Source organism: Schistosoma haematobium, chromosome 1, assembly GCF_000699445.3.
Source record: "Schistosoma haematobium chromosome 1, whole genome shotgun sequence".
NCBI lineage: Eukaryota > Metazoa > Platyhelminthes > Trematoda > Strigeidida > Schistosomatidae > Schistosoma > Schistosoma haematobium.
The window spans coordinates 61,189,252-61,257,207 of NC_067196.1; the positions used below are offsets into that span (position 1 = coordinate 61,189,252).

General features: G+C 35.9%; 3 protein-coding genes across 5 annotated transcripts; 1 reads left to right on the forward strand and 2 right to left on the reverse strand.

The window, feature by feature from the left end:
- Nucleotides 1–11,720: 11,720 nt before the first annotated feature.
- Nucleotides 11,721–31,744, forward strand: IFT46_1 (Intraflagellar transport protein 46). Of its 2 annotated transcripts, XM_051209262.1 has the most exons (13): nucleotides 11,721–12,008; nucleotides 12,049–12,603; nucleotides 13,228–13,334; nucleotides 16,156–16,235; nucleotides 16,982–17,039; nucleotides 18,866–20,119; nucleotides 20,736–20,810; nucleotides 21,936–22,029; nucleotides 22,879–23,013; nucleotides 25,768–25,880; nucleotides 27,257–27,384; nucleotides 30,900–30,985; nucleotides 31,634–31,744. In XM_051209262.1, the coding sequence occupies exons 6-13, from the start codon at nucleotides 20,109–20,111 to the stop codon at nucleotides 31,664–31,666; spliced, it is 675 nt and encodes a 224-aa protein (XP_051074705.1). In that variant the 5' UTR covers nucleotides 11,721–12,008; nucleotides 12,049–12,603; nucleotides 13,228–13,334; nucleotides 16,156–16,235; nucleotides 16,982–17,039; nucleotides 18,866–20,108; the 3' UTR covers nucleotides 31,667–31,744. The 2 variants fall into 2 exon arrangements, with proteins under 2 accessions (XP_051074705.1, XP_051074706.1); XM_051209263.1 differs by lacking the exon at nucleotides 12,049–12,603 and having other exon boundaries at nucleotides 18,866–18,974.
- Nucleotides 31,745–32,437: 693 nt separating this feature from the next.
- Nucleotides 32,438–48,892, reverse strand: MS3_00001776 (uncharacterized protein). The gene is made up of 7 exons (XM_051209266.1): nucleotides 45,150–48,892; nucleotides 45,041–45,107; nucleotides 44,737–44,927; nucleotides 38,986–39,069; nucleotides 37,479–37,837; nucleotides 35,920–36,177; nucleotides 32,438–34,355 (listed from the first exon to the last, which is right to left on the reverse strand). The coding sequence occupies exons 1-7, from the start codon at nucleotides 45,318–45,320 to the stop codon at nucleotides 33,935–33,937; spliced, it is 1,551 nt and encodes a 516-aa protein (XP_051074707.1). The 5' UTR covers nucleotides 45,321–48,892; the 3' UTR covers nucleotides 32,438–33,934.
- A 5,361-nt stretch (nucleotides 48,893–54,253) lies between these two features.
- MS3_00001777 (uncharacterized protein) lies at nucleotides 54,254–59,965 on the reverse strand. 2 transcript variants are annotated; one of them, XM_051209267.1, is made up of 3 exons: nucleotides 59,727–59,965; nucleotides 58,074–58,233; nucleotides 54,254–55,411 (listed from the first exon to the last, which is right to left on the reverse strand). In XM_051209267.1, the coding sequence occupies exons 1-3, from the start codon at nucleotides 59,845–59,847 to the stop codon at nucleotides 55,234–55,236; spliced, it is 459 nt and encodes a 152-aa protein (XP_051074708.1). In that variant the 5' UTR covers nucleotides 59,848–59,965; the 3' UTR covers nucleotides 54,254–55,233. The 2 variants fall into 2 exon arrangements, with proteins under 2 accessions (XP_051074708.1, XP_051074709.1); XM_051209268.1 differs by lacking the exon at nucleotides 59,727–59,965 and adding an exon at nucleotides 59,495–59,726 and having other exon boundaries at nucleotides 55,060–55,411.
- Nucleotides 59,966–67,956: the final 7,991 nt, after the last annotated feature.

Here is a 67,956-nt window from a genome sequence, read left to right on the forward strand (position 1 = left end):
CCCATTAGCATCGCAGTAGACGCATCCGACTCGGCAATCGGAGGAGTCTTACAACAATGGGTTAACAACTCCTGACAACCCTTGGCATTTTTCTCTAGAAGGTTGCTAGACACCGAATCGAGGTACAGCACATTCGGTAGGGAACTCCTAGCTATGTATTGTGCTGTACGGCATTTCCAACACTATATCGAAGGCAGTGAATTTGTAACAGCTTAGGTTGGTTGGTTAAGAGTTGACCCCAAACAACCAAGCATATGCCAAAACAGTATTGTTCAAGTATTCATTCACTTCCTTGTTTTGTATAAGCGTTATATTCCCTATTATCTTATATTGAATGTTGAGAGCCTTTGTTTGTCTGAACAGATAATCCCACGCTCCACTGTGACCGCGCTAAGATCGAAATAAAGACCTATTCACTACTTGTCTGGTTTCTTCTATCAATAGCACGAGGGTTACTTTAAGGCACGAAATTGGTGAGCCCTTTTTGAACACAAATTTAACCTCATTTCTGTTATTAACATTTTTTTTACTTAATCGTAAAAGTAGACCTGATTATCCGTAAACTAATTTGAGTATATAACTAGTTTATTCCGTATTATCTTAAGTTATTCGTGTTATAGTAACCACTTTTTGTGCTAACTTTATTGCTATATTTGTCACATACCTCATGTCAGACTCAATAGAAACCCATAATCTGGAGGATTTGTCACCAATGGAGATAGACACTGTTATGACTACGAAATCCCGACTTCCAGAATTTGATCGTAGTGATCCTGAGTTGTGGTTTGCTCAACTAGAGCATTATTTCACGAGACACAATATCAAATCTGAAGGGATTCGCTATAGAGATTTGTGTTCTATCCTTCCTCCTTCAGTCGCCAAAGAAGTCCGTGACTTGATTTTAGATCCACCATCACCACAACCATACACCATCTTAAGACGAGAGATAATGAACCGTTTATCATTATCAGACAGTAAAAGAATCCAAAGACTTTTTCAAGGTGAAACACCAGGTGATCGGTCGCCGTCACAGTTTTTACACCACCTCCAAGTCTTAGTGGGTGATAACACAGTGGGTGAAGCAGTCCTAAAACAAGGATGGATACGAGCTCTCCCATGCTACGTCCAACACTGTTTGGATGCACAAGATCCTGAAACCTCATTATCTCATTTAGCGCGTATAGCCGATAGAATAATGGAAAGAGGACCTCCAACTGGATCAGGCACAATAAATCACACACAAAAAGTAGAATCAGCAAAAGACCCCGTAATAGAAGGACTCATTGCGAGTGTTAAGAGTCTCACTGAGGCTGTCGCAAGAATGCAAATGGGTCATAGAAACAGGAGCAGGTCACCACAACGACCACGATCCAAGTCACAAAACAGGTCACAAATGTCCAGACAATCTGGGCAGTTTTGTTGGTACCACTGGAAGTTTGGTGTCAACTCAACCAAGTACATGCAACCATGCGCCTGGCCTAAGCATAATCCTAAGGCAGCGGGAAACGAGTAACCCCTCCCCAGGTCGCGACGACTGAGGAGGGGCGCCTAAACAGTCGCTTGTTTTATGTTAGAGACAGAAACTCTGGCTTGAATTTCTTGGTGGATACTGGCGCTGCTCTTAGCATCATCCCTCAAAATAAAACTGAGATTAGTCGAGAAACATCATCAATTACACTTCAAGCTGCAAATAAAACTAAAATCGCGACATTTGGGCAGAAAACTTTAACCCTAGATTTGGGGTTCAGGAGGGAATTCCCTTGGGTTTTCACGGTAGCCGACTTAGATCTGGCAATACTGGGGATGGACTTTCTAGAGAGATACGAATTTCTAGTTGACACCAAAAAACGGCGATTAACACTAAAAGAAACTTCGTATTACACAAAAGGCAAAGAAAGTCACATCAGCTCTCTTAACTTGATTCAAACTCCCCCAGTAACAACAGCGAAATTCCAAGATATACTCGCGGAATTTCCAAACTTAACTAAACCAAACCCACAGCCTTCTAAAGACAAACTAAAAGTGAGTCACACTATCAAAACCGAAGGTGCACCGGTTTTTGCAAAACCCAGGAGACTAGCACCAGATAAGCTCAAAATCGCTAGGGCCGAGTTTGATTATATGCTACAATTGGGTATTATCCGTCCCTCTGATAGTCAATGGGCATCCCCTTTGCATATGGTCCCAAAGAAGAATGAAGGTGACTGGCGACTGTGCGGAGATTACAGAGCCCTAAACCGTCAAACCGTACCAGATAGGTACCCAATACCTTATATCCAAGATTTCACCAACGGTTTACAGGGTATGAACATATTCACTAAAATTGATTTAGTCAGGGCATATCACAATATCCCGGTGGCTGATGAAGATATTCCCAAGACAGCTATTACTACACCCTTTGGCTTATTCGAGTTTGTACACATGCCATTCGGCCTGAGAAATGCGGCACAGACATTTCAAAGATTCATAGATAACCTACTTCGAGATATGCCATTTGCGCAGGGGTATATAGACGACTTGTTAATTGCCAGCCCCGATTTGCAATCACACGAACAGCATGTACAAGCAGTGTTGAAAAGACTGGATGAACATGGAATAAACATACATCAAAGTAAGTGTGTTTTCGGTGTTCAAACTTTAGAATTTCTCGGTCACACAATAAGCCCAGAAGGGATTAAACCTATAAAAAAAGAAGTAGATACCATCAAACAATACCCCGTACCTAGTTCTCTAACACAACTGAGAAGTTTTCTAGGCCTAATTAACTTTTATCGCAGATTCATACCAGGTTGTGCACAATTAATGCAACCTTTGACAGATTCACTTAAAGGAAAACCAAAAGAATTCAAACTGTCTTCTGACGCCATCGAAGCTATTAAACAGCTTAAAGATAAACTGGCTCAAGCAACTACGTTGATATATCCGAATTCTCTTTTCACACTTGCTTTGATAGTGGATGCTTCAGATAAAGCAGTAGGCGGTACCCTTAACCAACTGGTTAAAAACGCCTGGAAACCAATTGGTTTCTTCTCGAAAAGACTCGCTCCAGCCGAAACAAGGTATTCTACCTTCGGGCGAGAACTTCTTGCAATCTACCTGACCATTAAACACTTCCGACACATGTTAGAAGGTAGGGAATTTATAGTCTTTACGGATCACAAACCACTGACGAATGCATTAAAAGCGAGAGCCGATAAATACTCACCTCGAGAAGTCCGACACCTTGATTATATATCACAATTCACAAGCGATATCCGACATGTCAAAGGTCAGGACAATCAGACGGCAGATGCTTTATCCAGACTAGAAATGAACGTGCTACAGCAGTCTACAGTAAACTTCGAGACGTTAAGACACGAACAAGAGCAGGACCTAGAATTACAAAACCTACTTAAAACAAACAATTCAAGTCTTAATTTAAAACAATTCCCATCACCTATCGATGGTATTCTAATTTATTGTGACACGACCAAGGCAATGCCGCGACCTTTCGTTCCCAAAAATATGCGAAAGTTGATATATAATAACTTTCATTCTTTGTCTCATCCTGGCGCGAAAGCTTCAACAAAACTAATCAATGCCAGATATATATGGCCGAATTTACAGAAGGATGTACACAAATGGGTTAGAGAGTGTTCAGCATGTCAACAATCAAAGATTAATCGTCACACAAATTCACCCATAGGTGTTTTCTCGCAACCAGATGCACGTTTTGCCCATGTGCATATCGACTTGGTAGGTCCTTTACCACGTTCAAACGGTTTTAATTATCTTTTTACATGCATAGATCGATTTACCAGATTCCCTATAGCCATCCCGATAGCGGACATCACAGCGGAAACAGTAGCCAAAGTCTTCATGCAGAACTGGGTAACCATTTTTGGTACACCCATAACAATAACGACGGATAGAGGAGCGCAATTCGAATCCGAACTATTTAATAACTTGGCTAAACTTCTAGGCTCCAATAGGATACGCTGCACTGCATATCATCCTCAGGCTAATGGGATGGTAGAACGTTTTCACCGTCAGCTAAAAACCGCCCTTATATCTCACTCAAACCCCAATCAGTGGACAGAATTCCTACCGTTAGTTATGTTGGGAATACGAACATCTGTCAAAACTGACGCACAGTGTTCAGCTGCGGAACTGGTTTTCGGAACAACTCTGAGACTACCAGGTGAATTTATTAACCCTAATACTAACAGTCAAAAACTTAATTTAGAAAATTATGTAGGTCAACTACGGGACCACATGTCTAAAATTAAGCCGATTAATACTCGTGAACAGTCGCGCGCCGTATATATACCTAAAGACCTAAGCAATTGCACGCACGTCTGGATAAGATGTGACAAAATAAAAGCACCACTCAGTCCTCCATTTGAAGGTCCTTTCAAAGTCGTCTCAAGAAAATCTAAATATTTCGTGATAGAAAAACATGGAAACATCGACACAGTAAGTATTGATAGGCTAAAGCCGGCTTATCTAGATCATGAACCACCATACGTGTTGTTAGATCGTTTAACTGACAAATCCATTACGGAATCGAAATGTAAAGATAATAAATCTTTACAAATGACTAAAACGGTTCGCTGGGCACATCCAATTAGTCAGTCAAGGATGTTGACAGTTTCGGCTGCAGGATTAAATCTAACCACGCAGCTAATCACACCCTGCATCTACTTAAAAATATTTTTTTTTCCTCATTCCGCCTCACCGACAACTCCCCAGACCTTTTACCTCTGATATATACGTGTTATGTTAAATATTTTTTTTAAATACTGGACACATAAGCTAGGTATTCCGAAACGATGGCTGAGGATTTTAATCAAACTCATACAACTAACACTGGCAAATACAACGAATTCAAAAAGCAACCCAGGCGAGTTTTATAATTTCTTTTTCTGGTTAATTAACTATGTTGGCTGTACTTCTTATATATTTATATACATTTTTCACGTAGACTGGCTATACAATATATACCATATGAACTACTTCTAAAAGTTTTCGGTTGAGGATATGTTTAGTAGCTTGATACGATTAGTACTACTATTAATAAGTAGTTTTCTAGACAAAACATTTTGGATTAAACCATGGTCAAGTACTTATTAAAGTTCTCATCATTTTTTTTTCATGTTTAGGAAACTTACGTAATGACTTAACCAGTTTCCCTGCAGCATGCTTTTTAGTGTGATCATATAACCCATCTTTATTGGCAATATTCAGATTTTTTTAAAATTTCTGACATTTAAGAATCAATAACCGTGAAGATATAGTACAGTGCGTTACTGTAAGGTTACTATGTCAGCCGCATTGATTCCACATACCTAATTTTAAACAACTTATAAGGGAACTTTTTAGTAATCATAACATTGAACTGACAATATGAATATCACGACTATGCTAACGTTAAACCAATTATTATTAGTGGCCCATACAAAGTCCTGGAACTTAATATTAGCGTTATAAAAAAGACATTTTATGTCAATAACTGATATATATATATATTCGTTGGTTTAAATATAACGTAAAATGGAAATTTACTAAACTTGTAGTTTTTTTTCTATAGTAATAATATTAATGTAAACAAAGAACCTATACTTTTCCAATATGGCACTTTGATATATCAATCTGTCCTCTTGTCATTTTTTCTCTCATATGTGAGCGACTTACGGGCAACAAACATCGTATTGAAGGTGGGTCTGGTGAACAAAAACGCAGGCCCCACACGCACTCGAACCTCTGCCCTCCTGAATGCTAGACCGCGTGCTCAGCCGTTCAACCACATCAGACCACGGAGGAAGTGACTTCAATATTTCCTTACACCAACTAATCACTCATAATACTAATGAGTAATAGGACTTACACACTTCTGAGGTGCAAACCAATTCGTTACTTGGATGAATTGACGAAATATTGCTTTAGTATATCATGCATACCTAAATCAAACCAGAAAAGGGTATTTGACACAACTGTACTTGATCCGCATACTCTAGCCAGTTTTTTTTGCTTCTTAACCGTATATTCTTATCCGTTTTGTGGAGTATTCTGATGCACCCTTGGTTACGCGCCTAGTTGTAAAAGGCGGCCATCACAGGCTCAAGGTCACGCGTTTGATCGATTTTGTTAAAGGGTCCAACTTCTAGCAAGTTCACCCTTTTACATATATGCATTACAAAAGAGTATTTTTTTTGTTTTCATGGTTTTTCGTGCACAAGATATCTACACTATGTCTATTCTCTTCCGGAATACCAATCCGTTCTGGAGACCAAGTACTTACATGGAACCGAACAATTATCAATTACATTTATGTATTTCCATTTTGTATCTTATTATTTTATGCAGGCAGTGGAGCAGTTCTTCAGGTTTGCTTGATTTTCACCATTACCTTTGAAGTAGATTCTTCTTTACTTTTTACTTGAGGGCGACTCAAGAGGCAGGTGAGTAAACACCTGATAGCCGGTCTGAGCACGGAAAAATCGTACCTCACCAACATGGTGTTGGGTAGCCCGCTCGCGGAACTTCCTCAGATATTCTTATTCCACATTCCCACACTTTCTCTTGAAAGCACGCAGCAAACCGTCGGCGATAGTTGTAGAAGAAATCACATGCTACAAAATAAGATGACAAGCTCGTAAAGAAGAGACATCCATGGACTATTGTTGACAGCGTCAGTCGTCACTGATTGTAAGTCAAACAGTGAGCGAGTTGATAATTTTTCCTTGGGATGAGAAATAGAACTAAGGTGTTTTCGATAGTTAGGTTAATCGAACCGACGTTCTTACGGAAGTCGATTCTAGGGGGAAGCTAATGTAACAGCTTAGGTTGGTTGGTTAAGAGTTGACCCCAAACAACCAAGCATATGCCAAAACAGTATTGTTCAAGTATTCATTCACTTCCTTGTTTTGTATAAGCGTTATATTCCCTATTATCTTATATTGAATGTTGAGAGCCTTTGTTTGTCTGAACAGATAATCCCACGCTCCACTGTGACCGCGCTAAGATCGAAATAAAGACCTATTCACTACTTGTCTGGTTTCTTCTATCAATAGCACGAGGGTTACTTTAAGGCACGAAAAATTCACTCTTTTCACGGACCATAAACCGTTCACTTTCTCGTTAAGCTCTCCTTCTGGCAAGTACTCTCCCCGTGAGTCTCGACAACTGGACTACATTTCGCAGTTTACTTCAGATATTCAACACATCTCTGGAGCAAACAATGTAGTTGCAGACGCCTTATCTCGCATAACTTCCTTGAACAGTTTCCAAGGAATCGACCTTCTTAAACTCGCACAGCTTCAAAAAGAAGACAGTGATCTTCAGCACGAGTTATCGTCCACAACACTTAAACTACGCATCAAACAGATGGGAACAGGTAAGGAAACCTTACTTTGTGACACATCTACAGGTAGGGATCGCTCAATCGTGCCGAAACATTATCGACGCATTGTCGTCAACACATAGCACAAACTTTCTCATCCAGGCGTTCGTGCAACCATCAAGCTTATAGCAGAACGTTTCGCTGGCCTGGCATGAATAAAGACGTGAGGGAGTGGGCACGCTCCTGTGTAAGCTGCCAAAAATCTAAGGTTATCAGACACAATAAATGTCCCTTAGGTTCATTTAAACTCCCGGTGCTCGTTTCGACCATGTTCATCTGGATTTGGTAGGACCTTTACCAGATTCAAATGGATACTCTTACCTCTTAACCTGCGTAGACCGTTTCACTCGATGGCCAGAAGCAGTACCTATCAATGACATTGCTGCTGGAACAGTGGCCCGTGACTTCGTCGAACGATGGGTAGCAAACTTCGGCTGCCCTTCAACCATCACTACAGACCGCGGACGCCAGTTTGAATCTGAACTTTTCCGTCGTCTGACCACACTTTTAGGAATCACTCGATTCCGAACGACCGCCTACCATCCACAAGCAAACGGGTTGGTAGAACGTTTTCACCGACAACTGAAAGCTTCACTATCAGCTGCAAACGTCTCACAGTGGACAGACGCTCTTCCACTCGTCTTACTAGGTATCTGCAATGCAGTGACAGCTGACATTGGATACACTGCGGCTCAACTCGTTTATGGAACGACACTTCGACTTCCAGGATAATTCGTGGATCCTTCATCCTCTTCAATGAACATGGATCTAACCTCGTACATGAACAGGCTTACAAACGCAATGCGTTCAGTTGAACCTGCTTCCACTCGACCTCAATCAACTGATGTTTTCGTTCAACCTGACTTACGATATAGTACAAACGTTTTCGTTCGTCGAGACTCGCATCGACGACCATTCGAATCAGCATACGAAGGACCCTTCAAAGTTCTTCAACGTGAATCTAAGTACTATATAGTCGATAAGAACGGAACAAACGATAGCGTCATCATCGATCGCTTAAAGGCAGCGTATTTAGAAGGAAATCCTATCTACGTGGATTTTCCTTCGGTACAATCGAACGACACGACTCCGACACTTATAATACCTCATCCGACAACCAACACACACGATGATACTTCGACAGTATCCGAAAATAAACGTAAAACGACGCATTCTGGAAGAAGGGTGAGATTTCCAGAACATTTAAACGACTATTGCACGTAAGGCACTTCTCGACATTTTATATTATTTTTTTTTAAAAAAACAATTTTAATATGCTTATATATTTTTATTTCTATTTAAAAAAAAACAAAACAAAAAAACAATTTTTTAGACGCTATTACGTGTTCATGAGTTTATTTTCCATTTTTTCCGCCGACATTGTGTTTTTACGCACATACCAGTGTATTTCGACATGCACTTACATTTTCTTTTTTCTTTTCCAGGACGGCTGGAAAAGAACGATGACGTTTATGAGGATCCGAAATTTTCATTGTACTTTTTCTTTTTTTACTATGTTGTACCTCCGTCCCATATAGTAAGGAAAGACGACCAGACGCTGCTAAATTTAGTAAGCTATCAGAAGAGTGTTTACCAACGACAAACTCGTTGGGTTTAAACTTCTGGCTGGGCACGTCTTAGGGTCGTCACTGCCCCACTAGAGGGGGAGTGATCTGTAGCGGTAAATAAATCCCCAAAATAAATAGGTCTGTAAGTTTTCGACATTGGATGCTGACCATATGTTTTAGTTGACTCATCTAGCTGAAGGCGCTCGGTCAGGCATCCGCACCAGATCACGTGTGGTAACGCCGTGCTCAACATCAACCGCAATCGCTAGCCAGATTAGATCAGAGAATTCCGATATATTGGTCATCGCCAAATATACTCTTCCGATCTCCTCGACTCTGTCTTTTGATTTCTCTTGGTGGGAACGAAATACATTAGAAGGTGTTACTGGTAGAAGCGTTGTCAAACACTGAATACCTGTGACATCATCAAGCTCAAACTTCCCTAAATAGAGCCTTTGACGGTCACACGGCTGGCTCAGGGAAAGGACTCTAAGCATCAAAATCACCCTAGACTATTTCGTGTAGGACATACTAACGCTACCGACGTAGAGAATATCCAACTGGCTGGCCACTTACTGAAATCAGATGAGAACGTAAGAATACTGCCTGGTAAACCGTATTCTGAGCGCAATCTCATCCGGAACATCTCTCAGGAATCTGACGAGGAATTTTACCGCGTAAGGTGTACCGGAAAACACAGACCCTGGACAAACACACTCTGATGTTAGCAAATGGAAATTCATCAAGCAATCCTCAAGGCTCGAAAACATACTGACTTAACATGTGACGAGACTAGCCAAGAAGGACGGAGATTCTAGACCACGGCTAATGAAGACAATCTCCCCATCCTCCCATACGGCAACTGCAACACTGAAAGCATTTCGTACATACAGACGCCGGTTGCCAGCTGGAATCCATATAAATCCGGATAGTCAACATGGCGCCATGATCAGGTACAAGGGCAGTTGGGGCTGGTCATTCCACTTGTGGACTGTCTAGATAATAAAAAATGGGAAGGACAGGGACTGTCAGCTAGCCAAACCTTGTATGGACAGGCTACCTATTCATTCACATAAGGCTCATACAAACAAACAGGACGAGGAAGCTCACGCATTTCAAAATAAAACCATAAAATACTTATGCATGAACGCCGCGAGTTTACTTAATAAAATGGATTACCTACGTGAACTCAGCAGTGCTGATAATGCTCATCTGACAGGAACGTCTGAAATTTAGATATCTTCTCAGTTTACCTACCAGCGGCTAGCAATACCCGGGATGTCTTTGTTTCACAATGATAGATAAACAGGAACTGGTAGTGTAGTAGCCTTATACTTACGATATTGCCCGGAGGTACATCAAGTGCACAACCAAGAGATTATCAATCTTGATGAATCCGTGAAGTGCCACTTAGAGGTGTCTTGTTGTCATCTACAGGACGACCACTGTTGATAACGAGTACAACAATTGTATACTGGAAGGATTGTCCTGCTCTGCTCGTCTTGGATTCACTCCAATCCTGATTCCCGAGGACTTCGATCTTCCATAAGTCAATCTCGCGAAACATACGTATATTGATGATGATAACGCTACTGAAGCTCGATTCTTCAACCTCGTTGAAAATCTGTAATTATTCGAAAATATGAAGTGGACAATTCGTTAAAGAAACAGTCAGATGCCGTTGCGCTTTGACTGCGTATTTACAAACGAAGAATTCCTAACTGACATCTCTCAACGCTCGCTCCCATGGAGGGAAGTGATCACGCCATCATAGCTTTCAGATTTATCAGAAAAACTAAGCTAATACATCCCCTTAACAACAGGCACCGGGATTTCAAACGGTTGGATGTATCAGTTCCACAGGACAATTTACAGCAGGTGAACTGGGAAGTTCCCTCTCATTTTGATGTGGATGCTCATTATAATTTCTTACCACACACGATTTTATGTGCTACAAAGCATTCTGTTCAGCGAACAGTCCTTAAAATCTACAAGCAACATGCAGTCATCCCGAATCGCACTCTTGGATTGCTAAGCCGCAAAAGTTACTGTTGGGCAGAATACAAACGATTTAACAACGGCTCATGCAGGCAATACAAAGAAATAATGAACATATGTACGAAGGCAACAAGAGTAGTTAGGCCTCAGTACCAGATAATGCTTATCGATGAATTTGTTCCCAATCCAAGAAGCTTATTCTGTTATGCAGTCTCTCTTCGATTAGCCAAAACTTCAGTTTCCCAACTGTGAGATCCTAATCGCCCGAACGACATCGACGGTAACGCCGCTAATATTCTAGATGAACAGTACTCTCGGACATTTCGACCGTTCCAAGCTAACTATATTGATGAAAGCTTCATCTGCAACTGCACTGGACTTTCCGAAGTGAAACTGCAGCACTTAAAAAAGACAATTCATGTCCGGAAATGGTTCATTCTGATATACTGAGGGAAGCAACTTCAATCCTGGCAACGCTGTTTGGTGTAATGTTCTCCTCCTCAACTTTAAGAGTTGTCAAATGCTGGAATTCGCTGCCGGCGAAGCTAGTCCAAGCGATTTCCCAGGAGTCCTTTAAGAGGAACCTTGACCTATTCTTAAGGACCAAGGATAATATCTTACTATGATTTACCTAAATCTTTTTTCCTCTACTACCGTTAATATACCTAGGTTCTTGCCTGGAGGCATTATTGATCCACTGCAATTAGACACGGAAGCCCGTTAAGCGAAAGATTCTTCTATTCCGTCCACAACCATATAAACAATTTGAACCATTTCATAATTACCACTCAACCCATTGTTACGTAATTTATCGTCTCCTCAGTTTTCGTTAGAATAAAACCTGGATTATACAACCTTGCGCCCTTAAGCTCCTTTATACTACAAAGAGGCAGACTACAAGAAATAAAGTGGTTGTATAGCCTGCCTAAAAATGTTTGAAGTTTGAATACTGAAGTCATAACTACGCTGTCGTGGGCGTGTTCAAATACCTCCCAACAAATACCATATGGCGACCTACTAATCGATTTTACTCACTAAAAGTGGAAATAACTCATAAGAATGTATTTGTCCGGTTTTTTATTGTAACGTGGCTTTACGTAGATTTATATGAGATAATTGACTTACAATTGTCAAAATCTTAATTCAAATATTTATACATCTGTTTGACCAAGTTATTCAAAATCTCTCACACAATATACTACTATTTCTAACAGTTAAGCAGATTTCGAGAATGAAAGGCTGAAAAGAGCTTATCTAACATATCCGGAATAGATTTCAAGAATCTCAATATCCTTGTTTTGGCGGATACTTTGTCTGTTTCATGGTAATGGAAAAATAGCCCTGAAACTTCCTTAGGTCGATGAAAATTTCCAAAACTGCCAACTGTCGTTGGGATCTGGGTAAAATCCCAAAATTCTACCAAAATCGGGAGATTGGGATACTGATGTCTTTGTGACAAGCTTGTATATACTACTTGTTTTCCTTGTTCTCTCATCTTGATGTTAGGTAGCTCTTTTTCGAAAAATGATTTTTCGTTGTTAACTTGTCAGCAAGTGAATTTCGCTAGAACTCTTTTTTGTAATATCAAGTCCTAGGACTTGGTTACCTGTCTTCAGTCTAGTGACAAGGCTAGACATTTTGATTTTAAAGTAAAAGGTACATTTTTCACACTCTATCTTTCAGTCATAATTCGCTTAAATCTGTAAAGTTCTGAAGTCATCTTCTGTATCTTGCTCTTTAAAATAGATTCTTCTAACCAGCAATCTACTGACCTAGATTAATTTTTGAGATCAACCTTCACGATCTATTTAATAAAACAAGGGATACATCTAGTTGTGCTTATTGGAAGTGAAAGAATAAGATAAGGTGAAAAATTTGCCTGGACCAAGTCTCCCGAAAATCAAAGTGTGCTAAAATTACTACATTTTTGACACCTGTTATAGAATATAATAACTTATTGATACTGAAGAATATAATCTATGTTATTTGAAACTCAGTGGTTGATATTACTAACAATGTGTGTAGTACATAACATTTTTTTGATTTAAAAATCAATGGAATTGCATGCTACGTGGAGTGAAATCTGTTGTCGGTACACCTGGTAAACACCTATGGGAAATATAATTATATACAAAACTGTGCCTTGGAACGTTTTTTTTTGATGTTTTTAAACCGCGATCATTATATATATATATATATATATATATATATATATATATATATATATATATGCATTAAAACTGTACCGCTTAGATTTATCCCACGTTTTTAAATGCCCAGATATATGGATAAACCATATGACGAAACAGTTGATGTGCCAGATTCAGAAGATATAGCAACACCACGACTGCAACAGTCTCTTGCTGAAAATTTTGATAGGTTTCGAGGTAATTTTTGACTTTTTATGGACGTATTTTGTTTTGAGATAAATTACCTGTTGTTACTTGGCTTGTCCAGTAAATACGTGAACTGGGTTGGTAAGATTTTGGCAGAACATAAAACAACTTGAAGGAAAACGATGAAAAGTTGAGTAATGTCGAGAGATATATCTAGCTAAAAAATAACTCTTTGCGAGTTAATAAGGGGCCTAATTGAAGACTGTGCAGGCTTCTTGAATAATGCGACCATAGAACAACCGTTACGCCAACGTTTTGATGGGAGTATTAAGAACATTAGACCATTTTTGCTTATCGACTACCAGTTAACTGTCAATATGATTAGTGATGAAACGAATTTAGGGAAAGGATTTGAAGGAACAAGACAGCTAGAACCCCTAACTTCTTGCTGCTCTCGAGGGTGTTTTAAAAAATGAAACTGGAGATAAGGCAGGCGTGATAACACGAATCGGCATTATTTTGATAAAGATAAAACCTGTCCATTTTCGCCTTTATAAAATATATTTTCTGTGGTCATATCTTGTTTGCTAACCAAATACAGTCTTAAATGCACTCAGTTTAATCCCAGGAAAGTTCCAATATATAGAAAGTAGGGTGAAATAATCATCAGTCAATTCTTAGGTTCTGTTTTATTGTTTGCTGATTCAGGACCAGGAAGAATTTTTTTAATCTTTTTATATGAAAATATACTTACAGTATGTTTTGATTATAAAATAATATATCTATAGAACCATAGACTTTAAACGATAAATACTGAGAACATCTTGTTTTCGTCCTTAGACGAGGCTATTTCAGAGTTAAAAATTATTCCTTGTCTAAAAAAATTATATTGGACTTACCATGAAAGGTTTATGAGGTAAATAATTAGGATGATCTCAGAAATATAAAACGTCTTAGGATTTCAAAGCCTAAGAAACTTGTTAAAGGAAGTATGCCTCAGCAGTAGTAAAAGTAAGGGATCATAGTTTGAATATTGAAAAAATAATTTCAGTTCAAAACTGCCAAAAACCAATAGCAGTGTGGTAAGTTTCGCATGTGGACTTTAAGAAATACCACCATTTTCAAGAGGTACTTTGACGAACATAGAGAATGAAAGATAACGTCTTATCTAACGACTTTCAATCAAGTGAAACAATATCGTGTTATATGTTCAAGCGAAAATCGATTGTTAGTTAAAATCATATATATGAAAAACAGTATATCCACTCTTTTGCTTCCTGTTTGCTTAGTATTGATATTTGTAAGAATATTTATGATGAATAATGAGTTTGATAAATTGGATTTCGACTCAATGCCTAAATGAGAATATATAAGCCATGCATTCCAGAAGCTTCGTAAGGGTTTCTTTACATAGATTATTGTTATTATTACATACTAGGAGAGAACATCTCTGAAGAATTCAGTCTCACAATATTTGATTTTTATGATACGTTTTGACAAAACCTATTTTCTGGTGAACTCAATTGTGATATTTTAGCCTTTATGAAGTAAACGATCATATTTGTTATATAACGAGAATGCTAGAAGACCGTTAAAAACTGAGGTAGACTTAATGACCATTTCGTTCTTGCGTGAAATTCTTGAGAAACGGACACCTACAACGTGGGTCCTGGATTCAACCTCATATGGAATCAGTTTATCAAGTCACTGACTATTGAAGTAAGCCATGTTGGTAGACCCAGACCATCGTAACTAGGGGTCGGGGATAACAATTGACATGATTTAAAACTGGTGACAGTGGTACAAATGAATAATGTTTTTGTCTTTCTCTAGGTCATGAGTTCTAAAAATATTTTGTCCGTTATATTCTGGAGTTTCCTTAAATATATCTTCCACGCCTAATATCGTTTTTAGTATCACGCTAACGCTACTGCTATTTATACTACTTTGGCATTCATTTTGATGATTTCGACTCGTGGTGATACAGTGTAGCGGCGTGAATTGATGGACGTTTGTGCTAGGTCCCAATTTGCTTGTGATTGACTGACTGATATTTTGGACATATATTCTTGGGATGTTTAAATTTAGGATGAGCCTGACGTCCAACTCCCTATAGTCGCCATCTGTTCTTGAACAACGGTTTTATGTGAAAATCATCTTCCTGTTATGATGAATTCTCACAAATTCTCCTAAATAAAAATGTTGATATTATTTACCTTATGAAATGAAATACTGAAACTATACCATGCTAACAACCATGGGAGACGTTGAAAGTGACCTAGGGAACTTTATGCTCCGTTATTGCCGTAAAAATAAAAAGAATCCGTAGCTAAAATATGATAGAATCTGGATATATATTGTAGCTTACAATCGTTTTCCTGTATCTTCAAGATCAGTTTTGCTGAGACATTCAAGCGTTCAAGAAATTAATATATCTTTAAATACTTCTTCAGATCATAAGCAGTCTCTTATATGTTTTCTCACATTTTCCTGAGTAATTGTGGATGGAATTCCGGAAAAGTTAACGAAATGACTCCATGAAACAAAATCACACAGTGACTTTGTAAAATATGAAAATCATGAATTAAATACATCATTCACATATCTTCCTTCAGTTGTCCTTCATACACTTCGTCATTCTCCCTATCCTGTTGTTATTTTGATTGCTTTTCGTTTTCCTTCCTATTGTCTTATTTTCCATATATTCATCATATGGAGTATAAGATAAACATAATTTTCATTTTACACTATATCGTAGTATAATAAACTCTCCTCAGTTCTAAACATTCTAATCACTTCATAATTGACACCTTTAATCACTACAATCTATTCGTTTAATTTGTTTTTTGTTTTTGTTGCTCTTTTTATCTAGTCGATCATTTAGATTCTCATAGAGATAACAGTAAATCAGTAAGAAAAATAAAGAATGAATTACTAAATAAATCAATTAAAGTAAGCCATGCCACTTTCCTTTTTTATCTATTCTTTCACTTTAATTTGATGAAAAGATGTATTTTTTAAGTAGACATTAATTGCTTTACATTATTATTCTACGAGTAAAAACATGTTTAACATTGTTTAATCATATTTGTTTATAGACTATAATTGTTCTGTAGAGATTTCTTGTAGTCTATAGTCAATTTTCACCTACTCAGCCGAAAAATTGGTAAAAAAGCGGAATATCGTACAGTCGTTTCATGGATTGAGTAGTAATTAGCCTAGAGATAAACTTTCATCAAGATCTAATAATAAAATATGACCTGTCGTAAGGAATTAAATCAGGAATAAAATAATATTCCATAAATGTCTTTAGGTGAGAGTTACTTCTTGTTACAAAATTATAGGATACCGAAAAGGTCAGTAACTCAAGTGTATGATACCAGTTGCGTTTATTTCTCTAGGCTGAATAGTTTAACCATTTTTGCTCTGTATAGCACCATTAGAGCCTAATTCCAACTCAACTGTCTATTGGCGTAACGTGTACAACGACACTTAGTGGCTCATAGTTCTACCTTGTAGAGGATCATGAGCACATAATGCCTAAAAGTTCAGAACTAGAACAAAACACCTACTAATTACTACTACATTTTTGAAGGTTCTACGTCTGATATTATTCTGTGATCTGAACTAATTTCAAATCATTCTTGTTAGTACTAAAGTCTAACATTTTATCTCGCTTTTTTTTCTAACCTTATTAGACTGCACCAAAATCAATCATTGAAAAGAAGTCAAACAATGAAAAATCAAGTAGTCAAGGTTGGTTTATTTTTCATGTATCATTGATTTTTTTTATTAATTGAAATAATGAATAAAGATGGAGCAAATGTAATGTTAACTAACGAATAATGAACTAATAATAATTAAAATATAACATTGTTATTTTGACAATTCAACCAAGGGATTTAAGAATCTTATTTGATTCACTAAGTTTTATTACTGTTTTATCATCATAAAGGAATGAAAGTATAAAATCTGTGTCATTATTTTCACATATTAAGTACTCTGATTGTTCATATGACAGATATATAAATAAAATACATTTAGATATGAATATTAATTGGTTGAGGATTCCTTAAGGGTCGATCGAGTACAGACCGAATCGCAACACTACGAATTATTATGGAACAATCAATTGAACGGAATTCATCACTCTATATCAACTTCATTGACTATGAGAAAGCATTTTACAGCGTGAACAGGACTGCACTATGGGAGCTTCTTCGACACTACGGCGTGCCTCAGAAGATAGTCAATATCATACAGAACACATATGATGGATTACACTGCAAAATCGTGCATGGAGGACAGTTGACAAAGTCGTTCGAAGTGAAGACCGGTGTTAGGCAAGGTTGCTTACTCTCACCCTTTCTCTTCCTCCTGGTGATCGACTGGATCATGAAGACGTCAACATCTGAAGGGAAGCACGGGATACAATGGACATCTAGGATGCAGTTGGACGATCTAGACTTCGCAGATGATCTGGTTCTTCTATCGCACACGTAACAAAAAATGCAGGAGAAGACGACCAGCGTAGCAGCAGCCTCAGCAGCAGTAGTAGGTCTCAATATACACAAAGGGAAAAGCAAGGTTCTCCGATACAACACAGAATGCACCAATCCAATCACAATTAACGGAGAAGATTTGGAAGATGTAAAAACATTCACATATCCGGGCAGCATCATTGATGAACAGGGTGGATCTGATACAGATGTGAAGGCGCGGATCGGTAAACCAAGAGCAGTATATTTACAACTGAAGAGCATCTGAAACTCAAAACAACTGCCAACCAACACAAAAGTCGGAATTTTCAATACGAATGTCAAGACAGTTCTACTGTATGGGGCAAAAACTTGGAGAACCACTAAAGCCATCATCCAGAAGATTCAAGTGTTTATTGACAGTTGTCTACGCAAAATACTTCGGATGCGTTGGCTAGACACTACCAGCAACAGCATACTATGGGAGAGAACAAATCAGATCCCAGCGGAGGAAGAAATCAGGAGGAAACCCTGGAAATGAATAGGACACACATGGAACCCTCAAGGCCAAAAGAAAAGAGGAAGATCAAAGAACACATTACGCTGGGAAATGGAGATAGACACGAGAAAAATGAACAAGAATTGGATAGAACCGGGAAGGAAGACCCATGACAGAGTGGGTTGGAGAATGCTGGTCGGCGGCCTATGCTCTATTGGGAGTAACATGCGTAAGTAAGTAAGTGATTGGTTAAATAATCATTAGATTATTTATATTTTCCAGTTTTGTTGATAATAAATTGCTTGTAGAACATACAAAGATGATAGCTAGTTAGTTAAATGCTCAATTTTTCATAGTTTGGTTTTCATTTGAATTAAGTCATTTGTGTAGGTAACATGTAAAATAAAATATGCATTTTTAATCTTTACAACAACTTCATATTATTCTTAGTAAAGTTAATACAAGATGAACAGCTAAGTCATTCATTGATTAACAAGTATGGGTAAATTTTTGTGGTAAACTTAAATTTATAAAATAAATTGTAATCCAATTACTAAAATAAACACTTTTCATCGTAGTTTTAATTTTATTTTTATTGTTTTTAGATAGTTCCGGCGATGACGATGATGAGGATGAGGATGATGATGATGATGAAGATGAAGATGATGAAGATGACGATGATGAAAATTCTAATATCCCTGATGTCATTGAAGGGTATGTCAAATTTACAAAACAGAGAACATTCTATATAGGGATTTATTTATTCTATGTAAGTATCGATAGTCTGCAGGTTTCCTTTGTTTACTGAAATATTAATAAACTTTTGAAAAGCAACAAAGAAATTAAATCAAAGCGCAATATTATACTATAAAAACAACTGATTATTAGTTTCCCTTCGCTAAATATCACTTTAAATAGGAAACAAAGTAGATGGTTGAAGATTTAAATTTGAATAACTGAAAACTGATTATAACTGATAGATGACTTAGTGGTTAAGGCCTTCGGTTTAAAACCATTAAGTTGATAGTTTAAATCATACTCCACCTACTTCGGTTTAAACACCTAGGTAGTATCACTAACCTTCACACGACGAGTGATTCAAAGCCAAGTGCACGAATCTATATTTGGTAAGTTGCATTGTCATCAACCTCATTGAATGTGACACTTGTTTATTAGTACTCATATATTTTACTGTTATTTTCTGTTTTTATAAAACGTCGGGAACGTTGGATCCATACAATATCACACAAAGTTCTATGTACTTACACTCGTCTACTCATTCGCTAACTGAATATGTCAACCAATCAGTCAGTTTATTAGTCAACCGTCCAACCTGTGCCGGATGAAATATGACAACCGAAAAAATCTTCTTTGTTTTAAAAACAAACTGAGATTATCATCCTTTATTAGAATGAAATGCTAACGAACACTTGGCAAATTTCAATGGTAAAACTATGCCAAAAACTTTTTATAGACGAAATCTGTAGTGAACGAGAACACAAGTGGGGACAATCGAATGTATTTGAAGTCACAATTACAGAATATCTTAGTAAAATATGAGAACCACACAGCAAATTTTGCATTTGCAAAATGTCAATCAATCGTCTCGGACTTTATTGTTCTTTCGTTTCCACACCAATCACTCTCTGTTGTTGTTCTCTTTCCTTCGATCGTCTTAGCCTTCTGCCTCCAGGCATTCCACTTTCGATTGCTGATACATACTACTTATATCTGTCGACATCAGTAGCCCACACCACATGATTACTCACTGGACGCTAATTTTCTGTTACATAATGATAATAACTAAATTGGAAATGTCAAGAACTAAAAGAATTTTGTGTTTTCGTCATGAAAACGAGGTAATGGTTGTACGAAGAAATATCTTCTGAGCGATTTCGTATTTTCATATGTAAAATAAAATTTCCAAAATATTTAGAAAATAAGTAATATTTATTTGTATGAATTTGTATCTTCACGTTGTTAATATTACGGACCACAGCTGATCAGTCTCCATTGTCATGTATTCATTCTGAGCGTATTTCCTAGATAATGTTATTTAATCACATGTTCAATAACAGTGTACAATGGGATCCAGGGTGTCCGTTTCGTCTTACGTGGGACTTGTCGGCTGGTGCATATGGATCCTGATGTTAATGTTCTCATTGGGACTTGATACTAGTACCTTTATTTTTCAACTCCAACATCTCATCAACTGAGCTACTGAGTTCAAATAATAAAATTTGTTTCATTCTTTTAAACATGATATTTAACCAAAATGTGACTTCATAATATTGGGCAATATCAAAATTTCAAACGACAAATTCAACTTCATTCTAGAACTTTTGTAGTTATTTGCATAAAAGAGCGAAAAAACCCATATATTACTACTTACTAAACAGTTATGAGTATATGGTAGTAATAACTGAAGTTGACAAGAATTTTCTCCAGGCCAAATATTTTCATCGTTCTTTTTAGTGTCTACAATCCGGCCGATTATGAACATTTGACTGTATCGTCTGAAATTAAGGAAATTTTTGAATATATTCAAAGGTAACTTCGTACACATAGATTTATAAATAAATATTCGGCGAGACTATAATTTATGGACGAACCAATCACGCATAAGATATAAGGTCTCCGATTTTGGCGCGAAATTCACTCATCATTTTGGATAAATAGAGTTTTGGTATTATAGCTGATGTCAGTTCGTGATAAAAACGCTAAATCTAATTCCTAAGTTTAATCATCAACTGTAAATTGTAATTCTAATTCCTCACACAGGTTCATAACCCTCATTTCGTCCTGGTTAATAAGTGGACACTCTCAAGTTCAGTCTAGCGTCGCTCAAAGGTCGTCCATAAATTATAGTCTCAGCAAATATTCCTTTATAAAATAATTATATTAATCTAAATATATATTTTATTTTTTTTCAATCTTCTTAATAATGAAATTTTTTCGTTATATCTCAATGAGGAGAAAAATTGTATGTACTCTGAAGAATTGACTTATATTAAGTCACGAAACGTCAGAAATAAAATTTTTCTACTCAATGGGATAAAACAAAACAATTTAAATCATCTGAAATTATCAAGTTCAACCTTAGCATTACGGACTACAGCTGATCAGTCTCCATTGACATGTAATCATTCTGAGCTGATTCCCTAGATAATGTTATTTAGTCACATGCTCAGTGACGGTATACAGTGGAATCTACGGTGTGCCGGGGGTGTTGTTTACGAAATTGAAAGTTAGAAAAGCGAATATCCTGCGCTTTAACCGGGTTGGTGGACACGGAGAATCCACCTAGGGGAGTTGGAAAACCCTGATTCCAAACCAATGGTGCGCGTGGGCTCCAGGATCCTGAAAGAAACAAATGGCGTATGAACCTGTTGTTGGTGACCGGCTACGATGGGACTGCATCTCCTGACGTTGCTCCTTTGCCTTGTGGACCAGACCTTTAGGTCAAAGGCTTTGGGTGTAGCCTCCTAAGAACACCACATGCTTCGGTTTGGCACTCGGGCAGTATCACAGCCATCACACAAATCAAATGATTTATGTGGTGCATGTATATTTGGTGCCTCCTTGTACCAATATTTGTGTTTAAATAAATAAAATAAATAAATCTTTAACACTGATACCTGTAAGCTTCTATTTTTTGTTTTTTCTTAAACTTAGATATACACCTCAAACAATCGAATTAGAAACAAAGTTGAAACCATTCATTCCTGATTATATACCAGCTGTTGGAGATATTGATGCATTTTTAAAAGTTAGTTGTTGTTCTCAAACAATATTTCAGATAAATCTTGTTACTAAAATAATTTATAATTCTCATAGCAGATAAGTGGATAGTTTAAACTAATTGTATAATTCTAACTGAAATATCTTTCATTCAGATTACTTATGTTATAATAATGCGTAAGGAGATTGTGTGTGAAAATACAGCAAGAGTTGGTTATTTTCATCAATATGTACCCTAGTGAATACAATGACCAAATGATGATTACTGCCAAATGTCGAATTGATGACATAAGATTACCGAATGAGTAAATATCTGAAGAAAATAATTGTTAAACAAATTATTGCTTTATATTTATTTTACTTTTATAGAGTAGATTCAAGCAGTTACTGTTGAACGATCAAATTCTTACATAATACAGAAGTGACTTGATAATGAATATCAACCAGAATAAAATTTTGTTCTCCCTACCGATTAATTTTTAGCCATCTAAAGTATTAAACTTCTTTATTGGTTTTTACGATATGGACTACCATTAAGCGTATAAATGTGACATTGTGTTATTGTACAATGTTCATAATATCTTTGAAGCTCTATTTATGCAATGAAAAGTAAACTCCATATGGCAAATATTTCAGCTTCATTTGTTTTTATTGCATGCATAATCAGATTCATAATTCTATGTTTTTAAATAGTTTGTTTAAAAATGTATGAATACATTGCAGAAACAGCGTACATTTTGACTTCGTCTATTTAGATCATTTAAAAATATATTAGCGGATAATTCAAATGGTTTTGATAAATTTCTATCAACTGTAAATTATTTTTTAATATCTTAACTGATGTTTTCAAATATACATTTTAATTCTACCGAAATAGGTGCCCAGACCAGATGGTAAACCAGATTATTTAGGTTTATTGGTCTTGGATGAACCATGTGCTAATCAGTCAGATCCAACAGTACTTAATTTACAATTGAGAGCTTTGTCAAAGCAAACTGCAACAAAACAAGTAGTAAGTTCTGTGTGTATTTTTTTAGTCAAATAATTTCATTGAATTATGATATATCCCAACGAGAATAATAAATGGTAACTGTTGTGATCTATTTATGGACTAATACAAAACATATATTTTTGTTGTATAATTGTTAAGCAGCTAACCTATGCGTATTAATGTTCCTCTTATTATGAGCTTTATTTTGACCCATAGACTATTATTATACGATTCATTATTCTCAAGTTATCCCCAGTTTATTAATTACAGTCTCCCACAATCACAGCCACTTTTGGCTAGATCTTGCACAAATGTTGGTTTCTATTTTATGATGCGATGTATTCTGTTTGGTTTGTATATAAACCCAATATATTTGAAATAAATAATTCATATCACGGAGACTGAGATTGGTGTTCTGAACTCAACAAGCAGGGTTAGGTGAAAAGTACCGATTAGGACTCTAGATTGCTCGTACGGGTTTATACGACATTGGTCCGGTAGATAAGTCACTGTTCTCTAATCGGTGGTATCATTACGTCATATATTAATAGGGAACAAGGTCATTAGGTATAACAAATTATTTTCTTGATATTCGGATTTTAAACCAATTACCCATAGAGCTATTGTTTAATATTTAATTTATCATTTACTTATGGGCTTTTTGGAGGTTGCAATGGTTTGAAAATAGTTTTTAAAATAAATTAGAATATCAATACGGGGGTAGTGGGAATTTTTGAGTTGTACTAAGATCATAGATTGATTTAAGTTAGACAACTATTGAAAATCTGAAAAAATCGGACGGCTGTCTCATCCTAGTATAATATTATATTGGTTCGAACCCAATACCTTTGAAGCTCCAGAGAACATGAGGTCTTCGGCTAAGAATTGAGAACTTTATAACTTATGTTTTTCCAACTTCTAATAATTCATTTCACATTATCGGTAATGAAGTTTATGGTTGTCATCATGAATAAATATGTCGGTTTTCAAGACTAATTCACTGAAATTACTAAGATGTTTTATGACCATGAATCTAACATCATTGTTCGCCGATACTCCACTCAGATAGAATTTTGAATCTATCTGTGAACAACTTACAGAAGAGGGAATAGAGACTACAATCCATATGGATATCGTCGAGAAATTATTATTAAAATGTTTCTGGTGGAGTTTTGTTCTCTGAGCTGGATGGTTTGGTCGTGGAGCTTTCATCGCTCTTCTGAACGACATCATCAGCACAAACAAACCTGAGCTACAAATCTTCTCCACCATCTCAAAATTATTAAAATGTACTACGAACATTAACTTCATATTCGATGGCGAAATATTTAGACTAATAGATGGTGTTACGATAGGCTCACCACTAAGTCTCATGTTAGCTGACATTTTTATCACCAAACTAGAAAACGGTCCATTAACACAGGATACTGACAAGTTTTCTTTTAACTGTTGATATATAGACGATAATTTCATCCTTTTTAACCAGCATACTAACCGGATGAAGATACTCCAAAGATTTGATGAAATTCATCCGTCTATTAAATTCACATGTGAGGAAGAAAACAGAGGTAGAATAACTTTTCTAAATGTATTACTTACGAAAAGAATAGATTGGTCACTAAGACGGAACTTAAACGAGAAAACCACTTGGGTTGGCCAATATCAGTCAGTCAGTCAGCTACAACGTAGGACCAGGCACATATATGCATCGGTCCAAGTTGCCATACCTTATTAACACAACAAGATGGACACCGGATTCATAAAAGTAATTAATTCAGAGGTGGAATATAAATAAGAAAGATTGCAATAAGGATATAGCACAGGAAGAAATAATTAGTTCGTAGAAAGAAAGATATGAAGCGATTTTAATCTCTTAGTTTAAGGGAAGACAGGGAGTGTATACACCGACGCCATTGTGATCGATTCTGAGCCATGTCACCAAGAGTCTCCAACCATTGGTTACGATAGTCACGCGGACCCCAACCAAGTAGTCTGCATCTACCAACATGGCTCAGACTAGAAGTTAGTGACTTCAAGCACTGATGCCACGTTTTGGTTTGATCGCCCCTAACTTTCTTCCAACCATTTCCAACACCAGTTAGCATTACACGTTGTGGTAATCGGTGTTCGGGCATACGTAACACGTGGCCCAACCATCTCAGTCGATGAAGATTCATAACCTCATCGACTGATTTACCATCATTCCCTAATACCCTGCGTCTAACCTCCCTATTACTTACCCGGTGATCCTTAGTTGTATTCCACTACAATATAAAAGGAACCTGGTTAAAACACTTTATTATAGAATCAAGACTATATACTCCCTAGATGTGGCCGAGGAAGAATCAAATGCATTGTATACTAAGAAATATTATTATATTATGGTATTACTAAATATGAATATATTCATAACATCCATAAAAACACAGAGCAGTAAATCAGCTTAGTGAAATATTAAGAAAAAGCAATAAGACAATTGCATTTTTAATGACTATAGAAACAAAGAATATGCAGTATGAAAAGAGCAAACAATTGTGGATTGGTAGATATCCTTATCCTTTTTCTGAGTCTTCAGTTATCTTATAAGGTTAATGAATGTTTTTGTGGGGGTAGTGCTTAAATCAACGTTTTAATTTATAACGAAATCTCAGTAACATTTAAAATTGGTAGAGTAATAAGCAATTTTTTTCAGTTTACTTTTAGAAAACAAGAAACCATGAGTTGTAGTTTTAGTTGATTGTTATTTTTTTTTTCAAAAAAAAATACAAATTTTAGATAGTTAAAAGTATTGAAAACGCTGAGCAACAAACAAAAGTCATAGAAAATTGGATTAAAAGTATAACAGATTTGTATAGAGCCAAACCTGCACCAACTGTACACTATACAAGGTGAGTAGATTACATATACATAATAGTTCACTTACAGCAAAATAATGTAAAACTTTAAGCCAGTAACTTGCTGACTAGTGTAAATGTGCACTGCTGAGGAGTCCCATATTAGGAAGAATAGGCTATCCATTGCTTACGAATTTCCAATGATGGTATAATATTGATTGGTTCATGATCTCAATTTAAACTGAACAATCTCCAATAAATAGTTACTACACTGTAGCTTTGTCGATAGAGTACACTTAGAGTGATATCGTAGAGCACAAAACACGGGTGGGAACAACCCAATGTATTTAACACAAAATTACTGAACATGTTAATAAAATCTAACAATCATATGGTAAATGCTCAATTTGCAAAATGTTCACCAATCGTCTCAAAATGACTCAGACCTCATTGTTCTTGCATTTTCATACAAATTGCATTCTGTTTCCATTCATTACTGTTCGATCCTCTTGTCTCTCTGCTGCCAGACCTTCTGTTCACGACTAACATCATATGCTACTTATGTCAATATAAGTACCACACACCACAATATGGACTAAACCAACATGAGATTGATTACTACTTGAAGAAAAACCAATGAAGACCTGGAACGGTATATAGGTAGCTATCTGATTATTTAATGAATCAGTGTTGCCATATTTTAGTTGGTAGATAGAAAAGTATATCAAATTCAATTTCCCGTTTTATGTTAATGAAATTTATACATAGTTCACATCACTGAGTGAATAGAAGTAGGTAACCATTGAAAATCAGGAAATATTGGACAGATGTTTCTTTCTTGTCTGGGAATCTTCAGCGGTGCATATCCACAACCCTATCAAGAGTTGACGCTAGGAACTGCCAGTCTTGTGAGTTAGCATTCAGTGATTTGTATTTAAAATAAGTTGATTCATTGTATTACGCAACTATCACTCAATCCCATTGTCGGGTAACTGAATAATATCTAACGTAGTTTAACTCTAGTGATTGCGACTTATCAGTAGGTTTCCTGAAATTACCTTCCGAAATCAATCACTAGTGAGCACAAGATTACTGTTGGTAATATGTCGCATTTATTAATTAATTCCAGTCGACAAGAGGTAAACTAGTAATAGGTTTAATTAAGATCCCGTTGAATAATCGACTCTTTACCTTTCCACAGTTATGTTAAGTTTCAGCAATAAGTTCTTACGATAATGAGATAACATTGAAATCATATTATTTTTAGGTCTGTCAGAAGCTAATCTCTCATTAACTGATTGGCAAATGTTATATTGATATTATTCTTAGATATATATAATGGATGTGCTCACAACATAATATTCATTGGTTTGTTTAAATCAAATCCAACATTGATTTTAAAAGAAATTGATTTATTCCCAATTTTACAGAAACATGCCAGAAATATCTGAACTTATGGCTGTATGGCCAACATCTTTTGAAGAAACCATAAATAATATGCAATTATCACTATCTCAGTTGGATTGTAGTTTAAAAGATTATGTAGATATAATCTGTGGTATGTGTAACAAAATTATGAATCATGATCTTATTTTATACATTTCATGTGAAATTTCTCTAATCTGTTGTTAATTAACGATTTCCATACAACCATAATACTACATCTAAAATTCATTGTCACATAAATAAACGAACAGAATATTGTAGAATGTATAATATAATTGTATCGGTTGAAATTATGCAATTATGAGTGAATTGAAGCTAGACCACCATGAAAATACCTGGTCTAGCTTTGATTCACTAATGATCTTGTAGCGTGGAGTCGAGTTGTGATTAACTATGAACACCGCTACCAATAAACACGTGCCAAATAAATCAGAAGGCGAAGGTTGAACGTAACCAAATAAATCCATAAAATCCCCGAGAAGCCAAATATCAGAAGGCAGTTAATGGACCAAGTCGAGATATATTTGCTGGCGATCTAGTGGTATCGAAAGGATGCCGAGATCGTGCCAGGATACAAGCTTGGTTACAGAACGTAACCGAATTCGCGCGAAGTTACAATCAAAGTGTAAGAATAAGAATGGAAGCACAATATAGCTGTCATTAGCACAGTCAAACAAAAGCACATTAAAACAAGCACTGGTACAGTTGGTTATAATAATGATTGTTTTTATTAAACCAGTCGTGTTCTCGTGATAAATGTGAGTCACTACAATCTCAACCATTGAAATTACTATAATATCCACAAAAACCATTCTCTAAATATATAAAGATTCTAAGTATTAGACAAAGGAATATGTATAGAGAAACAATATGTTGAAGAGTTTAAGGAAAGATTTATTTCATTTGAGCTGTTCAGTCTTTAATAGATTAAGAGTTACAGTTAAGTTGAACACATTATCTTACAAAGCTTATAAAAAGATTTCATGATTTCAGAAATGAGTACTATATTTAGCTCTGATCCTTCTGAAATTTATTCTTTTCTTCACTTAATGCGGATAGTGTTACATATCAAGATAGGGGCTACCAAGGTATGCGTAAAATAGGTACAACACACTGTTGTCACTGTAAGTTCACACACACAGAGATTATAAGATGTCAATCCGAACTAGTTAACTTATCAATACCACTAACAAGTACACTTCGATAGTAGCTGCGTTCCAATCTCAACTAATCAAACGCGATACAGTCATAATGTCCCCATCTGCACAACTTACACAGCTTTGCAGTCTTTCCTAGGTTTCTACTGAATCCATTCCATGATGTAAACTAAAATTCAATTCAGTTATGAACATGATCTCTTGAAAGATTATAAAAAAACCTAATTTTTTCAGGAAAACATCTTAAGAAATAATTCCAATAAAAATATGCATATTGCGCTTATTACTGGACATAACAGACGTTTTCTTCTGAAGATTCGGAAAACTTCACTAGATAATGTGAAAAAAAATACTTGCGATAATTACAGGCACAAGAATCAATATTCATTACCCATTATGGAAAGATTCTCGGGAAGAGATCGTAAAGTGTTGTAGACTAATAAAGATTTATGTGTTCTACTTTCTCTTAAACTCCCTATTTGCACATAGATTGTATAAATATTAAAATGAACGAATTAATTATCAAACAAAGTTACAAGTTTAGTTAATAACCGTAAAGTTGCATGATCTTTGTAAGTTTATTTTTACCTGTATAATTTTTCACAGCTTTTATCCATAAAATTTTAGCTATCTGAATCAACTAGCAACTTCTACAGTTTATATTCGTAGAGGTTTGATTGGGACAGATATTAAAAAGTCTATTCCAACTGGACTCATTAACAAATTTAGATAACATCAAAACTGTAGGTATCATTACCAAGGTTTGACTTGATAATTGCGAATAATTTGAGGATTGGGTAGATTGTTATAAACAAATTAATATATTTGTAAGATCCCAATGAATAGAAAAATTAGGTTTTCTGATGTTTCGTAATTTAGTGTAAGCCAATTCTTCAGAGAATAAATAACAAAATTAAAAGTAATCCAAGTTTAAATCGTACAACAAAACAATAAGAATATGTGATCAAAAGACAGGTCTGAACAAGTTAATGTCATGTCATTTCCGTCAAAGTGGTTCATAAGTGACATGTATGTAAATTTGTGTGTATGTATGTGTGTACTGTTTAAGGATGAAAAATTGTGTTACCTTTATGGTGAAAAAGGATAGAGTTTAATTTGTAAGATGATAGTGTGGATTGTAAATAAAATCAGACTGTGGCTAGGATAGATTGTCCAAGTAGGATGTATGTTAAGGCCTTCTTTTCTATTGAGAGATGTAGGATTAAGCATTATATGGAACGCTTCAGCTACTCTCCTTTCTTTGTAATTGGAAAAACCTTTTTGTAATATTTTGATATTTTTAAAATCGATTCGGTGGTCGTTGAAAATGGCGTGAACTGCTATTGCTGATTTAATTTGAAGTCTATCCAGTTCTACGGGATTACTAGGAGGTTTCTTTGTATACCTAATATGTTCTTTGGCACGAGTCAAGGTTTCGCGAGGTGACTCTCCAATGTAGAAGGCATCACAATCGATGCAACCTAATTTGTAGACGCAGTTCTGTGTAGACAAGAAAGGGTTTCTTTTCTTTTAAGCGAACTAAAGTATTTCGAAGTGTGTTCGTTGTTTTGTAATATACTTTAATTCTGTGGTTTTAAAATACTTTAGAGTTATGTTGTGCCATGACGGTATGGTAAAACTGCAGTACCAATTCATGGCATTTCATTCGAATTATTATTATCGTTACGTACTGAACTGTCTTGTTTTAATATACTTCTGATAATCTTCATAGGAAAATTATTAAATTGTAAGATACTAATTACATTCTCTTGTTCTTTGTTTTTATCCTCTTCTGATGTGATGATCTTGTTAGCTTTTCTAACAAGATTTAAGGCTAGTGAGATCTTAGCACTGAAAGGATGTGCAGAATGGAAGTCAATATAGCGATTAGAGTGTGTAGGCTTTCGGTAGATGGATAGATTCAGAATTCCATTTAGATTTCTTTTCACTAAGTAATCTAAAAATTGTAGCTCACCATGTTCATTTCCATTCTCATTCGTGAATTTGATGTGAGATGAAAGAGTATTTATCCCTTTTGAAAAAGATCTTAGATGAGTCTTTTTTATCACAGCAAATGTATCGTCTACATATCCAAGCCAAATTCGTGGTTTAATGTCGTGGGTGAAAATATTTTGATTCTATGTGTGCCATTAAAAGGTTGGCTACAATCGAGGACACAGGGGAACCCATTGCTACACCGTTAGTTTGTTTGTATAACACCCCGTTAAAAGTGAATAGAGTCGAATTTAAGCACTATGTCACGAAACGTCAGAAAATCTCATTTTTCTACTCATTGGGATATTACAAATCTATTATATTTATTCATAACATCAAAACTATTTACAGAATGCACAAATAATTGATAGTGTTTCTTTACTGTCTCATTTGATGATCTAATAGTTGAATTATATTCATTTATTTCTTAACGATGATCTCTTTCTTTACCTACGAATCTTCCATCTTTTTAAAGCACTTCTAGACATTCCAGTTTACAACAATCGAATACATTCATTACACTTATTATTTTCCTTATATTTGGAATTTAAAAATTCTCAAGTAAGTTAAAAGATTTTTAGAATTTTATTTGGTATTCAAAAATTTTCTGGTTATATCCTTCAATGGAGGAAATAATCTTAGGTAAAGAATCTAATGTAGATAAAAAAAGACCTTGGATTTGTACTGCTTTTTTATAGCACTATAATCCCTAGTGTTATTATGCAACTACCTGAATTATAGTAAATGGAGTTTATAATCAACCTGCTAATGCTATTGAACCACTGCTCCAAATGATCAATTCTCTTGAATTCCCATTGGACTTGCAGCGGAAAGTGATATCAATGTTAGTCAATAAAATTAAGTATTTAGCTATATATATATATATATATATGCATTCAAACAGAGAACTTGATTGGTAGATTTCAGTAAATACATAATGTAACAATGACTGTCGCTTAGTGATGTTCATTTTTGTTTCGTAACATACATTGCGCAATCACCATTTCTAATGAAATGCAACTACTGTACATAAAATACCCAAAATATTTGGTTTAAGGTGTACACCATATGTTACATAAGATAAAATTGTAATCAATTCGAAATGTTACTAATTAAGAAAGTTATACTTGGAGTTTCTTTCATTTAACATGATCATTTCATTAACTAAAACTATTTTCATTCACTGTTGTTTCTTGTTGTTGTTGACAGCATTTCCGTCAAAATGAATCCGTTATTACTTGATGTAATTACGAAATAGCAATGGTTATTACAGTTAAATATCTTTGTACCTGTGAATATATGAATATAATTTTTACGAATTGTTTTGCAATTTACTTTGGATAATTTCCTCTAAATTAGCACATAGTTTTAATTTAGTATCGGATATAACTGCATGATGTTTTATTCAACTACAGAGAAGTACATAAATATATATTCTAATTCAGTTTACTGGAACGATTGCAGTAGGTAAAATAAATTGTATATGTTGAACGCCAATTATAAGAAGTCATTATTTTAGTACGAGATAAACAATCAAATTAACTGTTTGAGGCAAGAATTTAAGTAAATTGACGCCATGCCAAATATCTTACGATCGACTACTGAATTGGAAAAGTGGAGATGGGCAATAACTACAATATCCAATATTTCTTAAAATAATTTTCCGTAACCATGAAAAACTATTTAGAAAACGCTTGTCACTAATCTATATAAGCATTCAGAGATAATATCCGGAGCGTCAATTATTCCAAATTGATAACTTTGTTTTTCTCCAATAAATTCAAGTATCTTGGAAACGCAGTAGAATGGATCACTGATAGATTGTTTCAAATGATTTCAAAACACTTGAAAATTTAGGCGTAGATTTAGTTAAAATGTAAACATAATAACTGAACGGTATAACAAAATATGAATGGACATATTAATTGGAGAGTAATTTGAGTTCAAAAATGAAACTATAACATAATGTTATCAATGACACTTTAAAAAAGCAACCACATGTAAAATTCTACTCGAACAAATTTTTATGTGACACTATAGAGAAATTATCAGAATAAAAATAAAGCTGCCCAATTACTACTACTTGACAGCAATTTATTTATGTATCATTTTTGAGATGGTAACCATTATGAAGATGAGATCTGAAAGAGCTCACTGCAGATTGTCAAACGTTGGAATCTTGTTAACAAGAAAGTAGTTCTTATGTAAATTGTGAACAATAATTCACTGCACTCTGTTTGGCTTAAAATGCATTAATTTAATCAAGAGATCTGTGACAAATTAATCTTAAAGGTTGTTACTACTTTAAATTGACATAAACCAAGAAGTATTAGACTAGATCTTTAAAATATGTACGTAAGTATTTATCATCTTCATAGTTTGTATATCTGCTAAACGTTTTATGAGTAACATTGTTGATACAGTTAGTACATTTAAACATGTTATTTAGATATTATTTCAGTCACTCAGACATCTACAACGTAGGACCAGGCACGCATATGCATCGGTCCAAGTTGCCATACCTCATCAGCACAGCAAGATGAACACCGAATTCATAGAAGTAGTTAATTCAATGGTGGTAATATATAATAGAAAGATTGTATATAAGGATAAGATACCCAGAGAAACAATCAGTTCTTAAAAAGGTATAAAGTAATTTTAATTTCACAGTTTAAATGAAGACAAAAAGTGTATACACATGTTCCATTGCGATCGATTCTGAGCCTTATCACCCAGTCTCCAACAACTAGTTACGATAGTTATGCGGCCCCCAACCAAGTAGTCTGCATCTACCAACATGGCTCAGACCAGAAGTTAGTGACTTTATGAACTGATGCCACATTTTGGTTTGGCCCCCATAACTTTCTCCCATCCATCTACAACACTAATCAGCATTGCGCAGTACGGCAGTCGGCGGTTGAAGATGTGTAATACATGACTCAACCATCTCAGTCGATGAAGATTTACATCATCAACTGATTTACCATCATTCTCTAATACCCTGCGTCTAACCTCACAATTACGTACCCGGTGATCCCAGCAGATGCGAGCAATATCTCTAAAACATCTGTGATCAACTACTTGTATTTTACGAGTATCCTTTTATTATACAGAAACGATTGTTTTCAAAATATTTGCAATTATTTTAAAAAATGAAGAAAAATCTATGAATTAAATGGAATTTCGAATGTTAATATGACAATAAACATTCACTATTACAAAAAAGAATTCCCGAAGACCAAACAAAATTCGGATATTGACATCAAGTGAACTGTCTTATTCATTCTTTGTACAGAAATAAATAGTTTAGTCAGATATTGATAAATGTCTTTTCTTTCAATTTATCGAATTGCATAAGAAAATGTTACTTATTATCAAATCACGCATAGATATTGTTATTATGATCCAGTAAACCTTTCAATAGGAAAGATAATATAATCAAAACTACAAGGTAACAAACAAAAAGAGAGCAAAAAAAAATAATATTCAAATTGATCAATACTCCTTGAATCAACATTTCTCTATTTCTTCATCATCTTCATATTCTTTTAATTTTATAGCATAATCCAAAAATAATTCCGATAAATGTATAGCTAGTTCTGATATACCAGAAACATTTTCTAAATTAGTTAAAATAGCCACATTAATTGGCGGAATATTGGCTGCTTTTATTCGAACATCTACTGGATATATTTTATTCACTGGAGATATTATCACAGTGTTATTTTGTACAGATGAAATGAAATTATGATTATTATCCGTAGTAGAAAAAGTGTTTCCTTCATTTGTCTTATTAGAAATATTATCATTATTACATAACAAAGGGAGACTAAGAAGAAGAACAGTTGTACCACCCACTGCACCACCTGTATGCAAAGCATATAATCGGTCCGGGTATCCATTTTCTTTAGTTGCTGGATCACCTGAACGTCTGGAAGAAGAAAAAAAGTCCACACATATAAAACGTATTAATAACAAGGCATAAAACATTTATAAGTCTTAGCCGTGTGTAGTGCTTTGAATGAGTGAATAAATATTTATCCATTAGATCATTTGTTTGAACTCTGACACAACCTTTCAAAATTTAAGTAGTCAATTAATTCTATTACCTAGTGCACATAGTAAATACAAACTTATCGCAAAATATATTATGTTGAATGTATTTTTCTAATGGTGTTTTCACTTTATGTTGGATAGAATAGTGTTTAGACATGTTTATAGTTGGAATCTACACATACTACCGGTTTCGACGACTCCAATTTCATTGAAATTTTAATATTTATGTAAGGCGATCTCCTTAGTAGACTAAGTGTTTGGCATACAAATATGAATAGGTTGTTTTTCTATCAGTTCGATACAATTTAATACTTTTATGCTAGCAGATAATGAAATCTCATATCCTGGTTATAACATTATTCCATTCAAAAAATACTAATCTATTGAGATGATAATATTTATCGCTTGCTTATCAGTTCTATTTCTTAGCAAAGCAATTTTTTTCCTTTAAACCAGTTGAAATTTTGACAGATGATAATTCATAAATGTAAAGTTAGAAAAGCATTTAACGGTATATTGAACAGTTTATGTAAAACAAGAAAGTTCACTAGTCAAACAGATGAATTGTGCTTTCTATCAGTAGCGGAATGATGTATGGATGGATATTTACTAATTCTTTATAAACACGAAATATTTTTAAAAGCCCCCGAATACCTGGTACGGCTGACAGTGGGGAGAGTTAGCTCTCCTTTTCGAAGTGCTCTCACATGGCCACGCGTATACAGCCACTGCCAGGGAAATCCTACTAACTGCCTTCTCGCAGCGGGGGTGTTGTCTAAGAAATTGAAAGTTAGAAAAGCGAATGTCCGTGGCATTAACCAGGTTGCTGGACACGGAGAGTCCACCTAGGGGAGTCGGATATCCCTGATTTCAAACCAATGGTGCGCGTGGGCTCCAGGATCCTGAAAGAAACAAATGGCGTATGAACCTGTTGTTGGTGACCGGCTACGATGGGACTGCATCTCCTGACGTTGCTCCACTGCCTTGTGGACTAGACCTTTAGGTTGAAGACACCGCAGGAAAACCACCTGCTTCGGTCTGAGCACCCGTGCAGTATCACAGCCCATACACAAATCAAGTGACTTGTATAGCGCATATGTATTCGGTGCCACTTTGTACCAACATTTATTTGTTCAAATAAATAAACAAATTTAAAAGCAAGTATATATTAGAAAAAAGAATCTTAAAGAATTCTAATAATTACATTCACATAGCGATCTCAAAAGGAATTATACATATTGTGTCATTTAGTTTAATGTTGATGAATAATATACCGGTTAAATATTTAACTATATTGAAAATCATTTTGATTACTTTACGTTTATTCAATTCTATTGTGAAATATTGCCTTAGAATAAAATAATTTATACACAAACATCATTTAAACAATACATAGACTTAAGAGAAATGACGAAATAAAAAATTGTTATGAAACTTACCTGGCTAAAAACCAACCCAGTCCAGGTAATGTACTTCGATCTGGTGGTACACAAGAAACTTTCCATAATAATTGATTCAAAGTAGACTGTTTAACAATTCCATATGATTCAAGCCAACCCATATAAATAAATGCTAGATGATCAGCTAAGCGAATTAGATCACTAGCTGTAGAAAGAATACCTCCACCAGCCCATTTATATGAATTATCAATTGTGGGAGTGTTTGTAAGTATGCCTTTATCGGAACGACAATACTGGCTTGGAAAAGATAAAATAATTTCATTTAAAATAAAAATCGGTACAAATTGATTATCGACTCACTGGTAATAAGTAGAATACAATGCTATTTGTGTAATTTTGTGGAAAAAATTATTTCGATCTGATGTGAATGCTAGATCCCCAGAAATCAGTTGGTAAACGTCTTATTTTTGTAACTTTATTTTGGAAATTTGAACTTCTCGTTTTCGCGCCAAAAGCGCCCATATTTACCCTCAGATTGTGTTTCCCGCTTGATAGATCTCTAAATGTCATTGGTCTGTTCCCTCTTTTCACAAGCTATCATTTGGCATTCCCAAAGGATATTTTAATACTGTATATATACGCTTGAGTTGTGTGCTTGGTTCGTTTATGTTTCTGACTGCTTGTGGAATATACCTTTCCCTCATCTGAACCTGATCTCCCTCTAGTTAGCAGGGCTGGGATACATCGGGATAGTTTAGCTTGTCTTTTTGTTGTGTTGCTGATCCTTCGTTCCATTAGCCGATTTTAGGTACTCTCGTAATCTCTTCAAACATAGCACAATAGCTATCCACATGCCTATTAAACGGATGTTGGACTGAAGTCCCTCAAGAGTTGTTGAACTTGCTAAAAACCTTTAGCTTCTTATGAATAGTTCTGACTTGAAGATGTAGTATACATCAGTTCAGATATCTCGACAATGTTTCATGTAGTTGAATCTACTAAATACTTATGTATCCCCGAAAGACTTAAATAGACAATAAAACTACTGGTTTCCGAGAAATTGCTGGAGTACATTAGCGCTTAGAAGGGTAAATTAACCCTTTCCTGAAAGTCAATTTTATAAATTTCTCCACACCGTGTTTGTTATGCATACTAATTTATTACTGACTTGTTTGTACCTAGCGCGCCACTTAGATGCCACAGAGTGCTTCGAATAATAAAACCCTACATATAGACAGTGAATGTAACATTGCACGACATTATTTTCCTAGACTGCATTAATTCATCATTACTGATTACTGAGTCAACAAAATTATTTCATACCTTTATTGTAATTGATGTCATTATATCCACTCTACTTTTTTTCATAATGTTAACTATCACTTTTGTTTTACTAGTGAAAAGTATGGTGAACTGGATCGGAAGATTTGTGCCAAGGTCATATATGGTTTATGCTTAGTTATCTGACTAGTTTCTGACCTCTGTCGATTATATCAAATTGACAAACATTACGTATCATATTACTTCACTTTATATAGATGGAAAAAGCATTTATCAAATCGCATTTATAAAAAGTAAACTAAAAAAACAGAACTTACGCAGCTCTTGAAGAAATTATCTTCTCAGGATACTCTAAACAGGTATTATTCAAATTGAGGTATTGAAAAAGCCTTAAAAGATTGGTATCAAATCTTGCCCATTTCGGTAAACTATTTGTAGATTTTGCTTCGTTTTCACAAGATGATTTTGATTCACCTTTAACTGTTGCTAATGGTTGATCAAATAAACTACCTTTGTTTAAACAAATTTTTTCAATAACTGCTGATAATAAAGTGAATGCAAATGTACTATAGGTGTATTCAATACCAGGTTCATGAACTAATGTATCATTTTTAAACATATCACAAGCATTTAATGTATCGTTAAAACGAACAGTATTTAACATTTCTGGATACGCCTAAATATAATCAAATAACAATAAAAATAAATATTTGGATGAAAGTAGCACAAACAATGCCTAACTATATGCGTGCTTGTTGTCTTCAAATCATTTCTCAGTTGGCCATTATTAAAAAAATACATTCTCGGACCTCAAGTTGAAAGAAAAAGAACTAGATATATAAGGTGTTTATAATTTCTTGAGATACCTGTTATAATTTAAAAGCTCATTACCTACTTACAGGACATCGAATCATTTTAACATTTCATTGCGAGATTAGTTGACAAAGCACTGAATTATTTGTTGATATTAACACTTTTTTAGCATAAGAGATTTGCTCTTAATGTCATGCTCAAATATTTTAGAAATCCAGACACGTTTTTACTGCTTTTATTCATCAATCACACAAAAGACAAACTAGTTGCATGATAATTCTACTAATAAGTCTAATATGTCTAAACATGAAACCAAATAAAATACAATCACTCCTTTCATAAATAAAAATGAAGTGTTAAACTCTGACTTTGATAGACAGGAAAATATGTACGATAGTAGACACATGTGAGTATGTGAGTTTAAGACCAGTCAAAAACATTCAGAAATTGTATGTTTTAGGAATGATTGTTCACTTGAGTTTGGACGTACAAGAATATTCTAAGGAATACTCCAAAAACACTAACATGTTTATATTAAAAGTAACAGTAATAAATTAACTCTTAAGGACAGATTTTTGGTCTCATTTGTCAAATAACTGTCCTATACAATTAAAAAAATGTTAAGTATCAGATTTTCATTTCAGTAAACAGTGAAGAATGTGAATAAATTCTATTAGTTCAAACTCAAGTATAAACTTCATACTGAAATAAAACTATTAATTATCAAAATCATTTTAATTAAGATAAATAACTTTAATTTCAATGGTTGAGATCATGAATCAGTTGAAGCTAGATCACCGTGGAAAACCTGGAAGCACTGGTGGTCTAGCTACAACCGACTCATGATGTCAAACATTGAAATTACTATAATACCCACAAAACTCCTTCTGAAATTAATTTAAAACGAGAATCATAGGATTTTGGTTTGTGAACACACATATTTGAAGTATTAAAACGTGGTCCCAATGAAAATATTTCTTGTACATAAATTGTAATTGTTAATATACTTACTGATTGTTTATTTTCATCTGAAATTTTTTTGTAACTACGAATACCACTGGTATGGTTGAGCAATGATCGAACAGTTATTTTTGCCTAATTTCAAAATGATAAAATAAACAAGTAATTAGATATTTTTCTTGACTCTTAAAAGTTTAACATATTAATTGTTAAAGAGTATATTTTTACCGCGCTAAACATATACAACGTAAATCTAGACTATGAGATTTCGGTTGAATGTATGAATACACCAGTTCCATTTTGGATGGCTTAACTGGCGACTGATCTGACTCTAATCGTTGTCTTTTTAAATTACGTCACAACACCTTTGAGGTACGTTCCATCAGTAAGAAAAAAAATGAAATCGACAACGATGGTTTGATGAATACAGTATTTCAGGCAGCTTGCAAAGAAAGGTAGAGTAAGCAGACTTACACAACATACAGTCAAAAGAAAGCAAAAAGTATATACATGTTCAGTCAGAACGACAAACGAACATAGTGTAAATTGTTCACGAGTTCAATTAAGTAAACAATTGTATACAAATCAAAACTATAAAAAAGATTAAAAAACAAACAGTTTCCATAATTTAACAACAATAACATATTAAGTTCTATGAAAAAGGTTCCAATATTTTTTTGTATACTACAACCTAATACTGTACGCATCTTTTAATACTATAAAGTTAATTTATTTGACATTTGATATTTCTGTCAAATCAAAAACCTTTTTCTATGCCTTAATATACTTATATTATTTTACATACATCTATACTACGAAATCCAGATGATGCTTTATTTATTCATATTTGTGTTTCACAATGGGATTGCCCCCAAATGCCCTGGTACGGTCGAGAGTGGGGAGAGTCCGCTCTCCCTCTCGAAATGCTCTCACACGGCCACGCGTATACAGCCTCTGCCAGGGAAGTCCTACTCACTGCCTTCTCGTGGCGGCGGTGTCGTTTACGAAAATGAGAGGACGAAAAGCGAATGTCCGGCGCTTTAACCGGATCCCAAATCAATGGTGCACATGGGCTCCAGTATCCTGCGGGAACAAATGGCGTATGAACCAATTTTCGGTCACCGGCTACCATGGGACTGCATCTCCTTACGATGCTCCACTGCCTTGTGGGTTAGACCTTTAGGTCAGAGGCTCGGGGTGTGGCCCCATAACATAACCACCTGCTTCGGTCTGGGCACCCGGGCAGTATCACAGCCCACACACAAATGATGAACTGCCTATAATTATGGAAACTACTTTACTTGCTTCAACTAACAATCAAATGATTATTATTATTATTGTTATTATTTACCACATTATTCACCCTCTTTTATACTTATACAGCGGCTCGTCTTTGGTGGAAATTCGACTGTATCTAAACGTTCTCGAGTCACTGTCCGGTTGAAAATTGTATGTTACTACTGAATATGAGTACTGAAGCAGTTTTTCTGAAACCACGTGCACTATTCAAACTGGCTGCCTTCAACGTTCGCACACTTATGCAGGTTGGACAACAGATAGGGCTGGCTATGTCTTTGGAAAGTCTTCATATCGATGTCTGCTGTCTATCCGAGACCGGTATTCAAGACTCTGGTGAAGTACTACAAATTCGCTCTCCATCTGTCGCTTCGAAAAGCTTGTTTTACGTGCGCTTATCCGGGGACCCTGTGGCATCTTCGTCTGGTCTTGCTGGCGTTGGTGTCGCACTAAGCGATAGAGCAGAGGCATCACTAATCGATTGGGTCCCCATCAACAGTCGGTTATGTGCTGTTAGATTAGAAAGTCCCATCAAAGTGAGAAATCGGCGTGAGAAACGATGTCTTTTCGTCATCTCCGCCTATGCCCCGACAGATTGCAGCCCGGATGCAATCAAGGATGAGTTTTACCACCAGTTATCTGTTCTTCTCCAGAAAGTGCGTTCGACAGATATTGTGGTACTAGCCAGAGACTTGAATGCTCAGGTCGGGCGTCTAGGCACACAAGAGAATCATTTAGGTGGCCAATGGGGACTCGTTTGTCGCAGGTCAGATAACGGGGACCGTCTACTGCAACTGTGCGCAGACCACAACCTGTTTCTGGCTAGCACTAACTTTCGGCACTGCCGCTCCTTTTGGAGTACCTATCTGGACTCTGACCATGCCTTGGTCTGCGCCAATCTTACCTTACTTTCCAGTGGACAACGAAGTGACCGCCACCAACGGATTGATGTTAGCAAGTTGGTTGCAACTTCTGTTGCAAGTAAGTATCGAACCGAGCTAGTTTCTAGGCTAGCTACCATTCCACCGAAAAGTATAGATGAGCATTGGTTGCAATTGCATGACGCCATGAAAATGGCGGATACAGTCAGTAGTGGGTTCGCGAAACGTCCCGCTTATAAGCACTGGGTTTCTTCTGGTTCCTTACAACTCATTGAAGCCCGTCGGTCTACTCCGGGTAACCGTGAGTTTGACCACAAACGAAGGTTGTTACGTAGTGAAATTGGGCAAAGCTTGCGTAAGGACCGAGAAGCCTGGTGGTCGAACCGTGCTAATGAGCTGGAAGCAGCAGCTGCATCTGGTAATTACCGGAAGCTCTTCCAACTCATCCGAGTCACTGGCAGCAAGAAGTCTGGTGTGAGTGAAACAATCTGCGAGGATGACGGGATGCCAATCACTAACATCCATCGACGTCTTGGACGATGGGCAGAATTTTTCGAAGGGCAGTTCAACTGGCCTGCTGCTCCGGCAACATCGGTCAAACTGTCCTGCCCTCCAGGGCCGGTGACGACTGATCCACCAAATGAGGAGGAAGTCCGCAAGGAACTCCAACTCTTGAAGCGCTACAAATCACCTGGCCCAGATGACTTACCTCCGGCTCTTTTTAAAGATGGTGGTGACTTTCTGACTAAGGAATTGACGACGTTGTTTACAAAGGTTTGGGAACTAGAGAGTGTACCAACGTCATGGAATGAGTCGATAGTTGTCCCTATCTTTAAAAAGGGTTCACGTCGTTCCTGTAACAACTATCGAGGGATAAGTTTACTTCCGATTGCGTCCAAGCTATTGGCTTCCGTCATTCTTCGTAGGCTGTTCAAAACCCGAGAAAGATTGACTCGCGAGGAGCAGGCTGGGTTTCGTTCTGGTCGAGGATGTATTGATCATATCTTCACCCTCCGCCAAATGTTAGAACACCGCCATACTTTTCAAAGGCCAACAATCGTAGTGTTTCTTGACATCAGGGCTGCCTTCGATTCGTTGGACAGGACTGTTCTCTGGGATTGTCTATTGAAGAAGGGTGTGCCTGAGAAGTTTATTAACATCCTGAAAGCCTTATATAAAAACACCTCAGGCAGAGTGAGGGCATACAACCACCTCTCTCCATTGTTCCATTCGAGCAGTGGGGTTAGGCAGGGTTGCCCAATCTCACCATTCTTCTTCAACTTCGCCATCGATGACATTCTGGAAACAGCTCTGATGAATGTAAGTAATGGCGGTGTGGATCTGTTGCCTGGAGAAAGACTTCTTGACCTTGAGTATGCGGATGATATTGTCTTACTGTGCGACAATGCCCAAGGCATGCAATCCGCACTTAATCAGTTGGCAATCAGTGTCCGTAGGTATGGTATGTGCTTTGCACCTTCGAAGTGCAAAGTACTTCTACAAGACTGGCAGGATTCTAATCCTGCACTCACTCTGGATGGTGAGCAGATAGAAGTAGTCGAGAAGTTCGTGTATCTGGGTAGCTGCATAAGTGCTGGTGGGGGTGTGAGTGATGAGATCAGTGCATGTATAGTGAAAGCCAGAGGGGCTTATGCCAATCTGGGCAATCTTTGGAGCCTTCGTGATGTTAGTCTGGCTGTAAAAGGTCGGATCTACAACGCGTCGGTGAGAGCAGTTTTGCTCTATGTTTGTGAAACCTGGCCTCTCGAAGTTGAGGACGTTAGACGACTCTCTGTGTTCGATCATCGCTGTCTCCGAAGGATTGCTGACATCCAGTGGCAACACCATGTTAGTAATGCAGAGGTTCGGCATCGTGTGTTCGGGCACAGACGATAATGCAATCGGTGTCACCATCTTGAAACACCGACTTTGGTGGCTTGGACATGTTCTACGAATGTCGTCCCAGAGAATTCCACGTCGTGCATTATTTGCCGACTCTGGGACTGGTTGGAAGAAGCGGAGAGGTGGTCAGTGCATGACATGGTGTCGTGGTATGAAAGAAAGCTGCAAAGGACTGGATTCTGTCGGTCCTTCACGACTCCCTGGTTGGGGTCTGAGAGATGGTGCTACACAGTGGCTAGAGACGTTATCAGATATGGCTCAGAATAGAAGCCAGTGGCGATCCTGCTGTAACCTTCTTTTACTTTCTTCATAAAAGGTGGTTGTGTCTCCTTTACTTGAAAGATTTCTTCTGATTGTACCTTTCCGTTCCCTCATTACTACCACACCTTACACCAATCTCTTCGTTATTGTTCTCTTTTTCTTTTGCGCTCCTTAGTTTTTTTTTCTATTTCTCTTCGAATTCTCATTGTTTTGTGTGGCGCATATATATTGGCGCTCTCTTGTACCAATATTCATGTGTTCAAATAATAATAATAATAATAATAATAATAATCATGTTAAGTTTATCATATAGCTTATATTGAGCTGTTAGCTGAAAAAATACTTCTAGTAATTTTCGGTACAACTGTCTAGCCTAGATTTGTTCCATTCAAAGTAAATTAGATAGTTAATCAGTAAAGTTTACTAAGGTGAAAAAATACTATCTTAAATACATTTTAGAAATTACATTTAAAATAATGCCATGAGTGCACAGCAATACAGTTTAAGGAGTACCACGTTTGAGTGTATCATCCATATTATTTAATTTCGTCAGGTTTGATGAGTTTGCATTCTGAAACAAGGTTCGTTCAATAACAGGCTACTTGTGTTATCTGTTTATTTATCAAAAAAAATGGATAGACTTAGTAACAGTGCATTGTGTATTAATTACAGTTGTGGAAACTACTTAACAAAAGCAGAAGAAACACGTGTTTACCCATAGATGTAGAAAACCTATTACCGCGAGATAAAAATACGACCTGATTTGGGGTTTTAAGTAAGTACACATTTTGGAAAAGTTAAATGATGAAGTTGTAAAGCATTATTGATGGAGGTCTTTGAGATATATGTTATACATATCAAACCACAAAGCATCGGTATCATGCCAACTGGTTCGGGGGTAACTTTTCAAAGTGCTAACGCCAGCAATATATATAATCAATTCACAGATTTAAAGACTTTTTCTGAGTTGTGTATGGAGGTGTAGACAACTTGATTGAAATATTTAAAACAATAAAAAATGATGGTTGTGAACATCTAAAGGTTTAGTTCAAAATCCATCACAACAATTTGTATTTATCGATTCTACAGGTATTATTACGCTATATATATATATATATATATATATATATATATATATATATATATATATATATATATATATATATATATATATATATATATCACTCTCTATGGCTTGTTTTTTACACAATAGATTTTCAATTATCATTTTCGTCCATCTTTATTACCTCAAATTGATAGAACTTCATTTCAGTGCTGTGAATTATAACACCTTGAATAAACGTATGTCTTCATACCATTTTCTAAATTGTACCTATTGCTTGTTAATTCTCCATCATCTAAGGTACATATGGACTAATATATGGAGGATTTACATGGTAAAGTTTAAAAAATATTTTGGTTACATTTAGATAGTCAAAATATTTAAGTTATATTTACGTACATAAGTTCCACTGACTGTTTTCTCCGGAAACTCAGGTAAATAGGATCGGATATCTTCGTCAAGATCTAACTTGTGTTGATCCAATAATCTTCCAACCAATAATGAAGTAAACGGCTTACTAATACTCGCTATTCGAAATACTGTATTTTCATTTACTGGTACCATATGCTCAACATTGGCATATCCAACACCTTCAAAAAAGTGTATAAACACTAGATTATCTAAAATCATATTTAAAATACGATTTCACAAAACAGTAATCGTATGTGATACTTCTTTATGATAACATTAACTAATAACTAACCTTCTTGATAAATAATCTTCCCTGATAATGAAACACAGACAGACATACCAGGACAACCCACCTTTTCCTAAAGTACAAGATGTATAGAAGATTGTAAAGTTTAAGTTACCTTAAACCTGTACACCATTTTTTGTGCACGACAAATGTATTCTGTAATATGCGATGAATCCTGCTGATGATATTGATGTTGACGAAGCCTATATTTTTGTGATGATTCATCAAATGCCGATGATATTTGAGATGCTAAAGCTGTCAAAACCAACCCACTACGAATTTTCATAATTGAACTTTTTTAAAAATTTTAAGCAACAATAGCTTTACAGACAGGGACCGAGTTCTAAGGGAAGTTAACTGTCAGCTTTTCTACAACGAAACCAAAAATAGGTTACTATCTTGAAGTAGAATTATTTCTAAAACTTCGACAATGTAATACACATCCATTCTAGATGAAAATAACACCAATGAAAACTGATCAAACTTCCCGATGTAACCGAGGTTGCGCAGAATTCCCATTGGTCCATCAAGTTCCTTGGTATCTATGTGGTTGCGCCACAGGACTAGGCTTTGCTACTCAGGTTGTAAAAAGACTGTAAACCAAGGTAAAACTACCCTCTTGTATGATGCATTTTTAATTGTTGAATTTTGGTATTAATATGTCGTATCTTTTTTCTTCCATCTAGACCTGACCATTAAAGAGAGTACTCTCATAAAGTTAAGGAACTGAGGTAAAATCATCCATGTATGCAATTTCGCTTCTCACACAGAATCGAGAGTTACAGGAACTTTCTACCATAACACGTACTATCAGCAATTTTTATTAACAGGTCCAAAGATAGATTGGATCTTTACAGTACTTCAAATGGGTTACTTGAACCCAAATATTTGCCTGTGAAAAATGGAATACTCGTATTTGGTCATATACCAGAAGATATCAATGTCCAGGAAGTTTTCATAAGAATTCGCATGACTGATAATTTATTGATGATCACGGTCTAAGATACACTGTTTTGGAAAAAAGCCCATGGATATCGTATGAGATACCAGTTGACGACTTCCACTGGAATGAATAAAGTACTACCTAGTGTTAATCTGGTTCTTTATTCGGGGTCGTGAATTCTGGAGCTGATATAACGTGACTAGTCTCATTATCGTATTAACGGATTATAGTAGTATACCTGAAAGAAAAAACACAACCTTCCGCTATATCAGGAACGTCACTCTAGAATACCACTTTACCTAAACAAATGTAAAGCTCAGATGCTCAACTCAACATGTGAACTACATACTAACTACACAGAGATCGCTGTGAAGACTCGAGGCTGACATTGGCAGAACATATCTCTCTTACCATTTCAAAATATAGACGGGATACGACTCCACCATCGAAGACACAACTAGGTGTAAATATCTATCCTCGGAACCTTTATGAAGCCGTCAGCTAGTGAGCAACCTAATATTTTCTACAAAATAATACATAGCCTTTCCTTCTTAACTTCCCGCCCAATGATGATTCAGAACCCTCCTAGCAGACTTATAAACAACGTATATACTATAACCGTAAAACATCAAAAACCAGTAAATTGTAAGTTCTTTATAGTACGGTATATTTTAATTTGGAACAGGCTCCTATTTCTTATCCCTCATTATGATACTATCACCAAGTTTAAATGACTAATCATCCTGTTTCTAGACTAGAAGGAGGGTTATCAACTATTTCTGGAACTCTCAGTTAATCTCGGGGCAATTTTTCATGAAACATATACTATCTAGCCACACGTCTTAGATAATTATTGGCCGCCCATGAATACATCAAACTTCCAATGACACTGATATAAATACATAAATAATTACCAAAATGTATGTTTTTTTTCTCTCACTAACCACAGTGGGTCACGTTCCTGTGCTCTTGGTCTAATCCCTTATATCAGATCCCAAGTCTTTATGATATTTGAGGTCAAATTATCATTTTTTTATGGAACTCCATAATCCTTCATAATTTTTGCCTGAAGCAGAGATAACTTGCTGAACCGATGAATGTTGTTTGAATACATATGATCACAGGAAACCCATACTACCCTGAAGTATTTTGGATCCCTCCTAGTTTATTTTCTAGCAATTTAGGAATTCCGGCGAGAATCTAATTTATGGACGACCTTTGAACGAATCTTAAGTGATCTTGAGAAAGATTAGCCAGTAAGCAAACAGTCAGTATAGAGTAAAAATGAGTTATACAAAACCGAGGAAAAAAAGTGGATACACTTCTTATACGTGGTTCAAAAACTTGTCAAGGTTAGAAAGAGGTTCAAAGGATCTAATTTCGTAATGCATGCAGTAGAGGAAATCATCCATATGGCTACAGAATAGTCGGCCTCTGGAGCCATGAGGAAGTCTCAAAAACTCTTTCAGCCTCGACCACATAGCTTCAATATTGTTTATGTGCACTCCGGTTGTTGAGTGCACAAAATGCTACTTGTGAATAACGACACGATGCACATAACCGCTCAATTGTCACGCTTTGTACAAAATGCCCTGTGAACCGATCGTACGTTAGTATAAAGCACTGAAGTTGGAGCTGTAACCTTGAAATCTCTAAAACGCTTCTGGTTGACTCGTCCATAAATTAGTCTCGCCGAAATTCCCATATCGCAAATTTATCGGCATACAATGGTTTAACGTTTTCATACTTATCTATTTATTTAGGAACTTCATAACCTTATGTATTTGTTGAATATTCTTCGACCAACCACCTATTATTACGCTCTCTAAATAACTTATCAGCTTGTGAACGGAACCTCAGAATTTACCTTGCTGGTTAAGTCATAACAGTGTAGTGAAACATGAAGATATTTGGCCACAAATACGGAAGCTTTGGCTGCCTGATTTATTTGTATTATGGTCTTTGTAGAAATGATGTATTGCAACAAGATATACAATATAAAACTTAGTGCAGAAGAGCTATTGATTCATACCAAAACCTCAGGAGAAACTGACATCAAAAAGGAAGAGGGTGGCGTTTCCGACTAGCACAAACGATGCTGAGAAGATGACCTTAATCTACTCATGTTAGTATGAAAAAGTATTTTATTTGCTTACAGTTCCTTAAGGTTCAGAGTGAGACAACTAACCGGTAATATTGATGTTGTTCTCCCATACTTACTACCTCGTAGATGGCTGCGAGACAGTAGATGACTTGATCTTAATTTTTGGGGTACAGTATACAATTTAAAGAAAGTAAAAGTGTTGATTCCCAGTCATTTGCTGTCAGTGGGCAAAGTTTTAGAAAAATCCACACTTTCAACCCGGTTCAGGAATAGAGTGACAAATGATGCATCTTCGCCTACATTCATACCGAATTTTCGAAAGGATTTACTCGAAAATTTAAAAAAGGACTCTCTTACTTTCACTTCTCGTTTGCTTATGCATTAACATCGATCACGATTGACTTAACGTTGACAAAAATTAATCAGTGTCAAACAGAAAGTAATATGTTAAATTTAACACACACATTTGAAAATGGATACATCTACCGCACTATTTCATTCTAGAGACAGTTGGGCATTTTAATTGCCTCATTTCCACTCGACACCTATCTGTTACGCACTACTCTTAAAGCGCGCTAATCTGACGGAATTTATGTAATATCTCAATTCCTGATATGTAAATTTAAGAAACACTACTTCAAATCATGCTTTGATCTACTTTTTCACTCTGAACTTGAGTCTCTGGATCAGGCATATCAAATCAAACCTTGTTTTTATCTACTGGCTCATTACTCCCGGTATCTACCCCTTCATACTCTATGATATCATCCCACAACCTATCCAATAAGGATAATATTTTAGCGATTCTGACAACCTACACAAACTTATGCCAGAATGTTTTCATTATTCACTATTCAATCATGTGTAACAGACTTCCAGTGAAAGTACAACCGGGTTCAGAAGTCTCCTTGATGATTTTCTTTCTGAAAGTGGATTGTGTCACCCATTGAATATCAGTGTGCTAAATAATGATTTACACAAACAAGGTCCGTTATCTATCTAATTGACGGAAAAGCAAAGTGGAACCTTTGAATCTTTTTACGTCTATTTTATTTTATTTTCTTTCTGATCATCTTAATACATAAAGTCTGACTATGTTCATATTTATAATTATTACTGCTATTAATATCATTATTGGTCCCTCGACACATAAGATATTCTTTTTTAGGGAGAATGCTAACTTCTGCGCCAGTAGCGACGAGGTAGAGAACTTTCGTTGTCACATCTGTGACGTATAACAGACGGCTATGTTCGCCGGCTACGGTTATCGTTAACGCGTGCCGGCTTGGAAACTTCCCGGATAGTTTTTCGTGTCTGTCGATTTTGAGTTGGGAAAATTACAGGGTTTTCTATGATTTCTGGAAGGCTTTCCATATTAGTTATGATACCAGAAGTAGTCGGGGATATCCGTCCCTCGTGGTATAGAGACAGATCGCCTACATGATGTGATTCTTTGAGGGGTATATGATCGTTTACGGGCATTATGAAGTCTGAGATAACGTGTAAGGGTATGACACAACAGTGTTAGGACATTCTGGATCGTTTGAGGCTTTTCTTTGACTAAAAAAACCTCGACATCAGATTTCATGATTTCTAAGATGCGGTCGGCAGACACAGGCAGCTCGTCTAAGGCGTTGTTTTGAACCGAGACCAGCACAGCTTGCACCTGTCGAAAAAGCTTGGATAAAAAAAGTTGTATGAATAGGCCATCATCGAAGGTTCTTTGGCCGATAACCTCTCTCATTCTTTGTAACATGTCTGTTGCAGGTCGACCTTATTAAGGAGTTTGTCTAACCTTTGTCGATCAGTTGAGTCTCCGCGTTTAGGGATAGATTGTTTAAGTGCTTCATAGGGTTCAGAAACATCACTAGTAAACATGCTAGATGTTACGTACCTGCCGAATTCGCACGGTAGTGCCTTGACTACTGCGAAGAATTGTAAACGTGTGTCATTCACGCCATGTTCGTGGAAGTCGGCTTCTGCGTAGCAGAACAAGGCTTCGATGTTGTTTGGCCAGAAGGGCATTAGTTGGAACGAAGGTTGGGACATAGTCTTTAACTTAAGTACTTTGGGTGTCTGTTCAGTCATAGTGAAATATCAAGTATGAGAATGAACGAGGAGAAAAATATCCAAAAATCGAAAAAAATCATAATATGAAAAAAATTAAAATGAGGCAATCATATATAAAATCCCAAAAAGGAACAGACTCACAATTTGCTGTGCCAGATCACATTGGGCTCACCAATGAAGATGCCACAGGTATTCAGTGTTTGACAACGCTTTAACTAGTAACACCTAATATAACTCGTACCCACCAAGTGAAATCAAAAGACAGAATCGAGGAGATCGGAAGATATATTTGATGTGATATCATTATATCGAGAATCGTCTGATCTAGTCTGGCTAGCGATTGCAGTGAATATTGAGCACGGCGTTCCCACTCGTGATCTGGTGCGGATGCATGACCGAGCGCTTTCAGCTAGGTGAGTCCATTAAAACATATGGTCAGCATCCAATGTCGAAAACGTAATGAGTTATTTATTTTGAGGGTTTGTTTACTACTACAATCTCTTATTGTCCTTCTAAAAATGTCTTATTCATAAACATCCAAAGTCTACAACTTAAAACAAGCAAAAAAACAAGTTATCCTATGTTACACTTAAACAAATTAACTTCTCAGATTCATTTTGTCATCACTACATATATATAACAGAAATTTATATTTGATTATTCTCTGCAATTAATTGTGACTTTCATAGCATCATTCGAAATCATTATTACACAAAAGTTTAACTCTGAATCCTATTACATAACTTTACATGTATTCACTCGAGTGCACTGAAAAACTAACAAAATCAATGGTTTGCTTCATAGGTCGATATTCATTACACTCTTATTATCATGCTTGAGCCCTTTCACTAGGTGTTCATTTCTTTTCTATCCATCTAAATAAATATTATTCTTAAGATTATGAAGTTTGTAATTAAGACAATAACTTGTATTACACTTAAATTAACTTCTCAGACTCGTTTTATCTTCACTATGTACATATAACTCATACATATTGATATTTCGTTATACTTTTCACTTAATTGAGACTTTCATAGCACCACTCCAAACTATGACTGCACAAACATTTATTCGAGCGTCATATCTTACTGCAATAATAAGTTATTTTCTTATTAATATTATTGCTCATTTGGTGATATATAGTCGTTCATTCTTGTTCTGAGTTCACAGACACGCTTAATAAACTTACGCATTTCGCCTATCCTTTATTTCTATTCCCTTATTTTCTCACTTTCCTTTTTTAAAGTCAACTCAATATACTTCTCAATTACACAGAACCTGATTTATTATTAATACTGTTTTTCAAATATGACAAATATAATGCTAATATTATTCGAATTTGTGTATTATTGCATTTTTGGGGAAACCCAAAATGGTTTCTTCACAACACTTATGTACCCACAAGATGTTTGTGAATAATAATAAATATCCACCAATGACAAGGACTTCGTCTTTATAAACTAAAACATAATCTAAATCTTTCGTGACTTGGTTCATAAAGCGCTCGAACTTTTATACGGCGTTCTTAAGTCCAAAAGGCATGTGAAGAAATTCAAAAAGACCGAAAAAAGTGATAATCATCGTCTTCCACATATCTTCTTTTGCTATCTGTATTCGATAGCAAACATTACAAAAAACGGACTTGCCGTCTGGCGTCAGTGAAAATTCGTGAATATGTGGGACAGGATATCCATATGCTGCCAAGTTGTTCAAACTTCTTTGACTATTATCACTAACATATGAAGTGATACCCATGAACTACAGGAAGAGTCAATCATCCCTGAGGTGTGGCCAGTTTTTCTGTGACTGGCCAACGAAAATGAGCGTCTACTAGTTGACCACTCGTAATATAAGGTAATACTGTGTTTGATCTTATTTTTCTGATAAGTCGGCATCCTAGCTCCAAATAGCAACCGGGAAATGATCGCTTGCAGGTAAAATTAATCTTGATGCTATGTACAGAATAATCGAGACAAAATGCTGTTTACGTGCAGCATTTGTTTGTTAGTATAGACCATTAAGTTATGAACTTGGCAAATTTGTACTTAGGTTTAGATGACGGACATCCGCTACAACGCATACCCAACTTGAAAACCACCTGGTTCCGAGATCTAAGATGTGTAACTTTTCTGAATGTCTTAAGTTCCATTTAGTTCGCGGTGGCTATTACTGCCTGTTCTCCACATTTTTCCGCATGGAGAGTGGAAGTAATTACGGGTGACAGCCTTTTCTTGTGAGTGATACCAACAGACACATCATCTTGCTATCAGTGCTTTTGAAAGTTATCGTCTGTTACTTCAACCTCAAGACCTCTCCCTGTATGTAATGCTGACATCTGAAGTCATGATTCTTCTAGTTTAGACCTTAGGGTAGGAGGCTTTGTTGTGCATTGACCTTTGAGGTCTGTTAGCTCTTCCAACAGGATTTGTTGGAGTGATTCGTACGTCAAAAACAGATCGCATGTATGGGGTATGACTAGGCGTTACCTATAAGACTTTATCTGCTATTCCGACCACATTATCCAAATCTCGAGGCTAACAGGAAGAGCAAAAGATTTGTCTTGCTGTCTTTGTTGAGCGCCACATCTAGATTTCTCTTAGAAAGTGGTCGACAACCTTGTAAGGTTCAGTTAATTCACTAGAGTTAAGAAGGGTAAGATGTTGACTTGTCTACACTATTTATAGATCACCAAGCAAACAAAACAGACAATGATGAGCAAGAGATGGTATTTCTCGTCTCTGCAAATTATAGACTAAAACTAACGAATAATTACAATGTAAAAGTTTCCATTTTCTCCAACTACTGTAACTGGTCTACGCATGTTTATTATTGAGGTCAGAGGTGATTTACTGACATCGATTTTTCCGATTTCGCAATCAAAGAATTTATCTATAATACTATAATGCACTGATCGATGTTTTGGAAAGGTCAATATGAATCAACATAATTCTTAAAATCTGGCTATGTAATCTGTAAATCGGGACAATGCTACTTAAAGTAATCCACTTATTAACTATAATGAAAGTAGTCGATCAATCCTATATAGCAGTGTGCTACCGTGATATTGTTTTCATCGATGATAATAAGAGAAAACCAATGCAAAGATCTCTCATTTAAAATTGCATTATCGAAAATTATCGATTTTTAGAGAGATGTCGCTGCTTCCAACAAATAATCGACGAATTATCACTTTCTCGTTGATATCGCAGGGTTTTTCACTAAAAAACTAAATTAAAATAACTGCTGTTGCTAAAATGTTGCAAGAGTATAAGCTGAACTTTATTAAGCTCCATTCAAAGGATCCCTTTGATATGCTATTCTAACTCGTAAAATGTTAAAAGAAAACATAAACATGGTCTTTAAGAATGTACATCCTGAGTAACTAACTCCAATTAATCAAACCTAAAATTAAACTGCTAAAAGCTTGTGAGACGATTTAAACATGGCAACTTTCTGCTTGAATAATAAATGTTACGAAACCTTTCGCAGTTTCAAATTACGCCTATGGATCAATCAGACCTACTGAAAATACTTAGGTAAAGTTAATGTTGAATAAGTCGAAGAGGTTCGATTGTTAGATAACTGATATTCACCAAGGTAAAACAGTTGTGTTTTTTTAGTGTTTTACTACTCAATCCTAATAGCCTCGGTGAATTAATGGTAATCCTGTATATTCAGTATATTAGCTTCCGAATGAATTAAGAGAAACAACTATTTTGTGCCGATGACCAGATTTCTAATATGTTGATTAACATACTGTGATTCGAAAACGATCGGTCTATTTCTAATTTTAAGAGGATCTAGTACTAAATCTTCAATTTTGTTTCATTCATAAATTAAATACGTTAAAATAGAAATAGGTATTTAAGCAGAAATTTCCAAGAAAGCCACCTAGCGAACTAAGTAACTGCCAAAAACTTAATTAACTGAGGATACTGTTTCTATTATCCTAAGCCTTTTAAGAAGAATCTGAAGTTTAAGAATAAAACGATTTCTAGAAAATTTAATGATAATCCTTAGAATAAATAAATATCCGGGATATTTTGTTGGTAGAATTTTAGAAAATACAGTTTGTGACTGGAAAAAGGTCCAAAAGTCATGATTTTGAACAGAAGTAATTTGACGTAAGTAAACTATTTTACATTAATTAAAAGGCAGTTTAATAAAAGCGAAATTATAGTAATTTATAAACGGTGGAGTCAGTATAATACACACGGGAAAATTCTAATTTCAATCCATTTACTATCAAAGTAATCAACCAAAATCATGTTTTTAGATTTGGTTTTGAACCACATCATTTGTGACTATCCGGATGCCTAAGTGGAATTAGATGAAGGTGGACTCGAACATAAGAAATAAAGGGAAGAAGCTATGTGAACCAACCACTTAACCGCTGGTTTAAATAATTTTTTTGTAAAACAAATCGTCTAGATCGTGAGTTTGTGCACGAAAAGCTTAGTTTAAATCAATGTTATAAGGAACACAAAAAAACCGAGAAGTTCCGTTGAACTTACAGAAATTAGGAACAAATCATCACTAGTCTTAAGATAAAAAACTAAGCGGAAAAATGATTCATAAATCAAAAGAAACGCTTTATAAATGAATAAATTCATATGAAAACGAGCTTGATTACCAATATCTTTACAAGTAACTTTCCTCCTCGGATGCTGAATACTACAGAAGCACTAAGGAATGAAATAAGATTTCTTTTCTGTTTGTTTTTCCTAGGATGCATCAACAAGGTTTTCATCATAAAGATATATTTCTTCGTGTAGTTACTTTGGTTTCTAAATATATCTTTAAAGTTGCTCATGATAAAATCAAAAGTATGGTGTGGTTGAGTTACTATGCAAGACTGACGCACTAGAATAACTATTTGATAACTTAACTACACTTAAAAAACGAGAATTTCATATAATTAGACATATTTATTAAAAATCAGTTTCATGTTAGATTTGGGTATTAAAGGACAACATGCTAATACATAAAAGAAGTTGGTGGTTATAAGTTATTACCCAAATAATCTAAGCAGTCTTAAAAATATCAGATTGAGAAGTCAAAGCAATGGAACTAAAAATATTTTCACAAAGCCCATAGTTTTTTCACGGCTGAAATAAATCCTATGTCATTAAAATTGAAATATAAAAGGCCAGCATAACCGCAACCAGCCATAACTTTCCATAATGTGCGTAATATAGGCATCAGTGCAGGACCATAACGACGTTCAAATGCATAGTCTTTGATGACACCGTCAAATCCCCTAAAGTGTACATGAAAAATTACCGTTACAATCTTTAATTTACGCATATTTTAATTCAATTACATAAGATGGTAGTTAACATGAAATTTAGTTGAAAATATATTCAACAACAGATATATAAAACATGAGTTCAATATTCAAAAACAATATATGGTCTGTAACAGAGATGTATGGACCCAGGTTGCCATATCACATTAGCATAACAAAAGATTACCAAGATAAGTAGCACACAAGTTGAAGTAATAATTATATCAATGATATTGAGGTCTAAATATAGAAATGATTCTAAGGAAATGAATGTATGGAGGAATATTGAAAGTTTAAATCTACAGGGTAAGATAGAGAATTAATGCACATGTGTCACTTTAATTAATTTCCAACCAAGTCACCTAGTATTTCTAATTTCTGACTGCAATTATCACGTGAACCTCAACCAGGTAGTTCGCATCTATCCACATGGCTAGGTTCAAAAGTTGGTGACTTCATAGGCTGACTTCAGGTCATCACTGAGCCGCCCCTAGTTCTATTCTAATCAATTCCTACTCCAGTAAGAATTGCGTACGTAGATATTTGGGGATACGTAGCATATTTCCCATCCACCTCAGTCGATGAAGGTTCATAGCGTTACTACCGTCATTGCCATCTCACCCTAGCACCCTACCTTTAACATCAGCCTTGCTTACTACGTTGTTTCATCGTACACCAGCAAGGGTTTGAAGACACTTATGAAAAAATATGCAAGATTCTTGAATACATATGAAAAAAAGATAGTAATTACAAAACTTTAATAGATAAGACATTAGTTTTGAAAAATGACAACCGTGCAATCAAACTTCAATGAAGGATTTAATTTGTCATAAAAATTCCCTAAAGGTACATTACAATAGGGATATCAGATAGTACAGCATATAAGGAATGAGTTATTCTGCTGTAAGCACAATAGCTCGCAGTATGAATATGTTACCATAAGTTACCGCACTTTACATCAAAAGACCAAATGGGAGTTGATATGAAAATCAAAGGAGTAAAAATAATGGTATTTTTCCTAATATTTACAGTATTCTAACGCTAATCGAATAGTGAATAAAACTACCTTTTAGGAAAAAATGAGCGTCGAATGTACATACAGATGATTAGTGAACTACTCATGCCATACAATCTATGGAGTAATATATCATGAATCTTACCAAAAATATAGGTGAGTGAAATTAACTTTTAACTTACAAGCTAATACGGTTTTAAATTATTACAAACATCTACATTATAAATTGAACACAGTGAAAGAACTACTTTTACATAGCACCGAGTATCATACAAATTACCTAAACAACCAATGTACCTCTATATGGAAAGTTAATGTCGTTTATTCTGAACAAACGGGTAGAGATAGATGTCCAAAAAGTCAACTACTTTCAGCTCAAGTCAGGCGATGATAAAACATTCTAATATTAATACTTCGCTAATGTTGTCAAAAATTTCACTCCGAAGATGTAGAGTAACTACAAAAATTGGAGCATGAGGCATATGACATTATTTCACAAAGTGTTCAGTAAATCAGTTGATACAGTGTCCAGAATAATACAGAAATAATCGCAAAGGCATTTATATAAGACATAATTATATGCTGAATATACTGAGAACAAGAGAACAAAAAAACCATGTTGCTGATTTGGTTCCACGGGGCGGAGGTTAATGTGATATTTTATGCTGAAAATATTAAACGGTATCCAAACGTATGATAATGAATAATGTGATTACTAATAGTGTTACTGATTAGTAATTCATCAGCAGATCATTGCTTTTGATTAATACTTACAGAATTTGAATGACATGACTCAAAATCGTTTGCAATGGCGCAGGGGCATCCACTCTTTATGTTCCCCCAAATTCTAATTTTCTGAATTCTTCATGTCCCTTTCTTTTTTCTCTTTCCAAATTTATTTCATTGGATTATACTTGTTGAATAACATCTTCAAACCCTAATCTTTCCGATTACTGCTTATACTTTTACTACCTCTACTACTATGGGATTTAAATCGACAATTGTATCTCTGTGCTAATGTGGTATGGCAACTCGAACTGATGTACGTACGTACGAAGTTCTACGTCATTTGATGACTGACTGACCGACCACAGTTTAAAAACTGATCGTAGTTCCGCAAATGTACACGGTAATTACCTACATAAGACAACAGCACCAACGCGATTCAAACCCGTTGGCATCCGAAATGCTGATGAAGGAAGATCCGATAAATTACTACAAATTCAAGAATTCTGTCGGGTTGCACCTCAGGTACTCAGAAGGAATCGAGTCCTTCGAAATGAATACAATATTGTACAACAACCCAGTTATGAGCGAAGTGTATGGATGTAAACGAGGCAATAATCGAAACAAGTGGTAGTTGTGCATAAAACCAGCATTTAAGTCTAAGCATCAACACAAATAAAGAATGTCAACCACGGTAAACGGTTTGAATATTTAATATAAAGAGGCTATTTGCTCACAAAAGTAGTTGATTCTGAGCAAAAACAAAGGATTAATAAGAGATCTTAGTGATAAAATTTTCAAAGCCACCAAATCTCACATAAGAAGTTACTTAAAAACCACAAAGTTTTACAACAGGAATGCACATAGATAAGTGGATAGGATTTCAGAACTCACCAGTAGGAATGCATGGAAACAGCAGTCACTACTATAAAATTCATCATAGGGGTATCCATATATAGTGCGACTGGATATAATGGCAACATGCTTGCAGCTAGAATACGTTCAAATGTCCAGTGGTATGATGGTAACAGACCGGTTCTCTGAACAGCTGGTGCTGTATAGTAGAAATACAAATAAATAAGTGGTTTTGAAGGAGCAAATGCCCAGTCCAGAACAGTAGTTAAAACTCATGAAGCAATTGTCATTAGGATTGTAAACATGAAACAGACTATTAACCTACTGTTTCCCTCAATTTCTTATTTAAATTTAACATGAAAATATGCAACCTAATATTCGCAAAAATTTTTTACCAGCTTTATGTAGCCTATATAAAATGCAACCACTTTGCTGTTGGACTCAAAATTCAATAACATTGTACTCAACTATCTAAAAAGCTCAATAGCAAAAAGCGACTTCACATTGCCCCGTCATTTTTTGTCGAAACTCGCGATAACATTTGAATACTAAAATTTAGGTACAAACTCACTTATATAGGTTTGAATAAATGAGGTTGACATTTAAGCTAATTGGTTTACCGAATTTATGCAGTAGTTTAATTAATTTGAGTAGTATTCATTTCGTAGCTACATCATACCCAGGCAACATTGAAAGAATACAAACGATTGAACACTTCCAAGTTGAACTTCTTTACTTTGGAACAATGACTGCTCTGACCATTGTTATATCTGTGGCTGGTATTGTGACTTACTCTGACAAACAACATGCACTGAGGAAATGAAATGAAGTCATAATATCTGAACCGGAAATCTGTGCCCAATCTCGATATAGCTTACTCAGTACTTTTGCCACGAAGTCTCGTATGGAAACTAAATGCATGTAGCACAATCATGTTTTTGTGTTTAGAAGACGTTTCATAGTCATATAGTAGCATGAACCAGTTTGGTATACAATAAACATGATAAAGTTATTATTAAACGTTAACTGTTTCCCTAAGCTCAGATAAATAACCATCCTAATTCTTTGTATGACCATAGATTTAGAAAGTAAGTCGTCTGTATCACAACATAACCGTTTAAAACTTGCTTGAGGGGTTAGGCAATAACAACTGGCTTTCATCTCATTAATACCATAAGAAAGGAGACTTAACGAGGCACACCAGCTTCTTTAATTATGAGGATATTTTAAAGGAAAATATTCACAGTGATTGGCAGGACTTCATACTGAAAGGGATAATCAGAGAGCATAACATTGTTTTCTTACAAAAGCGGCTCCAGATCTCAAAAAAGAATGAGGAAATGAGGGATAACTTTGGGAAAATACGGGTAATACAGGCTATTAATTGATTGACATTAACTTAGGCGGCTTTGCAACTAAAACGGACTCTTACTCGAGGCGGAGATTCAATAAATTCATACCTTGGTGATCAACTTGTTTAAATTTACACACCGGCGAATGATACGAGTTACTCATGATAGAGCAATCACCATGTTATTACACTGTCGTACCACATAATAAGAGTTTATAACCCCTGAATTAGAAAAGCAGAACTTAGTGCTGACCTAAAGTACGTCTGTAATCCAAAAAATATGGGACAAGAAATATGATAATTTTTAATTTAAAGACCATGTAATCCTAACTTTACATTACCAGTTCCAAGTTTATTAGAATTCAAGGCATGATTCTGAGTGATAGGGCGACAAATTGGCACAATACTTCTAGCAATCAGTCGCGTAGAAAGTAATCTACATTGGTAGGAGTATGCTAACATCTTGAACGACGCTCAGTCCTCAATTAGCGCGGTGAAACTCGGTTTCATATTCAAATTGTCGTAGGAAGAGAAGAAGGAATGGAATGTGTCCGTGAATTTGTAGTCCGTCTGCCTTTCAATGTTGAATATGTGTTGAACATCTAGCATTTTTCGTTTATTTGCTGAGTAAACGCAGCATATGAGAGTATAATTTACATTGAGATATTTCATTTCAAGACTGGTCTTCTAATCTTCTGTTTTTTTTCATCCGTTAAGCTGGGAAGCGTCACGTTAGAGTGTACACAAAAGATAGTAAGATCAGCAAAACTGGGCTTCCCTCGAAAATCGTATAAATATACGCAGCAATGATGCATTAAATAAATAGAAAGATGCTCGGAAACTTCATGATGCAGATGAGCCGGTTCACTCTTTTTAATACTGAAAGTCAACTCACTAAAACCTGTTTTTTTCAGGTTTAAATCACATTTTTCTGGAAACTTGGTCTTTCCTCCTGGTTGCAGACATCGATTCGTAACTATGCGTCGTCATTAAATTAGCGAGTCCCAGATTGTGTCTACTTGGGCTTAAAGTGTATTCACAAACAAAACGAACTGAATATAGTACAGAACCCCATATGATTCGTTCTACTTTACCCGGATTTTTAGATAGCTATCAAGCTTACCACTTAACGTTTATGTTTACCTAAAATTAGTAAAAATGTAAAGTAGTGGGCATGCTTCCTCAATAGATTGCCGAAATCTAAAGTAGACAAACATAAAATACGTAAATCAAATGGCTACAGCTCGAAAACATGAACGTTAGTTCTGCGAAAGATGCATGTCTCGTACTCAACTTCTTAGGTGATTTCCCTTTTGAGATCAACTATGGCAATGAAAACCGTAAAACATGACTAGCATTCACCGGAAGACGTGAATGTTTTCCGGCAACTAGACAAACTCGATAAGCTCTAACACAAATTTGAGGACCTCGGAGTGCCGTGACGCTTATATTCATTTTGTTAAAAGCACATTAATTAGCATATCTTCCAACATTTCGGTTCGTTCATTCCAGTTCACGTTCACCCATGATCCCTTCGTATCCGGTGTTAATCATTCCGACTTTGACGTTTAAGTCTCTGATCAACATGATCAGGTCATTTTCTCGGCACCTCTTTACAATCGACTGTACCTTCTTGTAAAACAGATCTTTTTAATTTTGTGCACACAGTACTGCATAGCATTTATTGCAATACCCTAATCCTTTGTTTTTAAGAGGGCTTGGTGACCTTGGATCCAGGAGATTCTCATTCTATAAGTACCATCCACACTGCTTTGAACAACATCAGTGAAATCCTTGTGTATGTTAAGCATTTTCTTCTTTATGACTAAAGCACAGCATCATCTCTCCGAACCTATTATTTTGTGCCCAGCTTGTGCCTAAGGGGCTATTCGACCGATTCTTCTGGTCGTTGACATTGTTTAGACATCCCATGTGCTTATGTTATCTAATGCTCTGGACGTCAGGAGAGAAATTTTCCCCGCGACTTCCGAAATATCTCGACTCCCCTAACGAAAAATCGTGATTCTATTGAAAGAATATCCTCCAAACCCCAAAAAAAATTTGTGTGGTTAAGTTGGCTTTTCCTGGTTGACGTTTCTCGAGCAAGGTTGTTTTCTACGGGGTTTGCTGGCTAACATCGTGCCCAATCCCTCCCGTTTATCTGAGTTTGAGATTAAGGGTAGTCCTGGTAGGGCCTCAGGTGGAGTTACCAAATGGGTTTGTGTAACAGTACTGGACCATGAGCTCTCGGCTGTTGTATTCGTACAACCTGTGACCTTGGAGAAGGCATATATGGTTCAAGCTGTACAGCTACATCACGGGCTATAAATAGAGCGAAACAAACAAAACGTTCCATCCTACGTACATATATGGATCAGAGTGATCAACATCAATGTTTGCTGGTTAGCAGCTCAGACCCACATCCTTGTTAGATGCTAAGCTCATTCAAAATAATGGTTAGATCCCAATTATATCATATTCCGAAGTCTAAGTTCCACACCCTTGTAGGTTCATTGAAATGTTACCGGTCCCTATCCAGATCGACCGGTAGTCGGGCTACTGAATACCAAACAGTTCACCGATCCTTATCAAGGTCAAGGACAGCCAACACAAATCAACCAAGTTCACACTATCGACTGGTGCATGAGACAGTGGTTTCGTGCCGTTTTTTTACTTACCCTTACCAATATATTTTGTCTTAACATTGTGTTACGCGGCCATCAAAGTTGCCATGGTACCCGGATACAACGATGGGGCAATCCACACTACGTACTAACTGGAGGGCGTGACTTCGACGTAAGCTGGTTGGTCGCGCCCATTCCTGTCCAACTCGAATAGACCCCCAACCATCGCTAAAGATCACCTGCATTGGCAATCCATACGGTTAGAAAACAATATTTAACTAAGCGCTATGTACAAGCACACTAAACAGTTACAACTAATACGACATTGGCAAAATATTGAAATAATATTGCATAATACCTTTAGACAATTTCTGGGTCATTAGATAAAATAATTTGACGGCAACAAACTAGCAGGCAAAAGATTGTGAGAATGTAATGTTTCTTAGGGGATGGGTGAAGAATTAGAAACAATGGTCGGACAGAAAACATATCTTAAAAATAACAAACTCATAAGCCAAAAATTATAAAACAAACTAGCAGCCTATCTGAACTATCTTGACTACATATTCCTACCATCTGTATATTTCGACATGTTTTTTTCTCTTTTAACACATGTCTATTAGTCGCACAACCATATTCAGGCGTAGATGAAAAGTTTGCAATCTATCGCTTTACAAAGTACGAAAAAGTTCAATGAAAGATCGTACGGTGGCTAGTTACATTCAGTGAAAATAGTGAACATTAACTATATATTGACTCCAGGACTGCTAACTCCCGATTTCTGGTCGTTAGTTGGCTAGATGGACTATCTTTAATTCTTACTAATTCTAAGCATGTATCGTAGTTGTGGTGTAGTCATTATTCAGGATTCCTGTTCATATGGTTTATAAAGATGATTGTTCAATATCCCTACGAAACTTATCGTCGGGATCGAACATGCAGTAAGAATATATGTAGCGGCGGTGTAGCTACATTTGAAAATGCGAACTAGTCTCGACCTAGATTGGTATGTTTCATGATTTAAATGACTTAACGACCGTTTAACTTTCAGATGTCGTCCAAAACACCCAAATGAATACATTCATGCATACGCTACCAACGTCTACTTAAAACCGGAGTGAACATCGATTGCATTTTCCGAATTAAATATACGTGCCAAAGCACACTTATTGAAAGAGCGGAGAGAGGAGTACTTGTTCGTATTTCCAAGAAGGCTCCAAAGAACTTGAGGCTGAGAGGCGCAACAGCTCTAAATAGTGCAATTGCTCGGCTTTTAGTTGACACGAGGCATACCACCGACATTCCATAACCCCTCAAAATCATCAGCCGATAAAAATACGCAGTCTCCAGTTTGCCGAGGTAATCGATATAAGAAGTTATGTTACAAATGAACAGGATTTGATGATTTTACATAGGCTAAGGGAATCGGGTGAGTGAAAAGACATAAATGAAGGGATAGCCTCAATGTAGATAAAACAAAAATAAATCAAAGGGAAATATCATAGAAAATAAACACCAGTGAAATGATTATAATGACAAAAATAATTTAATAAGATAGTCCATCATTGTCTATCTTTAGACATTAGTCAGGTTTGAGCTTCTTATTGCGATTAGTTCGGCAAACTGGAGGCGCTGTGTATTTTTGTCGGCTGATAATTTTGAGGGGTTATGGAATGTCAGTGGTCATAGCGTGAAAAAAAGAGTAACAGAAGAGCAGCAAAACACTTGGATATAAACCCTTAACAATCTTCTACAGTTTGTAGTAGAACTTCCAAGGTATAAGAAATTATTAGATAAAACGTACACTAGCTACTGCTGCTGGAGCAAAATTTGGTTAAAGCGTTTAGGTAAGAGAATACAGTAATAAAGTATTAGTTATAGCGCGTAACAAGTTGGATAACGTTCAAATTATAAAAGGGACAAAGTATATCTCACACGATGCTCTATGTGTCATATCCTGTTGGAAAGCACTATTCCTGTAAGTACCATTTTACGAGCTTATCAGGCAAATACAAATTTGAGCTATGGGTAAGACATTGATGCAATGTTCTAAATGACTATGGTATAAATTCAGAAATAATTATTAAAAATAGATTTATTCAATATTATATTTTTGGTACAACATACAGTTCTCAGCACAAAATATCCATTTCTTACTTCTTGGTCGATCCTAACGAAAATTACTGAGTGTGATATATTAGCGCAATACATTTCGAACAATTTGATCACACATATACTTGTTAAGAGCATTTACATATAAAAATAAAAGGTCAACTAGACTGGAAACGGAGTAAGAGGAGATAAGGATAATGATAAGAGTAATAATAATAATGTGAACACAATTCGTAACCTCATCACTCTGGATAATAAGTCAATATTACCAGGGTAGGTTTAAGGTAAGAACAAACTGTTTTTGAACACACAAAGAGGATTTGAATTTTCATATGGCTAAGGCTTCAATAAACCTTAGTATACGCCCTTTTACACTTTTATACAATACCACAAAAGCTGAGTTTAGATCAATCTTGTGACCTGTTTCAATTATATGTTTAGCAATAGAGGATGATGGATGTTTATCCTCTGCTCTTATTGGGTCACCTGATTGTATTTGTTTCTGCAGCCATTTGGGTACATGTTCACTCACCCTAATGTTGAGATCACGATTGCTCCTCCGTATGCATGTGTGACCGCACACACATTTAAATTGGTAAACACAGTGGGATGTGACACAATCGTTTTCATGTCTTTTAAGTTTTGGATGAAGCATGCACCTTGTTCTTTCTTTGATAATGAGCTTTGCTGCACAATACATCTTATTGATGACTGATTTAAGTCTTTGTTTCAATAAAAGGCTATTTGAATCACCTCTGAGCGGTAAGGTGATGTAGACAGGCTTTTTCTCTACCGAGGCTACAGTAGGTCTCGCTGTACCATGGACTTTCCATCTATTTATGAATTTCAGAGGATAGCCATTTTATATTAATGTTTTATTTGACAACTTAACATCATCATCAATGGCGTCGTTTGTACAAATACGATCGAGTCTGTTGAAGAGACACCTTGTCAAACTACGTTTGTACTGCACAGGGCAATAGCTATAATAACTTAGATATTGACTAGTCCACGTTGGTTTTCTAAAAATAGATCGCTTGACTGAAACATCTTCTCGTCTACTCAGAAGTATATCTAGGAAGGGAAGCTGTTCGTTCTTCTCCTCTTCACATGAGAGACTAATATGGTTTTGAAGAGTGTTAAGTTTATCTAATAAACAATACATATCCTCTTTTCTCTCACAAACAACTAAGATATCGTCCACATATCTCTTATAAAGTGACACGTTTCCGATTAGGTCATCAGTCTGATTTTCAACATGTGCCCTGAACACATCTGCTAATAATGGTCCTAGCGGACTACCCATAGCAACTCCATCAATCTGACGAAATTATTCACCTTCAAAAGTGAACTGAACTTTGTCAGTACATAGTAATGGTAAATCTTTAAGAATTTTTAAGGGGACACATCATGTAAGATTGTTTACAGATATGTAATCACATAATATATCAATGGTTATTTTCAAAGGTATATTTGTAAACAAGGAATTCACATCAAATGAACACATTGACTTTTCCTTGATATTAATATCACCTAAATGATCGACCGGTTCAAAAGAATCCTTTAGAGATTGCACAAACGACGCCATTGATGATGATGTTAAGTTGTCAAATAAAACATTAATATAAAATGGCTATCCTCTGAAATTCATAAATAGATGGAAAGTCCATGGTACAGCGAGACCTACTGTAGCCTCGGTAGAGAAAAAGCCTGTCTACATCACCTTACCGTTCAGAGGTGATTCAAATAGCCTTTTATTGAAACAAAGACTTAAATCAGTCATCAATAAGATGTATTGTGCAGCAAAGCTCATTATCAAAGAAAGAACAAGGTGCATGCTTCATCCAAAACTTAAAAGACATGAAAACGATTGTGTCACATCCCACTGTGTTTACCAATTTAAATGTGTGTGCGGTCACACATGCATACGGAGGAGCAATCGTGATCTCAACATTAGGGTGAGTGAACATGTACCCAAATGGCTGCAGAAACAAATACAATCAGGTGACCCAATAAGAGCAGAGGATAAACATCCATCATCCTCTATTGCTAAACATATAATTGAAACAGGTCACAAGATTGATCTAAACTCAGCTTTTGTGGTATTGTATAAAAGTGTAAAAGGGCGTATACTAAGGTTTATTGAAGCCTTAGCCATATGAAAATTCAAATCCTCTTTGTGTGTTCAAAAACAGTTTGTTCTTACCTTAAACCTACCCTGGTAATATTGACTTATTATCCAGAGTGATGAGGTTACGAATTGTGTTCACATTATTATTATTACTCTTATCATTATCCTTATCTCCTCTTACTCCGTTTCCAGTCTAGTTGACCTTTTATTTTTATATGTAAATGCTCTTAACAAGTATATGTGTGATCAAATTGTTCGAAATTTACTGTGCTAATATATCGCATAGTTCTGATAATCCTTGTCTACTAATTACATTATCAAAATCTGTAAAAGTGTCTAATTGTTTTAAATTAATGAGTGATTGCCGGCTAGAAGTTAGCAGTCCAGAAGTCGACATCTGAATAATGTCCATTCCTTTCCCTGCATACTGTCAACAATCACGATGTCTCTGATTGGGCCCTTTTTAACGTGTATAACGAAAGTTTGTACACTTTTCAGAAATGCACCTGAACAGATTATGTGTTTATTAACCACAATGATGTAATAAAACAAACAAAACAGGTAGCTTGTTGAAATATCTAGATGGCAGGAAGAGGTAGCCTAGAGGTTCTAGCAGGCCGCCAATTAGATGCAGCTATTGTTTCTGTTTCGTAAAAGAAACATGTTGAAACACTTTGTGCTGAAAGTTCCATATTGTACTAAATAAATCATATTAAGTAAAACCAGTAATAATAAAAACAGTAAAGTCACTCAAATTATGTTGCAGAAGATGATGTTTTTGATGAATGGTTTCCAAGCGTTTCAGTTTTATCGCACAAGTAATCTCTCATTGCTTTAGGTTCTCTTTGGTCGTAGTGTGTGGTATTAGACTGAATGCGTGAGGTACCACCAGTAGTTCAGAAGCCCGGGAAGTATAAAATATGCACTACAGAGGCTGTTAGAGGGTGTGATATTGTATATAATGAAAGTGATATGCTTCCGCGGTAACGTTCGTTGGTTTGACTACAATTTCAAATGTTAAATGGCTCACCACCAAATTTAGCCTCATCTCAGCAAGCTGTACGGAGGACAAAGTAAAATTGAAATAGGTTCATAAAGCAGTTCAGACGACATTTGAATAGTCTAAAAGTACGGGAAGATTAAGTTTAATTTGTCCAAAGTGGAAAGAACCATATGTCCAGTAATATACTTCTTTTCCTGTCAAAATTAGAACTCAACTAAGTAAATTGCGAAGATGACCTTACTGTTTGGCAGGAATGTCCTGCTTTTCTCAACATCTAGTTATTACTTACCAATACTAAAACCTTTCGTCAAACAAACGAATTAGAAGCCGGACGAAGGTTTTCCAGCATACAAAATAAGAATGGCATTTTATCAGCTTCTTTTAAAAAAGAAACTTCGCGCTGGGTCCAACATTTCTACTGTCCTGAAGTTCGAAGGCAGATACCCAGCGTGGCAATGTGAGCTGCTACACAATACCTTGATACCGGTTTTCACTGGATGTAATCGGTGTGTGTGTACAACCTGTAGTTTAAATACATATGTAGTAGCAGATCTATAATTAATCACAAGTAATGTATAGATGCAATTATTATTATCATGGTTGAACCTTGGTGGAGTTTTGTTCTCTGAGCTGGATGATTTGGTCGTGGAGCTTTCATCGTTCTTCTGAACGACATCATCAGCACAAACTTCAGATAGAAG

What these genes read in the sequence shown, in the direction of transcription:
- IFT46_1 (XM_051209263.1), top strand. Translation starts at nt 13,232, where the DNA reads ATGGATAAACCATATGACGAAACAGTTGATGTGCCAGATTCAGAAGAT. An exon ending in TGAAAAATCAAGTAGTCAAG is followed by an intron (nt 17,040 to 18,865) that starts GTTGGTTTATTT and finishes TATTGTTTTTAG; the next exon opens with ATAGTTCCGGCGATGACGAT. An exon ending in CCAACTGTACACTATACAAG is followed by an intron (nt 25,881 to 27,256) that starts GTGAGTAGATTA and finishes CCAATTTTACAG; the next exon opens with AAACATGCCAGAAATATCTG.
- MS3_00001776 (XM_051209266.1), bottom strand. Translation starts at nt 45,320, where the DNA reads ATGAAAATTCGTAGTGGGTTGGTTTTGACAGCTTTAGCATCTCAAATA. An exon ending in CAGATGAAAATAAACAATCA is followed by an intron (nt 37,838 to 38,985) that starts GTAAGTATATTA and finishes GATTATATTTAG; the next exon opens with GCGTATCCAGAAATGTTAAA. An exon ending in CTGGGTTGGTTTTTAGCCAG is followed by an intron (nt 34,356 to 35,919) that starts GTAAGTTTCATA and finishes TTCTTCTTCCAG; the next exon opens with ACGTTCAGGTGATCCAGCAA.
- MS3_00001777 (XM_051209267.1), bottom strand. Translation starts at nt 59,847, where the DNA reads ATGTTAGCATACTCCTACCAATGTAGATTACTTTCTACGCGACTGATT. An exon ending in TTCTAATAAACTTGGAACTG is followed by an intron (nt 58,234 to 59,726) that starts GTAATGTAAAGT and finishes TCTACTATACAG; the next exon opens with CACCAGCTGTTCAGAGAACC. An exon ending in GTTTCCATGCATTCCTACTG is followed by an intron (nt 55,412 to 58,073) that starts GTGAGTTCTGAA and finishes TGTACACTTTAG; the next exon opens with GGGATTTGACGGTGTCATCA.